This window comes from Nelumbo nucifera, chromosome 4 (assembly GCF_055504915.1).
Source record: "Nelumbo nucifera cultivar China Antique chromosome 4, China Antique-T2T, whole genome shotgun sequence".
Lineage (NCBI taxonomy): Eukaryota > Viridiplantae > Streptophyta > Magnoliopsida > Proteales > Nelumbonaceae > Nelumbo > Nelumbo nucifera.
This window is the reverse complement of record NC_142652.1, coordinates 97483931-97555000: the sequence shown is the minus strand read 5'-3', so window position 1 is coordinate 97555000 and position 71070 is coordinate 97483931. Positions and strand designations below refer to the sequence as shown.

The following is a 71070-nucleotide window of genomic DNA, read 5'->3' as shown; positions in this document are numbered from 1 at the left end:
ACTTGATAGGAAAGGGTTTTAGGGAACGTAGAGTCTTCAGGTACTGTTCGATTGATTAAATGAAGTGTTTGTATGGGTGATCTACGGTTTAAGGGGGTGAGGTGCCTAATGCCCTTGTCTAGGACACTGCTAGGATGAGGTGAGGTTTGGTAAGTGGAAGGATCTAGAACTTTTAGACATGCTGCCACATGCCAATGAATAAACTACAGAATAGGTGCAACAATAGGTGGATGCACTACAAATTGCTAGAAATAATACTTTGAAAGGATAGCTAATCAAATTTTTAGGGGGTGAGTTTATTTGATAATGAATTCCATGAAAGTTAGTTGCTCGAAGCATACTACACGAAGTATAGGATGTTGCAAAGTCGAGTTGCTCAAAACAATACTTTAATGAGTTTATTTGATAAGGCCGCTATGGTAAATTGCTCGAAGCAAGTGACACGAAGCCAAATATGCCACAAATTCCAACTACTCAAAGCGTGTTGTGTGAAGCTAAGAATGCCGCGAAGGCAAGTTGCTCGAAGCAAGGATATAGCCTATCCTAATGAGTTGTGTAGGTGAATTTAATTCGATAATACCATGGTGTAAAGTATAAACTGCTCGAAGCAAGGAATGCCATGAAGGCCAATCACTCGAAGTGAGCTGCACGAAGCAGAGAATGTCACAAAGGTGAATTGCTCAAAGCAAGACTTTAATTAATGACTTTCAGACTGTAAGCTAACACGATGTGTAAGTAATGAGTTTATTCGATAATATTATAGGTTTAAATTGCTCGAAGCAAGGAATTCCATGAAGGCTAATTGCTCGAAGTGAGTTGTACGAAGCAGAGAATGCCACGAAGGTGAATTGCTCGAAGCAAGACTTCGATTAATGACTTTCATACTATAAGCTAACAAGATGTGTAAGTGATGAGTTTATTCGGTCATATTATAGGTGTAAATTGCTCTAAGCAAGGAATTCCATGAAAGCTAATTGCTCGAAGCGAGTTGCACGAAGCAGAGTGCCACAAAGGCGAATTGCTTAAAGTAAGACTTTTATTGATGACTTTTAGACTGTAAGCTAACAAGATGTGTAAGTGATGAGTTTATTTGATAATATTATGAGTGTAAATTGCTCGAAACAAATTGCACAAAGCAACGGATACCATAAAGTTTAATTGCTCGAAGCATTATGCTGCATGAAACAAGGGATGAATGGATTATGATGGTTTCTATGTTAGTGACAAAAGGATCCCTATTAGTTGAAAAAAGACATAATTTGATTTAATAGTGGAGCTTAAGAAAATCAAACTTTGAATACTTTATGTAGAAAATTTTGTAATAAAGAAAACATGGTTTACTTTGAGACTATTTGATGAGAGGTGGTCAAAAACTTATTTTGACTGGGAAAGGAATTTTAACCAACTAGTTGACACAAGTGGAGTAGTAGGACCTGGTAATGTTCCCCTAATTTCTAGCATGGCTTAAACTTAGTGGCCTTCTCCTTCATTCAAAGAGGATGCCCTCTCTTCTCCTTTTCTCTCTTTTTTCCTTCTTTTTTTTCTTTTTACAAAAGCTCAATCTCACTCTTTAGGTTGCACTCCACTCCATCACTGACTCACAAGGTGCCTAATACCACATTGCCAATTTTTCAAAGATCGATGAGGACTTCTTAGATAGGACAAAAACATGGCTTAGGATGGGGGTCAAAAAGGAGTGGTAAAGAGTCTCAAAATTTAACTAATTTGGGTATCAGATGCTTGAGTTCATAATTAGGGCTTGGAATCACCTTTTGTCTTCCATTCTTTGCCTGTTGCTTACTTCCTCTTTTGCTCTTCATGTCGCTTGATATCAACAGTTGATCCGGGATGACTTTATCCTAGGAGAAAACCAGGGACGAGTGCCCTTCTTGGATAAGACCCTATTATTTTCTCACTTGCCCCAGTTTTTTTTTGCTAGTCTTGGTTGCCCCAATTTTTAATTGATCTTGGTTGCCCCAGTTTTGGGGCTGATCTTGGTTTTCTTTTTTTTTTTTTTTTTGCTTTTTCTTCCAACTCTTAATTGCATTTGATGACTACATTCTTTCCTTTCTTTTCTTTTTCCCAATTTACTTCTTAATTACACATGGCAACCCTCTAAATGTATGATTTTTTTTCTCCTCCTTTTTATTCTCCATTGGCGTTCTCCACATTCGTCCCTTTGGAAAGTGTTCATTTGAAAGGAATTGGTTAACATGGAGGCTCAAAGAAGATGACTAAGAAACTTAGTAATGTAAAGGGTGTTAAGTGATGAAGGCAAAGCAAATGGCCAAAAGATGGCCTCCCCTCATTTCTTGATTGATTGTATGACTTATAAAAAGTACCACATGCCAAGTAGATTAGCTCATATTGTCCTTCTTTTCTTTTCTTTTTTCTTCACCCTTTTCTTTTTTTTTCTTCTTTCCATTTTCTTCCTTTCTTATTCTATCTTTTCCTCTTCTTTGTTTTTGTATAGCCCTTGAATAGTGCATCCCAAAGATTCGATGGGTTTGATAGAGAAATGTTGCCTCAACTAGCTAACTAGCGGTGTTAAGGATGATAAAGGGTATATGAGAGGTATAAAATGACCAAAGATGGCATCCAGTCCTTTCTTTGATCAACCATTGGGGTACTACCTTGACAAACAAAGCGCACTTGTAATGTGCGATTTTCGCAATGTAATATACAATAGATTGCTTGCCATTGGTACACAACTATTAGAGTGCCTTATCTTCCCTTAACATCTTGCTCAAGATTCCCTAATTGACCATCCTTATTTCCTAATATCACACCTTAAGTGTTAGACTTTGTCCTAATCACATGATTATGATAAAAATTCTCCCGCATCTTATCCCATACTAATTATTATGGAACATTACCCAATTTGATACTCACTTATAAGCCATTATTGAAAAGGAAAAAGACATGAAAAAGATTTTTCATTGATTAACCGAGTACATTACTATAGAAAAGAAGCATGAATACAAAGAGAACTTTTATTGATCAACAAAGTTGCATAGTCGAAAAAGCATGAGTGGATTGAGGCTCAATGCAGTAAAGCTTTGGGGTGTGGTGGTATCATGTCTGGAAACTCTAGCTCAAGGTTGTATCAGCCTTGATCGATAAGCTTTTGGATTGCATACTTCAAATGCCAACAGTGGTTAGTGTCATGTCCTGGTCCCTAATGAAATGCACAATGGGCCTCCTTGTTGTATTGTCGAGATTTGGGTTTTGAGGGTGGCTTCCAAGTTTGTAGGTAAATGTATCCTTTCTGAATAAACATAGAGTTAGGATGTTGGGCAAGGTAGTGGAGTGAACTCTTTCCTTTGCCTTCTGTTCACCTAAGGTCGATGGTGCTAAAGTTGGCTAGGGTGGTGGTTGTGAAGAACTCAATGTGGTAGGAGATTTAAATAGTGGTGGTGGAGCTGCCCTAGTATTGGTGATTAGCCAATCAATCTTGAGAGTTAGTAAATTTGACATCCTTCGAAGTTCTTCAAATTCTTGGTGAGTGATGGGCCGATCGGAGGTAAGTGTGGTCATTGCTCTGTTTAGAGATCATTAAAATGTGAGAAGAAAGTGTAGTAAAATATGCAACCTAGTAGTGTAGTGAAGTGTACGCTTGTGTTGTGAGAAAATGATGCAATGCGTATCCTATACTAGTTCTTGCCGATTAAATTTTTAGTTCAAATCTGATTCGGTTCAGTCAAATAATTGAACATTAATCTCTAATACCACTGTTGGAAGGGTTAAAATCCATATTTTGGATGGCCGAACCATGCTAGATGGTTGGGCGAAGTTTCAAAATTTTTCTATCCCCTTTCGAGAATTGATTTCTTGATGTTTTGAAAAACTACATTTTTTCGGATCGATCTTGCACTGAAATCGGACAAGATTTGAAATCAAATAAAAAGGGAGGTTGTACCTGATACAGATACCACAAGCGTAGATCTCAAGGTGGAAGTTCATGCCCAAATCAGTCCTAAAACCAATCTCCACTAAAGATGGCACAGTGTATAGGTGAAGCCAATTCAACAACACTATTTTTAATAAAATTGCTACCCAACTTGCTTGGATCGAATGTGGGGTGAGTGAGCTTGATGTTCTTCAATGTTTTTCTTGCAAAAACTAGAGGAAAAAACTGATAAAAAATTAGTTCTTGAAAGCTTAGGTCAAATTAGGGTTTCTTGGAAGACTAAAGAGAATAAGAGAGAACAAGAGAGTGAGGTGTTATAGTCTAGTTCACCCTCTTCTCTTATATCTCCTTATGGTGCACTCTCCTAATATAATTAGGAGATTATTTGATTTGGATCTGGACTCTATTAAAAGAAAAGCATTATCCTCTTAAGAGGATAGGTGCTCCATACCCAATACCAAATCCAAATTTGACCCAAAGCACATGGCTACTTAGGTTGTCATGTGATAACTTAATTAATCTTATTAATTTTGGGCATTTGGCCCATTTTCTTCAAAGGCTCACAACCTTAGGTGTTGCATGGCCACTTTAGGCCTGATATTGTATGACGCAAGACCCCACAAAGGTCTCCTAAGGGTCCAGCCCCACCTCTAAAAGAGGTTAGGCCAAATTTACTGCTTAGAGCAGTGAACCCCTAGAACTTGAGCTCAGTTTGGCCCAACATCCACACCTAAATGATCCTTGGATTCAACCACCCTATGAAGATCCAAGGATAATGAACTTAAGTGAGACAAATCCCATCAGGTAATCAACCATGTAATGGTCTCTTACACTTAGCCTCTCAGCCCATAATGATCACAACATGGTCTGACAAGAAAGCACATCTCCCCTGGCTGCAAGGTGTAGTACCACACTCTCTGCTCAGATGGATCCCGGGATTAAAACCTTTTTTAAACATTTTCCATAAAATAATCATATATAACATATAAATACATTTTGCAAAAACAGATTTCAATTACAGTTGAAATCCACTATCGACAGTTTAAGTTTCCATCAGAGATAGTGTAAATATTCATTTTGTCTGACAAAGGGGTTGACCCTATCACTATGATCAACCACTCAAGTGAATTTCCAAACTACCCCTACATGCCCAGGTGTTGACCCTTGATAGGTCTCACTGATTGGCACATCAAAGATGGTCAAGTCCAACACCTACTATAGTATTGTAATCAAGTTTGGGGTTATGTGTAACTTTCCAGTTTTGCCCATCTATTTCCAAGGTCTAGGGCATAACTGGAAATTGGTTCAGGTTCAATGTTTCTTCCAAACACACACTGTCTGTGCTTGGGGTCTAACCCTAGCAGCTAAGACAAGCTACTCCAACCGTTTAATAGCACACTAATGTCAGCCTTGGCAGGATAAACTCCCCCAAGTCTATCCAATGGCTAAGAACATTCTAAACTAACACGAGTCTCATAAGTGTCTACTTTAAGGGGAAATTCACAAAAAATATACCAATATTAACATGAAACAATAATGTATTTTATTCATTTACAAATAAAGGTTTATGTACATCAGTCCAATTAGAGATAAGGGCATATACTGTCTAACAACCACACCATGCTTATATCGCGTCATAAACCTAGATTCCACATTTATACAACCTGAGAACTATGTTGAGGAACACCAAGTATAGTTATAGCATAGTCTAAAAATCCACACAGTGCAATCCCACTTGGTTCTTAAACCACAACAAATAATAACACTTGTTATGATAATGTATTGAATTGGTGTTACAATGCAAAACACAAATAGAGTTTACTACAAAGCATCGCTATTGTTATGCAATTCCGCAATCATCACGACAACCTATGCGCTACAATGACACAAAAGGCATGAATATTTCAACAAAAGCATCTAAGGCATGGGGGGCTTCTAGAAGCATGGTTGTAGTTAAGCTTGTGCTTACTTGTGGATTCTAAAGAGAATGGTAGAAACCTAGGCCCTAGTATCCATAGTGACATGTGGTGAAACCCTACCTGTTCCCCTTTTGTCTTAGATCTAATCAAATAACAAACTTTCCCACCTTGGATTCCCTCTTCTATTACTTGATTTCCTATTCTACTAAGTGACTTCCTCTATAAATGGAGGAGGCCCAAAGCCCTCTTGACATATCTTATACACCCTTACATAAGCTCTATCGAACTATGCTCTCGATCTCCCTTACAACCTCCATTAAAACTCTTTGTAACCTTTTCTTCCCCCCTTTCCTCCTCTCAAAGCCATCTATCATCTTTTGTAGACCTCCCTATGTTGCGTTACCTCCCCACCTACACCTATGTTTTTAAACTAACTTAGAAATATGACCATTTATTTATTTGGGTGGAGATTAAGCAGTTCAATCATTTGGGTAAAATAGTTCAACCTTTAATGCCATAATTAAATAATTAAATAATAAAAGACGTTATCAAGGAATAGATAAAAGCATAAAAATAATAAAAAATACAGAAAAAAAATTAGGAACATCTCTAATATAATAAGTTCATCACACCAAACAAAAACAAGTATGATAAATTAAAAGTACTTTAGTTAATAATGGAAATGAAATACAAAATTTAAAACCAAGAAACTCACCATCACACCGTACTTCTATTACTTGCATCATTTTTATTTGATTCATGATGCTACACAATGGGGATAGCTCGCCTTTGATTACTTGTTATTGTTACATGAATTCTAACAAATAGTTGTTATTATTAATGGCATATACATTATGGTTTGTGTCATTCTATTAGGGTGGAATTTAGAAAATTATTATAATATATATTAATTAATATATAACGTTATATATTATAATATTAATATTAAGATATAATATATTGTTTTATATATATCTTGGTGATGAGGGCAGATTTGACCCTCCACTAACATCATGACACATGGCATCTCGAAACAACTGGGTGACACCCAGAATCACCTAGGCGACAACTTGCCTTAGCCAAAATGATGGAGTCCTAGCTAGCGACCTGCCTTTGACGCCGAACTGGCGACCTGCCTCTGGTGTCAACCTGGCGACTTGCCTCTAGTGCCGACCTGGCGACCTGCCCTTGTTGCCGACTTGGCAACCTGCCTCCACCGCCGACTTGGCGACCTACCTCTAGCGCCGACTTGGCAACCTGCCCCTGTTGCTGACCTGGCAACCTGCCTCCACCCCCAACCTAGTAGAAACCTAGCCAGTGACCTCATCCACGACTCAGGGCAGCTAGCAGCACCTCGTCCAGGGCCGATCTGTGGTACCTCGTCAGTATCGGTTGAAGCGACCTCCCTCGAGGGCTTGCCAACCTGATTGAGGTCCAAGTGGTGACCTACGAGACGTGCTTGTCGTCGATTTCTACATGCATCCCATCACTCCTGGGTCTCTCGGAAATCAGCTCTCACACCGAATGTTTTGGGAGAAACCGAGTAAGGCGCAAAGATTGGCCTATGTGCACGACTACCTCCGAGGACTTCAGAGCAGTTAGGCATGTCCTCCCGGAGATCCCAAACGTGTTGCGTGATGCTCACGCCAAACAATGCCTATATAAAGGCCTTACCTCCAACTCCAAGGGGGAGATGTGCAATTTAGTTCTCGCAGCTCTCCAGCTCTCTCACATTTAGCTATCTTAAAATCTCTTATTCGCTAACTTAAGCATCGGAGTGCCCACCCAGGGTAAAGCAACCCGGGCACTTTGACACTGTATCCTTGCAGGTCGCATCAAAGCCACCTCTCCAGCTTGTCACCACTCAGCTAGACATCAGAGCCACCTCTCCAGCTCGTCATCAATCAGTTAGGCATCAAAGCCACCTCTCCAGCTCTTCACCATTTAGTTAGGCATCAGAGCCACCTCTCCAGCTCGTTACCATTTAGCTAGGCATCAGAGCCACCTCTCCATCTCATCACCATTCAACTAGGCGTCTAAGCCACCTTCCAGGTAGGAACCATTCAGCTAGGCATCCAAACCACATTCCACGTAGGAATTATTCAGCCAGGCATCCGAGTCACCTGCTAGCCGGGGAGCTGCCAACAAATGCGCATCATCAATTGGCGTCGTCTGTGGGAAACACTACAAAAGGCTATTTTCTCACCCGATTCTCTAAGCCTCAAGTAATAACATCTTCAAGCAACAACAACAACGCTTGATTGAAAGAACCCCCTAGGGGGGCAGAAGCAAAATGATTAGCCCAGACGTGTTCTCGTAGTCTTGCCCTGACAGAATCTCCCTAACTGTGAGGCCACCCCCATATGTTGAGCTCTACGTGCTCTTTGCGAGAGTTGACGGACAATAGAATGTGAGGCCACCCCACAGGTTGAGCCCTCCATGGTTCCCGTGGGAGTTGATAGCCAACAAACTGTGAGGTCGCGCCACAGATCAAGCCCTCCATGCTTTACGTGAGAGTTGATGGCCAACAGGTTGTGGAGCCGCCCTCGTAGGTCAGTCTTGCTAAGGTGACAAGGTGTCTGTAGGATGAGGTGCTGAGAGAAAAACTAGACTGTCAAAATTTTGACGACCTAGCGACCTAGAGACTTGCCTCTGAACTGGCATCCTGCTTTCGCCGACCTAGCGATACACGTAATCAGCCTGGATGAGTCTTGTCAGCCCTGTTTGTGATGTCGCCCCTACAGGTTGAGCCCTTTGTGGCTCCCGCAGGAGTCGGCGACCAACATACTACAATCGCCCTTGCGGTTTGATCCTTTAAAGGTTCTCATGCGAGCTGACAACTTGTAGTTTGTAAAGCTGCCCCCGCAGGTTGAGCTCCTTGTGGCTTATCATAGGAGTAGACGACCAACACCTTAAAAGACTAATACAACGCAGCCGTGGCACCAACCCACTATTTAAATTCCAACGTCGATGCACATATCACAAGGGGAAGCCAAACAGCCTTCGGCATCAAGGACCCCTAAGCTGACCTCAAAATATGTTGGTAACAAGCCTAAGGACCTACAATGAAGCACAAATCTACTCCCTTCGCTGAGCTGATCTCAGATCAGGAGTGGGGAGCAATTGATGAGGGCAGATTTGGCCCTCCACTAACATCATGACACATGGCATCTTGGAACAACTGGGTGACACCCAGAACCACCTAGGCGACAACTTGCCTTAGCCAAAATGATGGAGTCCCAGCTAGCGACCTGGCATTGTCGCCAACCTGGCGACCTGCCTCTGGCACCGACCTGGCGACCTGCCTCTAGTGCCAACCTGGCGACCTGCCTCTAGCACCGACCTGGTGACCTGCCCCTGGTGTCGACCTGGCGACCTGCCTCTAGCACCGACCTAGTGACCTACCTCTAGCATCGACCTGGCGACTTGCCTCCACCGCTGACTTGGCAACCTGCCTCTAGCACTGACCCGGCGACCTGCCTCCACCACCGACTTGGCAACCAGCCTCTAGCGCCAACCTGGCGACCTGCCTCCACCGCTGACTTGGCATCCTGCCTCTAGCGCCGACCTGGCGACCTACCTCCACCCCTGACTTGAAGTCCTGCCTCTAGCGCTGACCTGGCGACCCGCCTCCACCCCCAACCTAGTAGAAACCTAGCCAGCGACCTCATCCACGACTCAGGGCGACTAGCAGCACCTTGTCTAGGGCTGATCTGTGGTACCTCGCCAGTATCGGATGAAGCGACCTCGATGTGGGGAGCGACCTCCCTCGAGGGCTTGCCGACCTGATTGAGGTCCAAGTGGTGACCTATGAGACATGCTCACCGTCGATTTCTGCATGCATCCCATCACTCCCGGGTCTCTTGAAAATCAGCTCTCACACTGAATGTTTTGGGAGAAATCGAGTAAGGCGCAAAGATTGGCCTACGTGCACGACTACCTCTGAGGACTTCGAAGCAGTTAGGCACGTCCTCCTGGAGATGCAGGACGTGTTGCGTGATGCTCACGCCAAACAATGCCTATATAAAGGCCTTACCTCCAACTCCAAGGGGAGATGCGCAATTTAGTTCTTGCAGCTCTCCAACTCTCTCACATTTAGCTATCTTAAAATCTCTGATTTGCTAACTTAAGCATTGGAGTGCCCACCCCGGGTAAAGCAACCCAGGCACTCTGACACTGTGTCCTTGCAGGTCACATCAAAGCCACCTCTACAGCTCGTCACCACACAGCTAGACATCAGAGCCACCTCTCTAACTCGTCTCCATTCAGCTAGGCAACAGAGCCATCTCTCCAGCTCGTTACCATTTATCTAGGCATTAGAGCCACCTCTCCAGTTCGTCACCATTTAACTAGGCATCAGAGCCACCTCTACAGCTTGTCACCATTTAGCTTGGCGTCTAAGCCACCTTCCAGGTAGGAACCATTCAGCTAGGCATCCAAGCCACATTCCAGGTAGGAATTATTCAGCCAGGCATCCGAGTCACCCGCCCGCCGGGGAGCTGCCAAAATGCGCATCATCACTTGGTTTAATATTAAAACCAACCCCAAGCTGTAAACTGAAATCTGAAATATCTTTCAAAAAAGAATTTTAAAATATCTTAAATCGAATCAGACCGTTTCTAAATCCAGATCAAATCATCAAATTCAGTTTGGTTCGTTTAGGTTTGGAGGTATATAGCCCGGCCCGGCTCTCGGCCGATGAACAGTCCACTCCAGCATCTAAGGGTAATATATAGAGATTTTATAGATCGGGCTGGGCCGTAAGGCACTTGAAGTCTAGGACATCGGGCCCAAATTCCAAGGAGTTCCTCGATCCTCATCCAGAAAAAACCCGGTGGCAGTGACGAGACTGACGGTGCTAATCTCTCTGTCCGACGAGAAACCGAACAGGTTAGTGGGCTTTGTGTGAATGCGTGATTCCTTCTTCGACTAATAAGTGCTCTGTGTTTTTGTGAATAATCTGTTATTCCAAGAATGATAAAGCAGTTGCTGCTTCTGTGTTCAAAAGGGTTCATTACTACATCATTTTCCATCAACAAATCGCTTTCTACCAGTCTCACCTGTCTCGCCATCGCCAGAAGCAGCAGCCTTCATTTGTCACCTACAAGCAGAACTGCTGCATCGTGTTGCATTCCAACTAAGGTAAGGCAAAGTAAATGCTCTGGAAACGGAAAGACATCCTTTCATTTCATTTCCCACTCTCTCCTCCGCATTCACTAACCACTTGTGCGCAATTTTAAACAGATGGAATCGGAGAATTATACGTTTGGGCCGTATAAAATACACCAGAAAGAAGTATTCTACTCTACCCAGCTCTCCTACGCTATGGTTAATCTTCGGCCTGTTCTCCCTGGTCTCTCTCTCTCTCTCTCTCTCTCTCTCTGCTTTTCATTTTGGATATGAATGCCCAATTTTTCCTTTTTAACTTTAATGGTGGTAACGCATGGTTAATTTGGCATTGAGGCTTAAAAAGAAATCCTCCCTTTGATAACCTAGCACAATAAGGGGCCTTCATCCGTGGGAGATAGATTATTGATCAAATTTTAATTACTAATGAGTATGTTTAAGAGATGAGAAGATCAAGGAAGAAAGGATGACTTTGCAAGTTGAAGTTAAAATGATTTTATAATTTTAATTGTCTTTTAAAATATCTTTTATTAGGATAAATGAATGAACAAAATTAACAAATAGGGGGTTATAAGATATTTTAAAAGGCAATTAAAATTATAAAATCATTTTTTTTAGGTGTTGAGAATTTAAGGCTCTAACATGGACTTGTTTGGGATATACTTGATAGTATATCCCATTTGCCTCATGACCACTCCCAATCATCTTCTAGGACTTGGACTTTGAAAACGATATTCTAGGACTTGGGACTTTGAAAACGATTTTAGAACTAGTTAAGAGAGTCTAGGATTGAAAGTCAATTTGAGGAAATGTAGTTCGGTGGGCCTTAGCGTGGAGAGGGTGGAGCTGGAAGAGTGTGTGAAAGTGTTGGGATGTGACGTGAAGGAGTGCCAATTAAATATATAGGATTGCCCTTAGGAGGCAACCTAATGAGGAGACTTTCTGGGAGAGCGTTATTGAAAGGTTTGGGAAAAGGTTGGCGTCCTGGAAAAAAAACTACATATCCAAAGGGGAGAGTCATTTTAATAAAATCTACTTTGTCTAACCTCCCACTCTATTTTTTGTTTGTGTTTAGGGCTCCAGGTTCTTGTGGGATCTGGGAGATAGTAAGAATAGTCATTTGTTGAACTGGAAAAATGTAAGCATTTCTAAAGAGCATGGACTATGGAGGTTTATGAATTGGTAGGATTCAAGAAAAAAAATGGCCTTGTTAGGGAAATGGTTGTGGAGGTTCCCAAAAGGAAAGAGAGGCTTTATGGCATTTGGTGATCAAATGATCAAAAGCATCTATGGGTTGCACCCAAATAGTTGGGACTCAGTGCCTGTTAGGGGAGCAACTTTGAGAAGCCCCTAGAAGCCAAATCTGACTCTATTGCCTACTTTCATGCAAAACATAAGGTATGATATAGTTTCAGGGTGAAGTGGAAAGTTTTGGGAAGATACTTGGGGGGGGGGGGGACTCTCCTTTTTGTCAAACCTTTCCGAGAATTTATAGGCTGCTCAACTTTAAAAATAGTTCAATTGCGGATTTGATTTCCTTTGGAGAGAATGGTTTAGCTTGGGATTTGGGTTTAAGAAGGCCTTTAAGGGATTTAGAAACAAATGAGCTGGTTTTTCTTGTAACTCTACTTGAAAACTTTGTTTTGTTTTCATCAGGGAATGATGAGAGAATTTGGACCCCTAATACAAATGGTTGTTTCATGTGTGCCTCCTTTTTTCAATCCTTACTTCCCATTACAGAAGCTTAGCCTTTCCCGGTTAAAGAGGCATGGTGTTGCCCGGTCCCCCCTAAAGTAAAGGTTTTTTGTTGGGAGGCTGTTAACCAAATCATCAACACCCATGAGAGGCTCCAAAATTGGGCTCTCTCTCCTCATGTGTGTGCTCTTTGCCTGAAGAGAGGAGAAAATACTAACCATCTACTGTTACAATGTCCCTATGCTTCTAGGCTATGGCAGCTTTTCCTCTCACTTGTGGAAAAACTTGGTGGCACGAGATGCAGTAGTAGATCTATTCAAATAAGATGTTTTTGGTGGCTCCACTCAAAGACAAAAGATTGTTTAGCAATGCATTCACGGTGCGGTGCTATGGGGTTTGTGGTGTGAAAGAAATGCGAGAATTTTTGAAGAAAAATGCAAACTTGTAGAGGAAGTGTTTGAACTTACCAAGGTAAGGGTAGCTCACTTGGGTGTGATGTGCAGGGATTTTCAAGGGTGACAGAGGATGGTAGATTGGTCCCTTCCTAATCTAGAGGTGCTCAAACTCAATTTTGATGGTTGCAGCCTTGGAAGCCCATGGCTCTCGGGGGGGGGGGGGAGGAGTTGTTACACTTGTTAGAGACCATGAGGGCAGTATCATACTAAGCTTTTCAGGTCTGGTAGGACAGGGAAATTTTTCTAGAGCTGAGCTTTTGGCCTTGGTTCAGGGTTTGAAGTGACTGTCAAATGGTTTTAGGATAGACGGCAAGGCAAGACCAAATTCCTTTGAAGTTCAGACCTTTAGTCAGAATGGCTGAAGCTCTAGGTGCTGATTTAAATGCCTCATTCAAATGGGTGCCTAGTAATGTTAATATCAGTTATGTTTTTGCTGTTGTTGTATTTTATTTTTTCTCTGTTGTCAGCTGTGGATGGCCTCTTGGGAGGTCCAGCATTGTACACTTTTTTGGCTGTACTTTTTGTGTGAAGATTTGTGTTTAATGAATATTTTCCCTTTGTTGCTTATCAAAAAAAAAAGCCATCCTCTAGGACTTCAAGTCCTGAAAAACACAACAAGAAGGAAGGTTATGCAATAATTCAAGGATTTTGTCAAACTACTAATAGGAAGAGGGTTAGTGTTATTATTGATAAAAAAAGAGGGTTAGTGTTATCAGAACAAGAATAAATAAATAAGGACATTAGAATTCATTTCCTTTAATTCATCTCCTAGCCACATCAGCAAAGGATAATCTGCCCGCTTCTTTTTCCTTTAATTCAAAAACATTTGAATTCATTTCTACTAAATGGTTTACTTGTCATTTGGTTTTCCTCCAAAGACTGTTCAACTTCCTTCTTAAACTTTCCTTGCTTCCCATTCTTTTTCACCAACGCTTGTGTGCCACTTGTACACCAGCCTGCCACATCAATGTCGTCTTCAACCTTGGTTTGTCCTCCCTAAAGTGACACTTCAACTTTTTTTTTATCAATAACAGAAAACTTTCATTAATTAAGTATAGAAAAGATTTAAATTTGGGTGGGGGGAGGTAAACTCTCCTAACTCTCCCCCAAAGAGAAAATTACAATGTTGCCCAAAACAAATGACTTCTTCCCACTCCCTGTTTGGCCAGTCGTCTGCAAATGAATTGGCATATCTTTTAACCCACTGCATTAATGTATGTCCATAACCTATTATTTGCCTTCTCTATCCAGCCAATTACCACTTGTGAAACTCCTTCAACGATGAACCTGTTTATATTTAGTTCCTTAGCCCTTTTCATCCCCTCTAACAAAGCCAGAATTTCTGCTCTCAGTGAATCCCTGAATCCAATTGGTCTTGAAAAAAGAGTTATTACTGAACCTGCCTCCAATTTGAAAACACCACCAACCCCTGGTGGCCCTGGATTTCCTTCATTGCTCCCATCGAAGTTGAGCTTGATAAAGCCTTCTGTTGGGAGATGCCACGGAGGATGGATGATGATTATGCTTGGAGCTGAGGCTGCTATTTCCTGCTAGTTGTTCACAATGGTCTCTGGGGGAACGTCATCAAATATGTTCACTGTCTTTACCCACTGGGCCACCCTCAAAGTAATCATCTCTATAATTGTCTCTCTACTTCTTTCTTTTTCAGCAAATATTCTTTGGTTCCTTTGCTCCCAAATTGTCCAACAAACCGCTGCCTTGGTGCACCTCCATAGGATTCTTCCCCTCTTTATGATCCAGCTACCAATAGAATAGATGAAGATGCTTTTAATGCTGGGGGAGTCCACCTACAACCAAATAAAGAGAGAAATCACTCCCAAATAGAAGAAGCAAAGGGGCAGGATATTAGTAAGTGAAAGCAACACTCACCATTGGCTTTACAAAGGGTACAACAGTTCGGGGACAAGCACCAAAAAGGCTTCTTTCTTTGATTTTTTTTGAAAAAGATGGTAACTTTATTAATGAAAAGTGGGTACATAAGAAGATGTACACAGAGATTACAACTCAACAGTTAAGTAGGAAGAAAGCTATCACTAAACATGAAATCCCTGTGAACACCAGCTTTTGCTAGACCATCCGCATCAGAGTTTAGCTCCCTAGGGATCCAACCCAGCTGTGCATTTAAGTTAAATTTGATATCTCTAGCTTCAGCCAAGAAATGCGCTAAAGCCCATGGACCACTGCCAGAGTCAGCAAGCCACTTGATGGTATTTGCTGAATCTCCTTTTATGATAATGTTCTGAGAGTCCAGATCTCTTGCAATCCTGATTCCGGTTAGTGCTGCCATAATTTCAGCCTTTGTTGAAGAGGCTATCCCTATCGGTCCACTGAAAGCCCAAATAACTGTACCATCTCTTCTTCTAAAAATTCCACCAACTCCTGCTGCACCTGGGTTTCCAAACACACTTCCATCAAAGTGCATGGTTATCTCCCCTTCACCACAGAAGAGTGGGGGAGAGGGGTGATTAAGGACTGGTGTTTAGAAAACAAAAAACCTGCAGTATTTCTTTGAAGATCAGAAAAGGAAACTCCTTTAAAAAACTCTGAGTTGGAAGTCCAAAGGAAAATTCTATATGGTATAGTAGACAAAAGCTCCTCAAGGTTTCTTTTTCTGTTGTTGAAAATTCGGTTATTTCTCTCTTCCCAGATGCTCCAAAGGATTGCATGTGTTACGGAAATCCATAAAGTCCTTCCTCTTTTACTTAACCCTCTTGCTGTCCATTGTCTGAGACAGTTTATCACATGTTCAGGGAAAGTCCAACTAAAATTTAAAAGATTGAGAAAGAAAATCCAGAATTTTCTAGTTTCCTCACAGTGGATCAGAATATGATTGGCTGATTCCCCGGCTTTTAAGCACAAACAGCATACATATGGGGATATATAGGACCTTCCTTGGTTCTTTTTCTGGAGGAGATCCTAAGTGTTGATCTTCTTCAGACTAGCTTCCCACACAAAAAAACAAACTCTGGAGGGAATGTGTGTACACCAAACTGTCTTGAAAGGGAAAGGGTTGGCAGGAGTAGGAAAGGGAAATGGTTGATCACACGTATTAATTCTTTCTAGTGCTATTTCCCAACATAGTGCTCCAACCCTAGGTGGGAGTGGTCTCCCCCACACTTCTTTAGTAGGAAAGAGGTTGGCAGGAGTAGTAGGTTGAATTAAGGCATTGAAAAAAGAGGCACAAGTGAAAGAGCCAGAAGAGGAAAGGGTCCAAACCCGAGAATCCACGTCCACCCTAGAAGGGTCCAAGAAGACCTTTTGAAGTACCTGAACCAATGACAACACCAAATCCAACTTTGATTCTTTGAGACCTCGTCTAAACCCCAAATCCCAATTAAGCTTGGGCCCTAGACCAAAGGAGGAAATAAAGGTGGAGGCATGCTTGTACCTAGAAAGGGAGAATAAGGAAGGGAATTGGTCTTTAAGTGGTACCTCCCCCACCCGCACATGTTCCCAGAAGCTCACCAAATTTCCGAAGCACAAGTTATGCCTGGCAAAGGGTAGAAAACAAGGAAGGATGACATAGATAGCTTTCCAATGTGCTGCAGTAGTTGCTCAGGCTGAAATTCTTGTGTCCCAGTCATCAACTACCAGCCCATGTATACTCTTAATCACCTTTGTCAACAATTTATCTTGATCCACCGGGAATCTCCAGCCATTTACCCAACAAAGCCGTATTCCTCTTCTGAATGTTTCCAGTTCCTAGACCCCCTGAATCCTTACTTCTACTTACCACTTCCCATCTAACCCAATGGTCCCTCTTTTCCTCTCCAGGCTCCCACAAAAAAATCTCTCATTAACTTCTCTAACCTTCTACAAATCCTCACAGGCATCCCAAATACCAATAGGAAGTAGATTGGCAGATTGGCCAAAGTTGATTTGATCAAGGTGATTCTTCCACCAAGAGAAAGATATTCCTTTTCTAGGAGGCTAGCCTTTTTGAGAACCTATCCACCACCGGGTTCCAATTCACACTTTAGGGTTGCTCCCTAGAGGCAGCCTCAAATAATTCAGTGGCCACTGGCATACCTCACAACCCAAAATTGTTGCACATTCAGATACCTCTCTATCATCCATGTTAATGCCTGCCACACAGCTCTTACTGAAGTTAATTTTCAGATTTGACATCTTCTCAAACACTTGGACCACCTACGTCAAATTCCTCATTTAATTTAAATCACCTCCCTCACAAAATAAGATGGTATCAACAAATTGTAAGTGAGTAATAGACACTCTTTCTCTTCCCACTCTCCAACTTCTCACCAAACCCCTCAAATATGCTCTCTAGATAAGGATACTAACACAACTACTAAGATGAACAAGAAAGGAGAGAGGGGGTCCCCTTGTCTAATACCTCTAATGGCGGGAAAGTGCTGCTTCAACTTCTGATAACAGCCAAACATGACTCCATTCACCAAAGTGATGCTTCTCTGGTTTCACCCATGTGATCCTAATCTTTGGAGCACACAGGTCTCTAAGATTAACCTTCTCCAGAACACCCAAGATTCTCACTATGTTCCCAATAGCCGTTTCTTTCCAGAGATGAAATGGAAGTCTTAAATGCTTTATCAGGAAATTTCTATGTGTGGCCTCTATCTCATAGCACAGCAGAGTGAGTCCAGTTCTGTACCTGTATCAAACCCTCTTCTGATTTGATCGTCGTAAAGCTCCTTTCCTAATCACCAATTTCAAGGACCGCCTTCCTGTCTGCAAACAACATTAAGACTGCATCAGCTTCACTAACTTCTGCACCATTGTATCCAATATCTTCCTCTGGTCCTTTACCTCTTCAACTGTTATAACCATTCTCTGTTCCCATTTACCTCTTCCTGCCTCAAGCATCATCCTCTAAAAACCTGTCGAGCTCACAACCGTTACTCCATGAAGGGAGAGGCTCTGTTCCTCACTTTCCACTTGCATATTGGTTTTATCTTTCATCACCTGACTAGGACGGTTCTGCTCATTATGCACTTCAGTAGTGGTGGATTTTTCCTTAATTATGTTCCTGTCAACAGACAGGAGAAACTGCTGTAGTTTGTCCCAAAAGGAGATCCATCCCTGTTCCTCCTTCCCTTCCAGCACACATATCAGCTGTCTCCTATTGTTATCGAAGTTTTCTGTAACAGCAATAAGCACCCCTTTCCATTCCTTCTCAGCTCAGCTTCAAATCTTTTCCCTATTAAGACCATGGAATTTTTCCAGCCCACTATCCTGATACAGTTGACTACTACATCAACAAACCCCTTCAACCATAATGTAGCTTCCTCAGGCAGGAAGATTGGTGCCCTCCTGTCTTCTCTGTTTTTCAATAGATTCTTACCTTCAGTCCTTCCATATTGAAACAACATTTTATTGCTTTGATAACCAGTTCAGATCCCCACCTGTTAGCTGCTTGGAGAACTCCATCACTTCAAGCCCTCTCCATCTCCTCTTCACTCTCAGTTCCTGGTAGTGATCTGGTGTTTTAGAGACATAACTCCCCTTGACAGAGCAAAGTTGAAAATTTACAATTAAATGCAAAAAAAAAAAAAAAACCCGATATTCACAAGACCCAGCTGCATTGCTTAGGAGTTCAAGTTTTGTATTCTTAATGCGGCAGTACTGTTTGAGGAATTTACAAGTGGAAGTTGCACACAATATGTCAAAGTGATGTTATGCATGTTGAAGCCCAATTGGAACTAGATATGAAACATGAATTAGGCAAAACTGTTCAGAATCATCTACAGATAGAAAGTGAAATTAATATTGAGATTGTTCATAAATCAGAGTTATCGTCCAAGAACAGGTCCCTGGTACAAGGAGTGAAGTTTTTGTTTACCTTGAGTTTGAGAATATTGTGGTTGAAGGGGACTATCAAGTGCTGACTCTTATGTTTTTCTTTTTGTTTTCTTTGGTGAATCAAATATTGTGTTAGGGGATTGTTAAGTGGGTTTTCTTGTTTGAGTTGGTGACTTTATTGCATGGGGTTTAAGTTTCCTTGTTAGCCCTTGGCTCTGTGTATATAAGCTCCTTATTTTTATTGATAGAAAAAGAAAAAGGAAAGGAAGAGTTCATGTTTGTTGCATGTAATGACAGCAAACACTCAGAGGTTGTATTCACACTGAGATTCATTTTCCATTTTCTCTCTAGAAACTAAGGCCATGTTTGGTTCACTGCTTTAGGCCTCATTCTCTTAATTCTTGCTCATTCTAGGTAAGAATGGGCAAGAATGAACAAAATTAGAGTGTTTGGTTACAAAATTCTTGCCAATGGCCACATTCTTTTTTAGAACGAAAAATCAGCCCCATGGCATAAAAATTGACTAGCATGCAGCATGAAAATTAATCATGCCCCATCTTGCTCATTTCATTCTTTGAGGAAACTCTACCTATAAAACTGTTGTCATAGATGTTTACTTTTGCGAAAGCAATTTTACAAAAGTACTTTTACGAAAACACTTTTATAAAAGTACTTTCGAAACATCTATGTCAATTGGTAAATATTGACTATTGGAGACCTAGGCTGGCGGTTTGTGAATATTGGCACATTTTTTTTTTTTTTAAGAATGAAAATGAGTAACATAGGACACTTGTTAGTCTGAAAAGAATTAATTTTTAGGAAAAAAAGTGTTTTGTTCATAGCAATAGTTTCTCATTCTGCCTATTTTTACCCATTTTTTTCCATTTTAGAATTTCATCTTGGGTAAGAATGAGAAAGAATGAGAATTGAACCAAACATGGCCTAAGCAACTAAATTATCATGTCTTGCCTTCTTAATTGATAACTTAAGCATCAAAACTAATACTACGAAATAAAAAATTTGTGCTTATTCTAATTCCATTGTTCATTTGAATCTCTCATCTTTCAATAACCATATATCATGAGAATTTTCTATCTTCTAGTACCCACTTTATATGGTGTTTTGTATTAAAAGTAGAACTCCTTTCTGATTACTTTCATTTTTCTTATCTTTTACAGGTCATATCCTTTTCCTTTGGAATCAATTAACCTTGCCAGTTTCTATTGTCATCACTGACTAATGTGTGTACTAAGACAAATTAAAGTTACTTTCATTTTTTTCAATCGCTTCATTGATGCTATATGGTTTGGGCATCTGTTAGTCCTCATGCATTTAGCTTATGTTAAAAAAATGATTCATTTTTACATGTTTTTGGTTGTAAGGAAGAAAAATTGCAGAGAAGCAGTGGAATCAGGCATTGCCTATAAAATACCTAGGTCATCATCACCCATGCTTCTTTACCTCCATTGCACTTGGGGTGGGGGGGGGGGTGTTAAAACATCCATGGCGCTCAACTAGCAACAACCAGGTACTGCCAATGATGAGGCCATAGATGATCTGGGTGATTATGGCACTTGTTCCTCTATGCTTTGTGTTTCCTTTTGTAAAAACACATGCTTGCACAATTAAAAACTAAATTGCATATTATGTGAATGCAATGAGTTGTATTGAATTTCCCCATATGCACATAAGGGGGAAGATATATAGAGAGGGATTTTAATTATCAAAAGGAGGAGGGAAAAAATGATTGGAAATAAATGGACTGGGATTTGAGCCTTTGAGGGTCTATTATCTCTGGTTCACTGTTTTCTTTTCCATGTTTAGATACTAAATAAAAATTTTGTTAAGAAAAGACATGTATACAAGGAACAAACATAATGCAGGAGCAATGTTGTCAAATTTGACTTTTTTTTTTTGTAAAAATCATATATTTTTGGATTTTTTCAGTACTTTGGTTATTTTACAGGTCTGTGAGGTCCATCTTTATCATCTGATTTGTGTGGTTATAGTTGGTTTCTATTTGATGTTTCATAGTCATTGGTTAAGTAGTTCAGGGTTATTGGGTTTTCTTATGATATTGAGAGTTTTGTGATTTTTGTTTTTCTTAGTTCTAGTAGGTTTATCACCTTTATAACCTCTCCTAACCCTTACTTTTAGTTCTAAAATCATCCCTAAAACGTTTTTAGCCAATTATTGTCCTCTTAGACTTGTCCTTATGTAATTCCAGTTCTATGTTAGTCAGTATTAGGGATGCCAATTTTCCCCGTAAAACCAGGGCCCTGCCCAGCCCCATTCCCCAATCTTAAACAGGAAAGGGGTGGGGACTGGAAAAATAATTTTTCCCTGAACCATGGATGGGGTTTGCGTATAATTCCCCAAACCAGCCCCGAACCCAATGGTAAATTAGTAAAATATCCCTAGATTTAATATTGATTTTTAAAATTTCTCTAAGTTTTCCTCAAATTCTTAAAATCCCAGGATCCCATAATTCCATTTCTAAAGTACCCCCAAATTGTCATAATCCAATTCCTAAAATACCCCAAAATTCCCATAGTCCTATTTGTAAATTATCTGCAAATTAGATTATTTTAGGTGGTTGCCTTGGGGTAGGGAAAATTTGGGGATTCCCCATCCCTGATGGGGAGTGGGTGCCCCACCACCAGGGACAGGGTAGAGTATCTTGACTATGGGGTGGGGAGGGGGAGGGGGTGCCCTGCCCTGAACCCACCCAGTTTCCATTCCTAGAGTATCAAAGCTGTCAGTCCTACATCACTTGCTATTAGAACTAATGGTTAGTCACTATGAAGTAGTATATTCAAAATTCTTCCTAAATACAGAATATTTAGGCAGAATATATTAGATATTTTGATACACATTGACTTTTGTATCAATATGCTCTGGATACTTTTATTACTAAGAATGCGAAATTGAACATAAAAGTACATGTGCATATATCATGCATACGCCATCAATGATATCTATTGAGTATATGAGTACCTACTGGCAAGGTGCCAACCAGCTGGTTGGTAAGGTCTCCTGCTGGTTGTAGCGGAGACATGGGATTGAATCCTGCCTGACCTGATGGGGAGTGGGTGCCCCACCACCAGGGACAGGGTAGAGTATCTTGACTATGGGGTGGGGATGGGGAGGGGGTGCCCTGCCCTGAACCCACCCAGTTTCCATTCCTAGAGTATCAAAGCTGTCAGTCCTACATCACTTGCTATTAGAACTAATGGTTAGTCACTATGAAGTAGTATATTCAAAATTCTTCCTAAATACAGAATATTTAGGCAGAATATATTAGATATTTTGATACACATTGACTTTTGTATCAATATGCTCTGGATACTTTTATTACTAAGAATGCGAAATTGAACATAAAAGTACATGTGCATATATCATGCATACGCCATCAATGATATCTATTGAGTATATGAGTACCTACTGGCAAGGTGCCAACCAGCTGGTTGGTAAGGTCTCCTGCTGGTTGTAGCGGAGACATGGGATTGAATCCTGCCTGACCTGGGGTGGGGGGTTATGAGTTGGGGGATGGGCTACCCCCCCGTTGTGTAGCCCTTTCAAATGATACCGAAAAAAAAAAGAGTATTGAGTACCTACTGAATGTCATTATGCCTCTTGTTTTGTTGCATTACAGTGAAATTTCAACTTTGATACTCTAGTCTGTGGTGAATTTCTATGTGTTCAGTTTAATGACCTTAACAGTACTTACATGTCCTTGTCTGCCCAAGGCGTGAAGTGAAGCGCTTTATTGATCTCACTGCTGATGAGATTAGTGATTTATGGCTCACAGCACAGAAGGTTGGTTGTCAGCTTGAGCATCATCACAAAGCATCTTCTCTTACGTTTACAATCCAAGTAAGACTACAAAGAATCAACTTCATCTTCTTTTCTTCAAGTTCCAATTTTTCAACTTTAATAATTTCAAACAAATTTGCTTTTTTGTTTTTATTGCATGCCTTGACTTCTAGAAATATTTATCACATTTAAAATGTTTAAATCTCAAAGTTCAAAATCTTGTTTTTCAACTAGTATTGTTGTAAAAGTTTAGATAATTGAGTTTTTATTACTTTTCAAATAGTGTTCGGTATAGATGGTATCCCCTTATTATATCTTTGTAGAGGGTAGAAAAAGTCCTTTGTTTTTGTCTCAAACAAAAACAAGGTTTAAAATGTCGGTGTCGGTGGTAATGTTGGTCGTCCAAATATAGGAACATATCGGAAATGGCAGAAATATCATATAGAAATATTGTAAAAACTATAGACATGATGGGAACATTGTAAAATATGCATAAATATAGAATGTTATTTTATGAAATGATAAAAGAAGCATTGACGCACCTTTTTAAATTATTATCTTCTTCTAAATAATTAAACAAAGCTAAGAAACTAAGGTTATAGAAAAAAGAATACATTCTGAAGTTGTCCTGTAAAAGATTCAAAACTACATGCTAGAATGAGTTAAAACAAAATTTAAACTCATATAAAATGCACATGTTTGAAATTAATGAGCTGGTTTGAAGTGATAATCATGTAAGTTACGCGGGCAATAATTTTGCTACTCCACATATCTACAATATTGTTACCAGCGTATGTTATAATACTATCTCTATTCTCTTGCACTTCATATAGTGGTGGTAGTGTTTATTGGGGAATATAGTAATATTTCGTGTCGCTACCCATGTAAATGGAAATTTGCCATGGAATCAATCTGTTGTACTCTACATAGTGCTGGTAGTGTTCACTGGGGAATATGCCAATTCCAGTAAAATTTCGTGTCACTACCCATGGGAATGAAAAAATGTTGTGGAAATATTAGGAAAGTTAGGGACATTTTAAACCACGAATAAAACATACACAAACCAAAGAATGAAAATTATAATCATTTGATTATGGTTGCCATTTGACTCCCTTTTAAATATCTTTGAAAATTTTGAGAAATTGATGGAGAGCAGAAATTCTAGTGATCAAACACTATATAACTTGATTCTTGAATATGACGATCTTTCCCCTTATTTAATTGAGCTACAAGTCATAATCCTATCAGAAATTTTGATACTTTGGAGGGTAAGACATCAATTTCTACAACGAGCCCAATTCATTCAATTGGGTTGTAGGGAATCTCTTCCTTGAAACGGGGATGGTGGTGTTTTCAGATGGGAGGCAGGTTTGGTAATAGCTCTTTTTTCAGGACCAATTGGATTTTGGGATTCACTGGGAGCAGAAATTTTGGCCTTGATAGAGGGGGTGAAAAGGGCTAAGGAACTAAATATAAACAGGTTGATCATTGAAGGAGATTCACAAGTGGTAATTGGCTGGATAGAGAGTGCAAATGATGGGTTATGGACACACATTAACGAGTGAAGACAATTCAAGTGGTTAACTCAGGGCATGGAAATGCATATGCAGTGGGTTAAAAGGTGTGCCAATTCATTTGCATACGCGTTGGCCAAACAGGGGGTGGGAAGAAGTCATTTGTTTTGGGCTACATTGTAATTTTCTCTTTAGGGTAGAGTTAAGAGAGTGTACCTCCCCCCCCCCCCCCCCCCCTATTGTACTTAAATCTTTTATATTATTAATTAATGAAAGTTCTCTGTTATTGATAGAAAAAAACCATTTGGGTTAAATGGGTCTGTCAACCTATGATATCATAGACAAAATAAAAATTATATAGAAATAAATGGGTTGTGGAGCAATAGTCCAACAATTTGGATCAAATAATTTGCTGATGACGTCATAAATAAAATAAAAAATCATATAAATGGTTCAACATATGATGTCATAAACAAAAGAAAAATTATATAGAATAGGATAAGATGTACAAAAGAAACAGTAGAGATCACTAATTGCAGATTTAGTTGAGTTTCTTGTGAAAGAAAGAGGGGGAAGATGAAGATTTCAGCAGTAGAGAACAAAGGAGAAGAAGAAGAGAGTAGGAAGTCAACCAGGATTGTGAAATCCACCCTAGCCGCCCCCCTCTCATTATATTTATACTTAACTTAAAAAGATGAGATATTACAAGGATGCCCTTAGTAGGGCGACTACTAAAAGCTGAACAGTCACAACTTAAAAAAACATAAACTAATGGGCCTAAAACCCAACAACTTCCTAACTAAATAAAAACAAACCGGACCAACTCAATGCTCCCCCTCAAGTTGGGAGTAAATGTCACACATTCCCAACTTGCGTAGATCATGCTCCAACTTGTTCTTTGCAACACCTTTTGTGAGAACATCAGCGAGCTGTAGATCAGAAGCAATGTATGGAAGACAAACTTCTCCAGAAGTTACCCTTTCTCTGATAAAATGTCTATCCACTTCAATGTGCTTAGTTCGGTCATGCTGGACTGGGTTATGGGCAATGTTAATTGCTGCCTGGTTATCACAGTATAGCATCATAGGTTCTTCTGCTTGTACACCAATTTCTTCTAACAGGGAACGGATCCAGAGAAGTTCTGAAACTCCATGTGCCATGGCCCTGTATTCGGCTTCAACACTTGATCTTGCCACCACTGTTTGTTTCTTACTCTTCCATGAGACAAGGTTACCCCCAACTAGGGTGCACACTCCTGAAGTTGATCTCCTGTCATCAAGGCACCCTGCCCAATCTGCATCTGTATAAGCCTCTAGTTTCAACTGTCCATGATCAGTAAACAATATGCCTCTGCCCGGGTGCCCTTTCAGATAAGCAAGAATCTTGTCAACTGCCTCCCAATGCTGAACTCGTGGAGCATGCATGTATTGACTTACTACACTTACTGCATAGGAGATGTCTGGTCTTGTCATACACAAGTATAGCAGCCAACCCACAAGTCTCTGATATCTCCCAATGTACTTTACTGGTTCACCTTCTAATGCATTAATTTTATGGTTCTGATCAATAGGGGTGCTGATTGCCTTTATTCCAAGCTTCCCTGTCTCTTGAAGAAGATCCAAGACATACTTCCTTTGTGAGATAAAAATTCCATGTTTTGATCTTGCAACTTCAATGCCTAAGAAGTATCTCAGTTCTCCAAGATCCTTAATTTCAAATTCTTTATGTAGGTTCTTTTTCAGACCATCAATCTCACTCAGATCATTCCCGGTGACAACAATATCATCCACATAAACAATTAGGACTGACACCAAAGATCCCCTTCGCTTCACAAACAAAGTGTGATTGGATTGAGTCTGAGTGTAGCCAAAAGCAATCAAGGCCTGTCTGAATCTCTCAAACCATGCTCTGGGAGATTGTTTCAAGCCATAAAGTGACTTCTTAAGCCTGCATACCTTTCCCTTTTCAGTATCATTGTAAAAGCCAGTAGGAAGATCCATATACACTTCTTGCAGATCCCCATTTGGGAAAGCATTCTTCACATCAAGTTGAAACAAGGGCCAAGAGTATGAGGCAACAAGAGAAAGAAGTATCCGAACGGAGGTCATCTTTGCAATTGGCGCAAAGGTCTCTAAGTAATCAATGCCATAGGTCTGTGTGTACCCTTTTGCAACAAGTCTTGCCTTGTACCTTTCTATACTTCCATCTGCCTTATATTTTACTGTGTAAACCCATTTGCATCCAACTGTCTCCTTGCCTTCTGGTAGATCCACAATGTCCCATGTCTGATTCTTAATCAAAGCTGCCATCTCTTTCTGCATAGCTGTCTTCCACTCAGGTTTGGAGAGAGCCTCACTAACACCCTTGGGTATAGACACTAAATCAAGAGAGGAGAGAAAAGCACGGTAGGAAGGAGAAAGTCCACTGTAGGATAAGTACTGTGAAATACAATGAGCAGTACACTTTCTTTTCCCTTTTCTGAGAGCAATAGGGAGATCAAGGTTATCTATAACAGAGTTAGTAGGATCAATGGGAACTGAAACAGTAGCGGGACCAAGAGGAATACTTGAATCCATGGCAGCAGCCGAATCTGGAGTCTCCAAGGAATCGACAGGAAGTGGTGTGAGTTCTGCTGTAGTGGAATCAACCTCCTTGTGAAGTCTTTGTCGTAAGTAATGCTGAGAAGCAGAATGCAAAGGAGGTGGCAAGGTAGGTGCCATAGGGTGGTGGTCAAGCACAGGAGTAGACACAGGGACTGGAACTGGGAGAGGAATAGATTGCTGACTCACTTCCCCAAAACACTCCCCTTGAGAAGGATTCTTTGAGAAGAAGTACGTGGATTCAAAAAAGGTGACATCCATGGTAACATACCGGCTCCCAGAGACTGGATCATAGCAGCAGTACCCTTTCTGATTCTCTGCATATCCAAGGAAGACACTTCTTTGCCTTGGGATCAAGCTTCGAGTGGTGAGGACCAAGGATATGTGCAAAGCAGACACACCCAAACACCCTGAGAGGAATATGAAACATCTCCCCCTGAGGAAAAAGAAGATTGAATGCGGTGCTGAATCCAAGTATACGAGAGGGCACCCTGTTAATCAGATATACTGCTATGAGAACTACATCACCCCAAAATCGAATTGGAACTGTAGATGTGATCATCATGCTTCTTGCAATCTCAACAATGTGTCTATTCTTCCTTTCTGCAACACCATTCTGCTGTGGACTGTAGGGGCAACTGCTCTGATGGACAACACCATATTCTAACAGATATGAGGCAAGATGTCTTTCAAAATATTCCCTGGCATTGTCAGATTTGAACACATTTATTCTTGTTCCAAACTGTGTTAGTACCATCTGATGAAATTGCCTCACCAAGGATGGTACCTCATCGCGGGATCTCATCAGGTAAATCCAAGAGTATCGTGAGAAATCATCCACAAATAAGAGAAAATAGCGATAGCCTCCCATAGAAGGAACATGGTAAGGGCCCCACACATCCGAATGAATAACATCAAAAGAAGAAGAACATCTTTTATTATTAGGTTTAAATGAATGTCTACAATGCTTTCCAAGCTGACAACCTTCACACTCCAGACTTGACAAACTAACAGACTCAAAAAGTTTTGGAAACAAAAAACTCAAAGAAGAAAACGGTAAATGATCCAAACGATTATGCCAAAGCATAATTTGACTTGCAGACCCAGACTAACTATCCCTGCTGACATGATGACTCTGATGAGAAGGAAGTACATCCAGGAGGTAGATTCCATTCACTTCACGACCACTCCCAATCGTCCTCTTTGAATCCAGATCCTACAAAATACAACGACCAGGAGAAAAAATTACTGAGCAGTTCAGGTTCTTAGTCAAACTACTAACAGATAACAAATTAGTGATTAATCTGGGAACATGAAGGACAGAGGGTAGAGAAATAGAATCACTAGTCTTGACAGATCCCTTCCCAGCATTAGGAACATGGGATCCATCAGCTGTGGAGACCCTATCTCTGCCAGAACAGAGCTGGTAAGTTGAAAAAATAGTAGAGCTCTGGGTCATGTGCTTTGAGGCTCCAGAATCTATAATCCAAGGAGGTCCCTTCTTACCTGAAGTGGAAACCTAACTGTAGTAATGGTCCCAGCCCCGAAAGGGTCTCCAACACCTCCTCCCACTAGTCCCATTTCACTCCCGGGCTTATTTTCAACTCCGTGGACCTCCATGCTTCTCAAAAAATGTAAAGAAAATAACTGAAATTTGCAGCAAGATCAAACAAAACACCTTTTGGAACCAACAACACCTTTCTGGTGTCCTAGACTTTCTTCTCACAAAAGATTCCTTTTCTGTGGGACGGGAGAAGAGAGAGAAGAGGCAGCCGCCCTCTCTAGAAGCCTCCAAATCAGGCAGGACTTGAATCGCCACTTACAAAAAACTCCAAGGAACCCTAAAAAATTAGGGCGCCACTTCCTAGGTCAAAATTGAAGAGTCCAACAGAAACATGACTCTTCCCCTTTCTCCAGTTTTTCCTGATTTTGATGAGAAACCCTAGACCAGCTACAGGGCACACAGATCCACCAAAAAAATCCAAAAATTGGGCTTACCTGAGAGCTTCGATCAGCCTCTTAAATCACCATGCAGTCAGCTGATCTAGGGCTGCATGAGAGAACAACTTCAAGGAACCTTCGGCCTGCTCTGATACCAAGTAGAGATCACTAATTGCAGATTTAGTTGAGTTTCTTGTGAAAGAAAGAGGGGGAAGATGAAGATTTCAGCAGTAGAGAAGAAAGGAGAAGAAGAAGAGAGTAGGAAGTCGACCAGGATTGTGAAATCCACCCTAGCCGCCCCCCTCTCATTATATTTATACTTAACTTAAAAAGATGAGATATTACAAGGATGCCCTTAGTAGGGCGGCTACTAAAAGCTGAACAGTCACAACTTAAAAAAACATAAACTAATGGGCCTAAGGCCCAACAACTTCCTAACTAAATAAAAACAAACCGGACCAACTCAACAGAAACAATGTAAACAATATGTACAACAAAAAATTGGGCATGTCTTTAATATAATAAATTCATCATATTAAGAAGAAGCAATTGGGTTGTGGGTGAATAGTCCAATTACATGAGTTAAATGGGTCAACTCTTGACCAAGGTTCAAAGTATTGAGACTCTAAATATGAAAAGATTCCCTATTGAGAGTGTAGAGATAGTTAATAGACTATTAGTGTGTCTGTTGTTCCAGCCCCACACTTTATTTTACTGTTTATTTCTTTATGTTACAGTTTTAGTAGTTGGGCCAGTTGGGCCATGTTTATTTTTCTTTTGTTTTTAAGTAGGGGTATTAGAGTAGCTCTGCTTATTGTAAAGTCATGAATATAAATAAGATTTAGTGGGGCGGCCAGAACAATCTAACTGCACCATTTTCTCTTCTCTCTTCTTTCTTCTCTTCTCTCTGCTCTCTTCTTCTTCTCTTCCAACCTATGTTGACTTCTTTTCTTCTTTCCAAATTACATCAGAAAACACATCTTTTTCTGATTCTTTTATTCAAGTTTTAGATATAGAGAAATCTGTCCAATTAGCAAAACTGGCCAAAACTATGAAACTATCACTTGTTTATGTGCCTGAATCTGGAATGCATGCATCTAATCACTTTTTATTATATTGTGTTAGCATGTTCTCTTGCTGGGACTCTAATCACTTGTTAAAAAATTCAAAAGGCAGCAAACCAATCTCCTCACATTATATCTTATTGCAAGTATGAATTCAGCACATGGACTTGAAAAGATGCTCTGCCTTTATACCCAACTACACACCAAGATATAATAGATTTGGTGGGGACTATGGTGAATTCATCTTAAATGATTGTATCAATAGCTAACAATAATTAAAACCGGAGTTACTATTTTTGTAGTAAACTGTTGGAAAATCAAAGGGCCCATTGATTTGGAGCTCTCCTTCCCCTCGTCATTTTCACCAGAGACATGCACCGCATGTAATGACGTCATTAGCAGACCATTCTTGACCACTTGATAATTCTAATTACCTCAGGATGGGCCACAGGCAGGACAGACAGTACCTCATGTCCACATCCATATCCTCCCACGGCGAAGTGGTGATTTTGAGAAAAATGATGAGATTTATGATGCAGTAAGTTGGAATGTTTTTAGCTCACTCTTGCATTATTCCCTTTCTCTATGTAGATCAGCTTTGGTGGCCAACTTATTGTATCGTTATTAATGTTGGTGCATAGATTGATGTTAAGGAGAAGGAGCTACAGCAAAAGCTTGACTTGGATAAAGAAAGGAAGGACAGAAGCCTTGAGGAAATGGTGGAAGAAGCTGATGAATATCGAAAGCTTTTTTCATAGAGATGCTAATTTTGAAAAGAAAAAACACATTCCAGTTGGCTTTCTATATTTCACCTTCTAGTGTGATTATGATCCTATAAGGACAGTATTTCTCTCTTGGAGGAAGCCTCAATTTTATCATTTAAAGACTGGGCCTATGGTTTTCATTATAGAGTTTTCTGAATCCTTTTACAGAGAAAAATTAGAACTTGTTATTGATTGAAATATATATGGGTCATTGGTGCTGATTGGTATGTACAATGTTTTTTTGTGCTGATTCATGTGAGAATGGACATCACTTGTGGCGTCTATAAATAATATTACAGATGTGTTTATGCTGTCATTGTCTCATGCTATTGGACCTCAAAAAATAAATGTGTAGATTATTCATCCATTTCACAATGTCCCAACAGTGTTGCAAAGCACCAGTAGGCAAGCCATCCGGACTAGGAGATTTCCAAGGGCCGGTACCAAAGAGAGCATGACAAATCTTTGATTCATCTAGAGTGTGAATTAACATAATATTCTTGTCCTCTGAAACATGATAATCAAGATCAGGAACTGTGAAGTCCAAGAGGTCTGGACATGAAGAGGTAAAAAGATCTTGATAAGAACCAATTAGGATATTCGAGGTTTTAGACTCATTTGAGGTCCACGTGCCATCCGCTCTTCTTATCGAATTTTGTTCTTGTCCACAATTTTGATTGTGGGCTTTAGTTCCATTGTCCATTCAATTTCTAATGGTGAGGGTTCGGATTTGCTGCCCATGACTTGTTTCCACATCGCTACCCATGGGGCATTACAGCTGCACATTAGAATTATTTCCCTTGTCATTCATGGAAAGATGTTTTCATGACGGTGTGGGTAGCAGATCTGGATTACTCTAAGCAATCCGAACCAAGTGTAAGTCTGAGGTGGGACGTACTGGAGGGAGGTTTCTAGGAGGCTGAGATTCCAATCTGATAGAGTTTATGCAGAGCTTAGTTTATGATAGCGTGTCAGGATCCTCAAAGGTCCCTATTTTTAGAAATCTTCTTGGGGAAAGGAAGAAGCTTTCTTGCTTTAGGAAAGTTACGAGTTTGTTGGATCTAAGACACATGGTCAAGTTGGGGTTTCACTAGCTCTTACTCTCTCGGGTATTTTTTCATTCTCTTCCTTTTTCAAGGAATTAACTCATTCCCATTCGGCCCTTGATTTTCCTTTCCCGGTTCTAGAAGTTTGGGGTAGATTAATTCCTTCCAGAGTAGGTGTTTTGTGCTGGAAAGCTATCATAGAAAAGTGTAACATTTGTGACTTACTTCAAAAGAAGAGGCCAAGATGGTGTTTATCCCTGCACTGGTGTATCTTATGTAAAAAGGATAGTGAGAGCTGTTATCACTTATTTGTTTCTTGTCCTTTTGTATCAGAAATCTGGTGTTGGTTTTTCTTTCTTTTTGGTTGCAGGTGGCCCACTCCCCCAAATGTGCAAAGTTTGTTTAACTCTGCTCCAGTGTGGGGTTTAAAAAAAAGAGGTAAAATCTAGTGGAGATATTTAAGAGCAGCTGTATGCTGGACAGTGTGAGAGGAAAGAAATCAACGAATTTTCCAGGAAAAAGAAAAGAACAAAGATGCCATTATTGATTTAATCAACGAACGAGTGTATCTACTACCCTCTTTTAAAACCTTAGGTTGAGTTTGGAAACAATACAAATGCAAATATGTAGACCGCAAAACCTTATATTTTGTTTTATTTTGTATGTAATTATGCTGCATATATTTGCATTTGTATTCTTTCCAAACTGAGCCTTCATTGTGAGACAAGGTTGTGAAGGCTAAGTTACAAGATGGGCTCGTGAGACGAGTCCACGAGGCAAGGTCGTGAGGCTACGGCAGAGAGGAGCGAACGCCATACCTACCAAAGAATAAGAGTCCAAATTACCCGTCGCTTTGGAGTTTCCCACTTGCATTCCTGTGAAAAGTATTTGGGTGGCCCTCTTTTTCTGGGCAGGTCATAAATCAAATACTGGAATTCTATAGTTGATCGGATGAAATCCAAGCTTCCGGGCTAGAAAGAAAAAAACACATTATCACATGTGAGCAGATCTGTGTTGGTTAAGTCACCTTACTGGCAATGCCACAATATCTCATGCAAACTTTTCCTTCAACCAAAAGATAATTGTGGCCTAGCTTTCATGATGTGGGTGTGAAGAATAGAGCACAGATAATTAAGCTAAGTTGGTGCTTTCTTAATGCTCTATGGACTAAGGTCCTTAGAGCCAAATACATTAAAAATTCAAAATTTTGGAACATGAAAGGCAGAGCAGGGGACTCTTACATTTGGTGGATTGTAGGCAATGGTTGGCAAATAGATATTTGAATAACCCATTGTTACCAAATGTACACCCTTCTCTAAATCCATAGAGGGAGTAAAACTCATATAAAGTTGCGGAACTCATTGATCAGTTTACCATGATTTGGAAATATGTTGTAGTTAATGGTTGATTTGATAACTCAACATCCCAAACTGTTTTGTCCATGGACTTTCCATTACACGTACTCAAATGTTATTGAAGATCATCAGTATGGACTTTGACCCCTCATGGATGTCTATGTCTAACTACAGCTTCAGCTTATCGCCTTTTGATGTCAGAACTTCCCAATACCTCCACCTCACATCTCTTGGCTGGAAACTACGGGCACTCAACCCAAAATTACTCGTGTTCTTATTGCGTGCAATTTATGATGCTCTACCTACTAGGAGTACACACACCAGAAAGCTTCAATGAATATTGATGGAGGCTGCTCCTTCTACAAGTAATTTGTTCTTTAAGTAGTGCTGGATGGCTAAAAAGGTATGGTTTGGTTCCGACCATGGTATCCATACTGATCTCTTTCCCCATAAGAAATTTACTGATTGGATTATTTCAGATGAGCAGTGTGTTGATTCTATTCCCTCATATTTAATAGCTGCTTCACTTTTGTGGCATGTTCGGTTGGCACGTAATGGAGTTATTTTGAAGAAAGAGAGGTGGAGACATAAAGTCATTGTTACTAAGGGTTTGTTTGGTTTTCAGTTGAAATCGGAATTGGATTTGAAATCCTTCGAAATCAGAATGGTCTATTTTCATAGTCTGTTTGGTTCAGATAGGAATGGATATGAAAATTGGAATCAGCAGGAATAAGATTTCATTCCCAAGGGAGGAGTAGGGAATGGCCATTCCTTCAAATGGGGGAATGCTATTCCATCAGGAATGGGAATGAGATTCCGATTCCACTCAATCAAACAGTTGGAATCAGAATAACCCGTTCCGATTCTGATTCCAAACCCTTATTCCTGCAAACCAAACGGAGCCTAAAGCCTGAGGTTGTGTGAAAATTCATAGGGTAACCCCCCTAAAGGTTGTGTGAAAATTAATTTTGACGGAGCAACTTCAGCCTCTTGTTCCACTGGAGGAATTAATATCCAAGATCACCATGGATCCTTGGTGTATGCTCGATTTATGCCTCTTGATTCTCATCCAGCTTTGTCACTGAGACTAAAGCTCTATTCGAAAGCCTTCAGTCTGCTTTAGTTGTTGGAATTTCTCATGCTATATATTTTTTAAGGTGATTGTGCTTTTGTTATCAAACTCTTGTTAGAGGGCTCCCCTTAGGCTCTGTGGAGTATTCTCTCTTGTTTCTAACTGCAAGAGTGTCCTAGCTCACCTCCCTGCCTTCTTAGTTACATATTCTCATAGATCTTATAATGTTGTTGCTCATACGTTGGCTAATCTGGTCTCACCTATTCTACTTGTTGTACCTGGTCCACCATACCAACCTTTCTTAGCCTATCTTACCAAATTAGATTTTCTCATATCACCATCTTATACTGTGAGATGTGCGGCTGCAATGTACAGTGGGTAGGGCATGGGTAGAGAAAATGAGCAGGAAATCCAGGTTCCTATCTTACAAAGGGATGTAACGAAACACTTTTGACGAATGAATTGCATACAGGCTTCCTTGAAAAAAAAATAATCTAGGGGGAGTTGGCCGGTGATGGATCTTGTACCCTTTTTATAATTGAATTTGCTGTGTTGGGACCACACTGAGTACAATATACTTTACAATCATATATATTAGATTATTAGGGTAAATTGATAAAACCTCCTCTAAAGTTGTGGACCGTTGCTAAAATTTGATAATTGCAATTACCTTTTTTGAACTTTTTGACACAATTGCAAGTAGACCTCCTCAGTTAGAATCCCCTAACAAGAGGCATAAAAATGTCCAAAATAGCCATATGATTACTTTGACCAAAATGTTTATTTTCTAAATTTTCTCTTCATATCAATTGCTACCCCAAGTCCTTCCAATCTTGATGGAGCGCGATCTGGTCACTCCTAGCTGGAAGTGGCTCTGCTCCTAACTGGCGACGGACGAGAGGCATCTGAGAGGAAGAAGATGAAGGATCCTGGGGGGTTCACCCAGCGGGAACACTCCGACGATCAAGTTAGTAAACTGGGAGAGCAAAAGAGAGAGAGAGAGAGAGTGCAGAGAAATCAAGATAGTGATGATCACGCAATACCTTCACCCCTAGGGGTCAGGGTCTTTATATACTGGTATTCTGACTTGTCAGGTGTAACCGCCTCCAAATCTCTGATGCGGCGATCTGCTGTCAAATAACAGCTTAGAGTGGCTAGCCGTTATTTGTCAGAGCTGAGCTGTCGGGCAAAGGTGGCCGCTGCAAAGTACGACCTTGATAGCCTCTAGGGTTGGCAGGCATGACGCCGCCAAACGAGAGACGTGGGTGCAGTCTCCAGGTTTGGCAGGTACGATTGTCAGGGAGAAAATCTTCTATGATATGCCGAACTGCTCTGCAGCGAGCTACCTTACACCGAGCTGCTGGTGATGCACCGAGGTGCTCCGAGGCGGGTCCCTGAGGTAGCCTTAAGCAAGAGAGAGCTTATGTTAGGGAGCTGATGAGCTTAACCCGAGGTGTTTTTAGTTCGGGATTCTCCCTACTTGGAGAATCTTAGCTCGGGGTGCTTCTTGGGGAGTCTTAGCTTGGGGCAATGGAGTATCAACTTGTAGCGACCTGCCGCTTTGGGCGGGCTGTCAGACTGGGTCAGTGAGCTTCGTTATGCTGAGTTGTCCCGAACTCATTAGGATGAGTTGTCACTTATGTCGAGTCATGTCCACGTGTCCCCTTATTATGAGGTTGGGCCAAATCACCCTCCATCAATTGCCCCCCACTCCCCGGGCCAGGGGTCCTGACCTAGTGCGGGGAGTTCACGGCGTGACGGCTGGATTTGGCTCGAGGTTCAAGCCGTCCAGTCAGACAGTTTGTCGATCGGACCAGTTTGGTTGCTTGGATCAATCAAGGATAACCTGGGTCGCGTACAGTTCACGCGCGGGCGTCACACGATCTATAGACTCCGTGGACGCCAAAAAACGCGCTAAACTGATTTCACCTCGGGGGTCGCGCAGCCGATTTTCTTGAGAGCCGTTGGATCGTCCTGATCTTGACCGTTGATCCCCTGACCTTACGGCTATAAATAAGGGGGGACCCGAGTCATTTTCTCCGCCATAAGTTCACTAGCGTTCGCCTTGAGGTCGCGATTAAAGTCCTCAACTCGGATTTTCTAGTTCGTCAGTCCTTCAGTTCGACCTCTCTTCTTGGTGAGTCTCCCCTAGCTTTTCTTTTTCAGTTTGGTTCAGTTCAATAGTCATGTCGCAACTTAGTTTTGATAGTCTCTTAGATGAGCCCGAGGAAGGTACCTCGGCTCAGGTCGGTCCTCCCGAGGTGGAGTCATCCTAGGAGGCACGAGAGGCCGCAAATAATCCAGCGCCTACTTCTCATCGAGGTCAGGCGCCAGACAGGTTCGGTCCCTCGACGCTGACCGTAGATAGACTTAGGGCTTTGATAGGTCACTACCACCTCCCGGCAGAGAACAACTACAGTCTCCCCATAACTAACTTCCCTTGGGAGCACGATTATAACGAGATCGTAATCTTCGAAGAGCAGCTCATGGCTGGTCTTCGCTTACCTTTGCATCCCTTGATCATCGAGGTTCTGAAGTTCTTCGACTTTACTATAGACCAATTACACCCAAACTTAATTCGGAATGTAGTAGGGACGATCTCTCTTTTCTACGAGTACTGTCTACCTCTCGACCTCGAAATTTTTTCTTCTATTTTATCGATTAAGAGAAATTCTTCCTGCGTCCTTCCCGAGCATAGGCGAACCTATTATCTATCACCTCGCCCAGGCTATAAACTTTTACATGAACTACCCAATAAGATCCCGACCTGGAAATGGAGTTATTTCGTAGTTTGCAATCCTACAGGGTGGCCTTTCCCTACCCATTGGAGGGCCGCCATTCAGGATTCTAGTGTTAGGCTGGACCTGAAGACAAGGGAGACACTCCAATCGTGGGCAAAGCTCGGCTTCCACTGCAAGGATTACCTTGCCGAAGATAAGCTCGTGCAGGCCGGATTGAGTCTTAGTAGAGATCTTTGGTTTAGAGTTATTTTTAATAGTTGGTATTTTATTCTTGTTGACGTTGTTAACGCCAGGTTTTGTGGCAGCTCCCATGCATTTCAGCGCGGACAAGCTTCTAGGGCAGATGAAGGGAAAGAAGAAGAAGTGAGCTACCAAAAGAGCTCGTACTGAGTTTCCAGAGCCCATCATCCCTGAGCCCAAACAGCCTTCCAGTGCGCCTCCGTTGATCGACTTGGAGTTGGAGAAGGTCCCACCTCATGCACCCGAGACATCTTTGGGACCCGCCCCTACGACAACCGTTGTTTCTTCGGGGAGCGAAGGGTCAGTTCGGAGTATCCTGACCCCGCAATATAGCCTTCAAAAGAGCAAAGAAGTTGTATACTCTGAGGAGGTAGCTAGTTGGGCTGAACTAACGCCTGCTCAGCTCGAAGCTCGGGCCGCTACCCACTGCATGGTGGTAAGTCTTGTTTTACTCCGATTTTTTTTTTTTGTATCTATAGCCTTGGTGGTACTAACTTATATTCTTGGTAGGTGAACTCCGCTGTCCACGCCTTGACCTACCAATCTGAGTAGCACTTAAAGCGGGCTCTAGTTGTTGTGAGTTCGTCTCGTGAGGCTCATACTGAACTAAACTTAGCTCGTGGCAAGATCCATCACCTGGAGAACAATGTGCGAGCTCAAAAGGAGCTCATCGAGTCACTGATGTCAGAGAAAGCGAATCTGGAGCGTAAGGTGGAGAACCTCGAGGCGGATGTCAAGGAGCGGACTGAAATCTTTCTCCAGTCCACGGAGGAGGCCAAGGTCAAGGTCGTCCAATATTATAAGAGCTCGGAGGAGTTCGAGGGAGAGCTGGTCGAGGCTGGGGCGGAGGGCTACCGCAAAGGCTTCAAGTTCGGTAGGTGACTGATCAAGCGTGAATTCCCGCAGCTCGATGTGAGTGCCATCACTACCTCGCAAATCACAAAGGAGGTAGCCCTTGAAGGTGTTGAAGACCCGAACTCGGAAGCGGAGAGCGACGGTGACGACATTGCAGAGACCAATGCCGATGACAAGGCTGGCTCCTCCGTTGAGGCTTCAAGCAAGAGCAATGAGTGCCCTAAGTAGTTTTTGTATTGTGAGCCTGCGAGCTCAGCTTCTTTTTCTCCTTTCCCCCCTTTTGTAATGAACTCTTTATAATGAAATACATTTTTTGTTAAGTGTTGTGCAATTGATCTTCTGGCCATGGTGATTTTTTTCAAACTGTTGAACTATCGAGCAAGATGACCGAAATAGGGGTTCCTTAGCTGTTACCCCGAACAGTCACTTAGTGCTTAGAGGCAACTTCACAAGGTGTACGCCGAAGTGAGCGACATTGTAGGGTGTATGCCTGACCTGTCTGCGCACTGGTTACCTCGCCTATGTCGAACTGCCTGGTATGCCCGAGCTATCATAGGTGCTCATACCCGAGCTGCCTATACCTTAGGCATTTTTAGAGTACTTTGCTTATGTCGAACTAGCGACTAGGTCTTTGGTGGTGTCGAGGTCTTTTGTTAGATCAGAATTTTAGCCCTTAGGCTGGGGGAGTGACTCATAGTCCACTCTCTTTTAGAGTTCGCTCAGGCTGAGGAGGCGACTGGGTCTTGTATGGTGCTGAGGTTTAGCTCGACACTTTGGCCTTTAGGCTCTAGGAGCGACTCGTGGTCCACTCACTTCTAGAGTTCGCCCATGCCAAGGAGGTGACTGGGTCTTGTATGGTGTTAAGGTTTAGCTTGGCACTTTGGCCCTTAGGTTCTAGGAGCGACTTGTGGTCCACTCACTTCTGGAGTTCGCCCATGCCAAGGAGGCGACTGAGTCTTGTATGGTGTCGAGGTTTAGCTCGGCACTTTGGCCCTTAGGCTCTAGAAGCGACTCATGGTTCACTCACTTATGGAATTCGCCCATGCCAAGGAGGCGATTGGGTCTTGTGTGGTGCCGAGGTTTAGCTTGGCACTTTGGCCCTTAGGCTCTAGGAGTGACTTATGGTCCACTCAGCTCGGTAATTACAAGTAATATTGCCTTAGATTGACAATATTCCATGCCCGAGGTACCTGCTTCCCTTCTAGGGTTTCGAGCTCATACGTTCCTTCCCCAAGTACCCGCTTTACTCGGTAGGGTCCTTCCCAATTTGGCCCGAGCTTACCAACACCGGGCTCAGGTACCATGATTTTACGAAGGACCGGATCTCCGATGCGGAGGTTCTGCTTCTTGACCCTGGCGTTATAGTACCGAGCTACTCTCTGCTGGTAGGCCGCGGTCCTAATGTATGCAAGGTCCCGTACCTCGTCAAGCAGGTCAAGGTTGGTACGTAGCTCATCCTTATTTGCTTCGTCGTCGTATGCTTCCAGGCGTAGTGTTGGGACCTCGATCTCGGCTGGGATGATTGCCTCTGTCTCGTAAGTGAGGTTGAAGGGAGTCTCACCCGTCGCGGTCTTCACAGTGGTTCGATAAGCCCATAGTACGCTGGGTAGTTTGTCTACCCACAGTCCTTTAGCTCGGGCTAGGCGTGCCTTCAGTCCGCAGAGAATGGCTCTGTTTGTGACTTCCGCTTGACCGTTTGCTTGAGGGTGCGCCACTGAGGTGAAATTTTGTTGTATCCCCATGTCTTTACACCAGTTATGGAATTTGATGTCCTCGAATTGTTTACCGTTGTCAGAGATGAGCACTCGGGGTAGTCCGAAATGACAAACTATATTCTTCCAGAAGAAGTTCTGCACACTTCGCGCTATGATCGTTGCGAGAGGTTCGACCTCCACCCACTTAGTGAAATAATCAACTGCTACCACTAAAAACCTCATCTGTCCTATCACTGGTGGAAACGGTTCGAGTATATCGATTCCCCATTGTGCGAAGGGCCATGGATTGGTGAGGTACTTTAGGTCGGCAACGGGCTGGCGGAGGATGTTGGCGTGCTTCTGACACTTATCACACCTTTTGACAAACTCAATTGCATCTGCCTTCATCGTTGGCCAATAATATCCTTGTTGTAGTGCTTTCTGGGCGAGGGCCCTGCCTCCCATGTGTCCGCCGCACAGACCCTCATGAGTGTCGCGGAGCACGAGCTCGGCTTCAAAAGGTCGTAAGCAGCGCAGATAAGGGAGCGTGTAAGATCTTCGGTACAGTTGTCCATCTATTATGACGTATTTGGCTGCCTGGCGCTCTACCCTTCTGGCAGCATTACGATTCGTAGGGAGGGTCTCGTGTAGCAGGTGGCTCGCGAGTGGATCAATCCAGCTCGGCTCTGCTTGTACGACAGGAGCAACCTCCTCTGCCCCCCTGAGAATGCTAGGCCGAGGCAAGTTCTCTATGTACATGGTTCTCATGGTGTTGTCACTTGTGCTGGCTAATCGGGACAGGGCATCGGCCTCAGCGTTCTCAGATCTCGGGATCTGCTTGATGAAGTAGGACTGGAAGTTGAGCATAGCCTCTCTGACTTTGGCTAAGTGGCTCTGCTTCTAGCTGGTGACGGACGAGAGGCACCTGAGAGGAAGAAGATGAAGGATCACGAGGGGTTCACCCGGCGGGAACACTCCAACGATCAAGTTAGTAAACTGGGAGAGCAAAAGAGAGAGAGTGTAGAGAAATGAAAGGGCTAAGAGTGATGATCACGCAATACCTTCACCCCTAGGGGTCAAGGTCTTTATATATTGGTATTCTGACTTGTCAGGTGTAACCGCCTCCAAATCTCTATTGTGGCGATCTGCTGTCAAATAAGGGCTTAGAGTGGCTGGCCGTTATTTGTCAGAGCTGAGTTGTCGGGCAAAGGTGGCCGCTACAGAGTACGACCCTGACAGCCTCCAAGGTTGGCAGGCATGAAGCCGCCAGACGAGAGACGTGGGTGCAGTCTCCAGGTTTGGCAAGTACGGTTGTCAGGTAGAAAATCTTCTATGATATGCCGAACTGCTCTGTAGCGAGCTACCTTACACCGAGCTGCTGGTGATGCACCGAGGTGCTCCGAGGCGGGTCCCTGAGGTAGCCTTAGGCAGGAGCGAGCTTATGTTAGGGAGCTGACGAGCTTAACTCGAGGTGTTTCCAGTTCGGGATTCTCCCTACTTAGAGAATCTTAGCTCGGGGTGCTTCTTACTTGGGGAGTCTTAGCTCGGGGAAACGGAGTATCAACTTGTAGCGAGCTACTGCTTTGGGTGGGCTGTCAGACTGGGTCAGCGAGCTTCGTTATGCTGAATTGTCCCGAACTCATTAGGATGAGCTGTCACTTATGTCGAGTCACGTGCACGTGTCCCCTTATTATGTGGTCGGGCCAAATCACCCTCCATCAAATCTCTTTTCCAAAGTTGATTTATTTTTCAAATTTACCCTTCATATCAATCATTCAAAGGTAAAACTGCAACTTCAAACTCTCTTTTTTCATTATTGTTCATAAATTTTTATTATTTTTACTGTATAAACCAACCTCAATAATAATTGTATGGGTATTTTGGATATTTTCATATCTCTTGTTAAAGGATTTTAAAAAAATGAATCTACTTGCAATTATATCAGAAGGGAGGTAATTACAATTACCAAACTTAAGGGGAAGTTTCAGGAATGGTAAGAAACTTTAGGGCCGGCCAGGCGTTGGATATTAAATCACGTCACCGATATTATCATCATGAGAAGACTAAAATTTTCGGAATAATTAATGGAGACGTGGCTTTTCTCAGAAGTTTTTCTACAATAATCACCCTTCATCCACTATCCACTAGTGAGCCAACCAAAGGGGCGAGGGTGGGAGTGGACAGAAGAAGGAAGCTGATTGGCCAGCCCACACATAAATAGCCACCAACCATCCACAAAACAATGTCGAACCACTTTACTTATATAATAAATAATACACTTCATCATTCATACCGTTACTTTTCTTAGTTATCTCGTGGAAGTTATAGTGGTTGTGGGACCAATGGAAGGAACACTACTGAGACTTCAGTGGATTTCATCACAACATTTAGCTAGATTAACTTCTAAGGAAAGGCAACAGTGACACCACAAGTTGGGAAAGGCGACAGAGGAAAGGGTAAACCAACCAACAAAACCTTTTTTTTTTTTAATGGGGTTCATCGTTGGGTGAGGAAATAAAAAGCTTGATTAGTCACTGCTACTATCTTTGAACCCAAGTGGTTAATTCAAATTTCAAAGGTGAGTGTCGCAACCGGTGGCAGAGACGATAGTAAAGTGGATACAACAGCCAGAGCCACAAAGGATGGCCTGCTGGTGATATCAGATCCAACGACCTTCATCTTCTTGTGCGGGTCTTTTGAGGCTAGAAGAGGATCGCTGCCATGCCAACCATACCGGCCGTTTTGCTGTTTGTGGTGTGTTATGCAGAACTTCATCATATGGCCTCCTCCGATACAGACACGCAAGATGGTATGTGAGATCTTGGTCCTCAATCTTCTAAACGCAGTTAATTACTTGATGTTTTCTAATTTTCTAACACGGTAGATCTTAATTGAAACCAACCATTTCATTATATATTAATCTATCTATTATATTAAAACTCAAGCAGGTGACTTTTATTCATCTCAAATGAAAATAGACATGTAATTAATACTGATCTTGATTCTTACTTGCAGTGTAACTTAACCGCTGAACGTACGTAAAAGGATATTTGGTAGCATTGTGATTTTCTCTTAGACAACAGCCACGTATTAGAATTCAATAAATTAATTTTTGGGTTGTTTTATATATTTAAGTTATTTAGTGCTAGCTGGGCACCACCAAATATGTATGTATGTATATGCATGTAGAATTTAAGCCGAAATATCACTAAAAAATATAATTGCATGTCTGTAATTGGGTCGAATTTGGGTTAGGTTAGGGCCAAGCTAGGTTTAAACTAGAGCTAGAGTTACCTAGAGGCTAATTTTGAGTCCAACACAAAAAAAAAAAAAAAACTTGAACTAAATATTGGACGTAAGGCCTAGCCTTGATTGGGCATGTGGCCAAGCATGATCTTTCCAACCCAACCTTGAACTAAAAGTTGAAATATTTGGATTTGATCCAAGCTCGGGTTAAGCTTGGATTGGTTAATTGGTCTCAAAGGGGTCTATTAGGCTAAAAGCACTAAAAAGTTGCATGAAACTATTTATCATTACTAACTAAAATCTTTTAACAGGAATTTTGTATATGTGTCATACATGCATATTATCGACATAAAATTATATTCCATCTAAGCAAAACTAAAACAGAGTGTAATTTTACATCAATAATAATTATACTCTTTTACCAAATAGATATAAAAGCGAACCGATGTAAATTTTACATCGCCTTATTTTACAAATAATTGCAATGGGCGCGATTAATTAAGATGGGTGATTTCAAAAATTTTTGCGTTCCGAGCATGCCAAATGTTTCTTATAACAAGAGCGCCATATAGTAAACACCCACCGTCAATGGGATTGTGCTCTACATCCTCTTACACCACCAAAAATGGATAAAATCCTGCACATTCAAAAAATTAATTATATACTGTAGTTTTAAAATGAAGGTGAGAGCCAAACCATACTGCTTGTGCTGCCGGGCAAAGAAACAATACATGTACAAATGATTCCTCTGAATCATTACATAAGCATGATTTATGTAGTTGGGCATCTTTATCCTACAATTCATGCAAAATTCATAATTCTCAATCAGGTGTTTTACAGCCCTAATAAACTAGTTTTCCTATCACTCATAAAGTATCCTGATTTGTTTACAACCGAAAAATAACCCGGTATCGATGATGTAGAGACCAATTTTAAAGGCTGGTTGAATTTTCTTGTTAATTTATCCTTTTTAATACAAGAAAAGACACCTTTCACCATTGTTAATGTTATTTACTTTCACATTTAGTTCCACTAAGATGGACAACTCTGAGTACTTTTAGTCCTTTAATATATTGGTTAATTTATCTTTCCATCCAAAGCTTGGGCAATGACTACAGCAAACCACACGCGTGCGGATACATTCGGATTAAGACATTATTTCTTATTGAAATCCATTTGTATTTTTGTTTATTTAGCTGTTGTTGATGTGATTATCTTTATTATCTTTAACATTCCTTGGGCATGACATATCTTTTTGTTTTGAGCCCACGTTACCAGTAGGCCTCTCTCCTTCCCTTCCCTTAAATTTATCAATTTTGCGTCTTAGCAGTTGAGGCTTTGTTCATCTCTCTCTCTCTCTCGTTTTGTACATCTCTTCTAAAATAGTTCAAGAATGTGCCAAAGTTAGGTCCATGTGGTAGGGGTGCAAAATGGATGAGATAATGATCTGATTCGAATTTGAATATAATCCTATTTTTGTCAGATTTGGATATTTACTATTGAATTTTTGAATTGCACGATTGGATCAGATAAAAAAAATTGGATTAAATTCGAATTGCCTCTTATATATATATATGTGTGTGTATTTATGTCAAAAATAATTGAAAAGAATGCTTATATTTTTTGTTTTTCTTTATATAGAATGTTTTATTCCTTATTTTCCTGTTAATAATTTATTAAATTTTACAGACCTATGGATAATTAAATCGGGTTGAATCAGATTTGCATATCCAATATCTTTAACAAATTCAAATTTGAATTGATCTTTATCAATATATATATACCACATCAGATGGCCTTTGTGCTCCATTACCCAAATCGTGCAATTCTAGAGGGGGTGCAAGATTCCCTCTAGAAGCCTATGGAGTTGCCACCTAGCATGCCTTATCTCCCTTTTTCCTCTCCTTTTTATTAGGAAACTAAATATCCCCCACTTTCTCCTAAATTATCTCTAACTATTTCTAATTCCTATTTATATCATAATTATCTCTAATTTGTATTTATCTTCTCCCCCATTCTTCATCTATAACTATCCAAAAAAAAGTTTCAATTAAATAATAAAATATTTAACATAACTAAATTTTAAATAGTTAAAATAACAAATTATGAATAACATAAAAAAAAATTATCAAAAAAAAAATAATTATAATAGATTTAATAATATTTGATTATAAGAATACAAAATATAAATAATTTAAAAAATAACTAATTTTAAATGTTTTAAATAACAAAAAATTAATACTAAATCATATTTTAAATATTATTTAAAAAAACAAAAAATGGATTAAATAACAAAATTATGTAATAACTTTTAAAAAATTTATTAAAAACAAAAAATTAATTATAATAGATTTAATAATGTTCGATAATAAGAATAAAATCTAAATAATTGAAAAGAAAATTAAATATTATTAAAATAGTGAAAGTAGATTAAATAACTTAGAGGTATTGAAGCATTTTTTAGTTATTTATTGTATTTTCATTATAAATAGATTTTCAATAATTATGTATTTTTGCTATAAATTGTCAACAATTAGTGGAGATTGAACTATTTTTATTTGTTAGAGATTGGACTATTAATTTAGCTGAAATTAGAAGTATTCGCTAGGTGGTTCAATTCGGTTGTAGATTATTTAGCCAACCAAACTGATCTGGTCGGGTTGGGGAGTTGGTCACTTGAAATTGACCGACCATTAGTGAAAACCGACCAACTCGAGTTGGTCACTTGAAATTAACCGTCTAGGACGAACGGGTCAGATTGTTCCACATCAACACTTTATATATAAATGTGCATATATGTATATATGTGTGTGCAAATACATATTTTATTAATAAATATTGTATAATTATGTTTTACATATAATATATGTATTATTTTATATTTTTTAATTTAGTTTTTTATTTATAGAAAATGTTAAATTGTGATTTAAGGTGAAAAAAGGGGGTTTTTTTTGCAAAAATAGCGGGGCAAGGCACCAACGGGACCTTGGGACAAAGAGATATTGAAATGTTACCCAAAATAAAAAAAAAAATCACCTCAATTGAACATCGAAGTGCAAAGTTATGGCCTCTAAAAGTTTGCACATGTATTAAGTATGCAACCCACAACCCAATGACTGGGTCAAACAAGTCAACAGTTGAACCCTCTGAGTTAGGTGATTTTTTACCAAGTCAACGGTTTTGACCGAATGGCAGGTTTCAATAGAACTAGACCTAGAATCAAGTTCGGGTGATAGATTGAACAATTCAACCGGTTGAGTAAATATAAAATATTATGATTGAGTTGGTTCAATTTTGATTGATTTACAAATGGATAAACCGAAACTAACCCAATTTGATCAGATTGAGAAATTGTTGAATCGAAGCTGACCAAAAATACTAGAAAGTGACCAACTCAGGTCAGATTAGGTCAGTTTGGTCAGTTTCATCAGTTTGATGAACAATCCTGACTGAAGTTAATTATTGTTATTTTATATTACAAAAAAAATATTAAAAATAGTATTTAAAATATAAGTAATTATTAATTATTTAAAAATTAAATAATTGCCTACTCTAATGCATTTCTATTATTTAACTTTCGCTTAACAAAACTCGTACATCACACATGTTTCTGCTAGTCCTACCCAATGGCAATGCACCGCTTCCAAACCCCATATATAACTGAGACCAATATTCAGAATTATGGGCTTTTTTAATGCAAGATGCATATTGTATATAGCTTTTCAATGATATTATATAATAAAGCTGACTATGTACATAAAATGGTGTATTGGAACAGCTGTGGCACTACAATCTTTGAAGGAGCAATGGCAGAATACACCACCAAGCTGGGGAAAGTCAAATGACCCTTGTGGGGCACCATGGGAGGGAGTCACTTGCACCAATTCTAGGGTGACCGCATTGTAAGTCAATCTACATAATCATGTATCAACATTGTACTCTATCAAGCAGAGATCCCTTGCTGGCTTACTCATTTATTATTGCACCCATAAACCAAAGAATGCACAAGCAATTCAAACTTCATCTTTAGCTGCTCGTGTTTTCATTATGGTTTCCAATCTAATACAACCCTCAGGCTTGGAACTGGTATTGTAAAACAAGTTTATGCTATTATCGTTATATCATATCTGTTTGTAATTAATTTTTTGATAATAAAAATAAAAAAGAGAAGGTAATACAAGAGGGATTAGCCTAAGGAAAGAGGCCATCAACATGACCTATACAAGATTTAGGCCATGTTCAGGAGTGCTTAAAAATAAGTGTTTATTTAAAATAAGTGCTTATTTGGGCTGGAATTACACCATTAAGCATTTATTGGTGTTTCGGAAAAAAATCCGAAATAAAAAAATCACTTATTCATAAAAGTAATTTCATAAAAAATTAAATTAGTGCTTATACACCAATAAGTGCTTATTTTTCGTAAAAGTGCTTTCGTGTAAAAGTATTTTTCATAAAATTACTTTTATAAAAGTGATTTCACAAAATTGCCTTTGTAAGTACTTTCACACAAGTGTTTTTATAAAATTAATTTAATAAAAATACTTTCATAAGGGTATACTTTGAAAATTTGAAAGAAAATGAAAGACAAAATAGTTACAAATGCTTTTTTAAGTGCTTATTGGGGAAAAAGACTATCAAGCCCAATGTGAAATGAGAAATTTAAAATAATAAGCACTTGTTTTTAAACACTTATTACGGCCCAATCCTAAGCTCCCCATAAAAGCCTATACTTATATAATTTACATTAAAAGGCTGTATTTGGTTTATATAGATTTCCCTACCATTCCCTTCTTTTCCCTACTTTTTCTTTGAAACCAAACACAGCACAAGTTCCTCAAAAAACTTTTGCCGAACCCCATAAACATTATAACCAGAACACCAGAACCTCAACCCAAACATATCTTCCCTACCTAGCAAGACATACTCGAGCTGAGTTTCACCCTCAACCCCTTCTTCTACGTTGAATGCCTCTTCAACTTATACTCCCCACCAATTTGGACCACTTTGTCCACATAAGGATCAACAAATCTCCTCGATTTCCTGCTCCTAGGGAGCACACTATGACCATAAACCTCCTTAGCCAAATCATACCACGGAACCTTTGAACCCCTCTGCTTCAAGAGATTCAATTTTCAATTCTTTGTAATTAATAATAATTAACAATAGTAGTATTCATCGTAATTCTTTTCTCAATAGTGTTAAGGCTTTTGAAAAATAGTGGTGCAAGTTGGGTTGTTGCACTGAAGAATTTCAACTATGTAAGGGTCGGGCCCATTCAAAATTCAACAAATGCTCAACCTAACCAACCAGAGTAGTGAATCTTCTCAGTGTTGCAAGCACCAATGCACATTATACACCAAAAAGGAGAGCACATGTGCTGCTACTGTGCTTGCAGCCCCAGTGAAACACTGGCACAAAAGCAATTGATATAAAAAGTCAGTTCACAAGATATTTTGGATTTATTTCAACTTCTGGCGTGCTCATGTCTCATCGGGGTCACAAGGGAGCCCTGCGACCATTTTGAACTCCTAGGATAAGCCCATGGTCTAAATGATTTGTAATATGCAAGGCATTGAAACCTTGCATGACATGAAGCTCAAAGTAGGCTACGCTTCCTTTCTTTTTTGTTAAAGCAGTCGACTTTTCTGCATTTGACAAAAAATATTTTCTCCCATTTTTTATATTAAATAATAAATTTTATTGAGAAGGAATAAAGAGGGCGGAGAAGAAAGAATACAAGTGCCCCCCCACCAAAAAGGGAGTTGAAATCAGCCCCCCACAAGATAGTTTCCCACAAAGTCCCACAGCACATCCCGCCGTGTATTGGAAACATTTTCCGATAATGTCTCATTACTTTTGGTACTATCATCGAGGGATGTTCCCAATACACGGCGGGGATATACTATGGGATGTTGTGGGAAACTATCTTGTGTGGGGGCTGATTTTAACTCCCAAAAGGATGGCCCTTAAAAGCCAAAACATTAATTTCTCCCATCAAATTCACCTTTTCTTTTCTGCAGGAGATTATCGACAATGAACCTCAAAGGAACACTTAGTGGTGACATCGGCCAATTTACTGAACTGAGATCCTTGTGAGTTCCCTTCTCTCTTCATCCTAGCTAGGATGAGACTAAACCATAGGTATCATATTAGCAACAAAACTTAAGTACCATTGGCGGTTGCTATAACAAAGATAAATGGGGAAAGAGAACAAACAAAATATGAGAGAAAAAAAAGGTTTACACTCCGTGTCAATTACTTTTTTTTCTTTTTCCTGAAACCAATTTTTTTATTGAGTTCAAGTCTATATCCAGAATTCTTGAGACGAGACTCATGCCACGTTTATATCACAGGGACCTGTCATTCAACCGAGGTCTTACAGGTTCCCTTTCTCCACGAATAGGAGATCTGCAAAAGCTAAACATACTGTAAGATCCTACAAAGATAGTTTGGTTGCTTGGTTTGTCCATTTATGTGAGATATATACTCAGATTCATTGAAATTGGCTAACAAGTGTACATCTAGATTTATTTCACTGTATCGTTTCTCTTTTTATCTGTAAGGATCTTAGCTGGCTGCAGTTTCACTGGTAGTATCCCAAAAGAATTGGGCAATTTAGCACAGCTGTCTTTCTTGTAAGAACTGAGTCAATACTAAGAGTACTTCCTCTTCTATGAAATCAGTTGAATACCAGCAACTTAATTGGATTAATGTTCTTCAAGGGCTCTAAATTCAAACAATTTCACTGGTGGTATACCTCCCTCCTTAGGGACACTGTCAAAACTTTATTGGCTGGACCTAGCAGACAATCAATTGACTGGTGTAATCCCTGTCTCAACTGACAAATCCCCAGGACTTGACCTCCTCCTAAAGGCAAAGCACTTGTGAGTTGTTTTCTTTTTTTTTTTCAAAAATTATCAGTTCTTTTCATAACGTCTGTATGAAGAATATGCATATGCCTTGTACATATTCAATGCTCTATTCCAATTAAGTTTCCAAGTTTTGTGTGCTAGCCACTTCAACAAGAACAAGCTATCAGGCCCCATACCGCCCAAGCTTTTCAGTTCTGAAATGGTTTTGATACATGTGTAAGCTTATAAGCACCTATGAAACTATTATAATATTTGTTCCACTGGATACTAAGCTTTTCAGTTCTCAAGTGGTATTGATACTATGCATGCCTCTTGCCGGCAGATTATTTGATGGAAACCAGCTCAGTGGGACAATTCCAGAGACACTGGGACTTGTTCAAACTCTTGAGGTTCTGTGAGTGGCCTCTAACAGAATTTGTTTACAGCTAATCTTCTCTTAGCCATTTCTTCAGTTTTCCTAATAACCTATGTCCACATTTTTTTTTTCATTTTTCAACAGCCGGCTTGATAGGAACTTCCTTAGAGGGTCTGTTCCATCAAATCTCAACAATCTCACAAACATCAATGAATTGTAAGCGATCTTTTCTGGTCACCAATTAAGTCCTATTCCTAAAGCTACTTCCATCTCTCATTTCCTCTGTTTCCCTTTCAGGCATTTAGCACATAATCAACTGACAGGCCCAGTACCCGACCTAACAGGGATGGAATCTCTCAATTATGTGTAAGAATGCAGCGCAAAGCACAATAGTCTGCACTCTTAAAATATAAGCAAATTGGTATCTCAAAATTAAGTTTACTTTAATGTTGCCATGGTTAGACAGATTAACACTTTTCATGGTTTCATTTGCTAGGGACCTTAGCAACAACTCATTTGATCCATCAGAAGCTCCTTCCTGGTTTTCAACAATAAAATCTCTAACTACACTGTACTGTGAGCTAGTGTCATTTCTCGCCTGATATTAATAGCATAAAAGACCTTGAATCAATTGCTCAACATAGTGGATTTTCTTATGGGTGGCCAGGGTCATGGAATATGCGAAACTTGAAGGGACAGTGCCCCAAAAGCTCTTTAGCTTTCCACAATTACAGCAAGTGTAAGCCTTGGAATATGGAAAGAAGACCAAGAAAAATGAGTAAAATATAGTCAAAATAGAAAAATGAAATGATTATTTTTCTATTAACTCGACAATAGAAGCTTATTCATTGCAGATTTTTGACAGGAAATTAAGGAACAACTCATTAAATGGCACTTTGGACATGGGAGAGAGCATTAGCGAACAACTTCAGCTTGTTGATTTGCAAGATAATAGAATTTCCAGTGTGACGTTGGGCTCTGGATACACAAATACTCTAATGTCAGAACATGCAAGCATAGCTTACCTTACAATGAATATATTTCAAATTCACTTAGACTTCGTGCCCTCGTTATCTTGTATATTTCATTTGTTCCTAACTATATCATTTGTATTGCAGACTTATTGGAAATCCTGTGTGCACCGTTGCTCTCTCAAATACCAACTACTGCCAACTTCAGCAACAATCAGAAAAACCCTATTCCACTAGCCTTGCTAATTGTGGAACCAAATCTTGTCCCCCTGAACAGAGACTTAATCCTCAGAGTTGTGATTGCGCCTATCCTTATGAAGGAACATTATACTTCAGAGCACCTTCTTTCCGAGCATTGTCCAACGTCACTGTGTTCCAATCACTGGAAATGAGTCTATGGGTGAAACTTAGTCTAACTCCTGGGTCAGTTTCTCTTCAAAACCCCTTCTTTAACACGGATGACTATCTTCAGGTCCAATTGGAACTTTTTCCATCATACGGAAAGTATTTTAATCGGTCAGAGATACAGAGAATCGGGTTTGCTCTAAGTAATCAAACTTATAAGCCTCCTCATGAGTTTGGACCCTATTATTTCATTGCATCTCTTTATGTGTTTCCAGGTATCTTCATCCCAATTTTACTTATGAAGGAATTTGAGCGATACTCTCCTTAAGTGGGTTGATTAAATAAAGCGAAAATATATATACAGGTGGACATGGAGGAGCTTCATTAAGCACAAGTATAATTATCGGAATAGCAGTGTCTGGTGCTGTTCTGGTCCTCATTCTCATGGGGGTGGGACTCTATGCCATTTGGCAAAAGAAACGAGCAGAGAGAGCCATTGAATTAAGTAGACCTTTTGGTAATGCGCTACAGAAAATCATTAAGAAACTAGTGTTATATAAGAGGAACTCTAAAAATTGATAGCTTATTTCAACTGATGTTCTTTTTGTTCCAGCATCTTGGGCTCCAAGTGGTAAAGATAGCGGTGGTGCACCACAATTAAAAGGAGCTAGATGGTTTTCTTATGAAGAACTAAAAAAATGCACCAATGGTTTTGCGGAAAGCAATGAAATTGGATCCGGGGGATATGGAAAGGTGAGCCATTGGTTTCTTTGGAACTCGGTACCAATTACTAAAATCCTATTTTGACTAGGAACCATTCAAGTAACGTATCTCGAATGGCTTTAGGTTTATAGAGGAACATTCACAAGCGGACAACTGGTGGCGATCAAAAGAGCACAACAAGGATCCATGCAGGGAGGGGGTGAGTTCAGGAATGAAATCGAGTTGCTTTCACGGGTTCACCACAAGAACCTTTTGGGTCTCATCGGTTTTAGTTTTGAGCAAGGAGAACAGATATTGGTTTACGAATTTATGCCCAATGGAACACTAAGGGAGTGTTTGTCTGGTAAATTCTAGAACTCCCGCCAACCTCTTTCAGAACCATTTTAATTACTATCCATTTAGAAGTTTATCTGGCTGCTATTGTTACTTGCAGGGAGATCAGGCATTCACCTGGATTGGAAGAGGAGACTTCGTATTGCTCTAGGCTCAGCTAGGGGATTAGCTTATCTTCATGATCTTGCTAATCCTCCAATAATTCACAGGGACGTGAAGTCAAGTAATATTCTATTGGATGAAAATTTAACTGCAAAGGTTGCAGATTTTGGACTGTCAAAACTTGTATCAGACAGCACTAAGGAGCATATTTCCACTCAAGTTAAAGGCACATTGGTGAGTGCAGCAGCCTTTCATTTTTTAATCTTGAAAATTCTGTGTTACCTTGAGTTGTTACATCATTACTGTCATGGCATATTATAGTTTTTATTATTACAAAACTCTGATTACATCTGAATCAAATTTAATTTCCAAGTTCAATCTAATCAAATTTTAATGTTGTGCATGCACTCAAAAATGGATATAGCATATCAAATGCATTTATTAACCGAGCCCAAAGAATAGTTACACCAAATATCTTGAATCTCAATTTCAAATTGAATCATTCATTCTTTCACTCGTTAATCCATTCACTCATTGTCCTTTTTTAGGTAAAGGAATTCTTGTTCATTCATTCATAAATTTATTTCTTTGTTTAGGGTATACGTCAAGTAGTATCGTCCAGTTATGTCATTAATCATTTTTATTCCTACCTCATTGATCCTAGTTATGTCATTTTTAATTGAACTATTGTGGTCTATGATTTTCTTTTTCTTTTTTTAACCACTACATTTTTATCGTGATCTTATTGTAGGGTTATCTAGACCCTGAGTACTATATGACCCAACAACTGACACAGAAGAGTGACGTTTACAGCTTTGGTGTCGTAATGCTAGAAATAATAACTGCTAAGCAACCAATTGAGAAAGGTAAGTACATAGTGCGTGAAGTGAAGCTCGAAATTGACAAGAATGACGAACACTATGGATTGAAGGATTTAATAGATCCAAACATCGGAAGTGTAGCCAATCCCATATGTTTTGCAAATTTCGTGGAGTTGGCAATGCATTGTGTTGAAGAATCAGCTGTAGACCGCCCAACAATGAGTGACGTAGTGAAAGAGATTGAAAGCATATTACGAAATGATGGGTTGAATACAAACTCAACCTCAGCATCATCATCTGCTACAGACTTTGTATTTTCAAAGGGCACCATTCCCCGGCATCCTTATAATGAATATCTACCAAGAAAGGATGTAAGCAATAGCAATGCCTTTGACTACAGTGGTGGTTACACACTCTCAACTAAGGTTGAGCCCAAGTAGCTCATGTTGTTCATTTTCATTAGCCTTTGTTTGTTATTAATGTATGGTTATAGCATAGTTATATAGTTTTAGAATCACATGACAGATAATGGTATATATATGTAATTTTTCTCTCATGTGAGGTAAAACCTATTCTCCCATTCACAATGTCATAATGCCTTCGTCAAAGGTTCAATTGATAAACTCACCCATGAAAACCTTCCTCGCATCCAAATTTGGAGTCTGATATTTACTAGAAACAAGATGTGTAGTATGTGAACATATCCTGTTAACCATGGTGCAACCTAAGAGGGGGGTGAATTGGGTTTTATTTGATTTTTAATGCAAACCCTTCTCAATTTCTCATAAGATAATGTCCACTTGATGATAAGAATTATAAAGTACTACGCAAGCAACTAATATAAACTATATCTATGCAATTCAGGAGAAGAATGAGGTGTGCAATGTATGCAATTAAGTGCTTGTGATGTGAACATGTATTCAATATGGTATATATAATTAGCTAATGCACAATGATGAGCAACCACAGAGATAAATGCACGTGCTGAAAGTAAATAAGTGAGATAGTAAAGAGAGAAAGACAAAAACGATTTAGATTCGGCTTCTCATAGTCTACACGTTTTCCCTAAGAAACCCCATGGGAATTTAATCCAGGACTTACAGGTGCCAATAAAACCTTAACAATGAAGTAGACTTCACCACATCTCCACCCTTTCGAACTCGATGCAAGTGCCCCTACCCCCTCCCGGACTGAACATTAGTGCTAGTTGACAAGGTGCTAACTCACCCTCACAAACCTCTCTCATGTTTATGGGAAATAAATGAATCCTTTAAAGGATTAGATGATATAATGAAACTCACAAGAATTCCTTCTCAAGTAGATGAAAGAATTACAACTCAAACTAACTTAGACTCTAGCATTTCAAGTAGTGGCACCTCTCCTTTCTTATGTTGATTTCATGATTTCAACACTATGCACTTGCTTTCTTTTTCTCAAGATTTTACAGTCAAGCTCAAAGTATTTTTCTCAAAAGGTTATGAACATTTTGTTAAGGCCGACTTTTATAGGAAGAGAATGTTAGCCCTATATGTTCTGATGATAACAAACACATTGAGAGTACTAATGATCTGTGCTAATTGTGGAGCTATATCCATTGATCTAAAAATGCTAAAAAAATGCTACAAGTGGTAAAATCATGAATGAAGTGTTGGGAAACTGTCAATCACAATGGATCTCTCCAAAAGAAGATACAGGCTACCATGAGCTGAAAGAACATTTAAGTCCAAGTGGTCTAAAATATGTCATGTCATGTTATGGTTAGGGATTGATGTAAATCACAATCTTGAGATGCACATTAAGAGCTCAAACATGACCAAACTCGGTTAACTTGAACCTTAGAGACCACGGATTGGATTAGGTCTAGTTCTTAGGTGTTCCTAGACTTGAAAAAATGTTTAATCTCACTTTAGAAGACCAAGGTAATAAAGTATGGACCTTTGGAATAAATTTATGCAAGGTTCTAAGGTTATAGACAGTGATAAGTTGACTACTCATATTCATGAGTCAACTACCCTTGACATCCAAGGCTTGTATTTGTGAGAACACTATTCATGAGTTGACTACCTTGGACAACCAGAGCTATATTTATGTCGTCACTGTTCATAAGTCAACTACAGGTTTCTGATGAGTCGTACCTTTGATAGCCGAGAATTGGCATAAGTAGTTAGTTGACTAATAAGTGGGATTGGTTGACTACTAGAGAAAAAGATTCTCACCTAGGAGTGATAGTTGACCAATAGTGTATCAATCAATTACTTGTAACAAAGCTTGACCATTTGAATAATGAATATTTCCTATTTTAGTATAAATTCTATTCATTGGGAGCTTGATCTAAAACATTACAAAGATTGGTTTGAATCCTCCCCAACGTATGGATCGAAAGAAATACAAGAACTTAATTTGTGAAAAAATTACTAATAGTGAAAGCATTATTGTGAGCAAGAGTCTTTGAGAAAGAAGAGAAATCTTCTGCTAAATTAGTTAGAGTGAGAAAAAATGAGTAGCCATATTGGCTTATTTGTTTCTCATCGAGATTTGTGAATCTCTTCAAGTGTTTAGCTATTAGTTTTGTATAATCTCTTGCTTTAATTAGTTTGCCATGTATTTGTTGCTATCAACCTTAAGAGGAACATCATTGTTGGTAGGGATAGCACCAGGGAAGTCTATCTAGGTAATAGCAGGCACCTGGAAGTCCTACTAGTTTGTAAAGGTTTGGTTGGTGCTTGGGAAATCTAGTTGGTTTATTAGTAGAATTCTCAAGAGAGGCTAGAGAAGAGAATGTAGGTTGGGATTGTCCAAACATATACAAAAAAATATTTTTGTGCTTTACTTTTTTGCAAGTTTTGTTTTTCTTATTTGTTATTGTTTATTTGATTGCATTATATTCCACTACGTTCACATAGCATACACACAACGTTCACATTTATTATTCTTGCATTCATCTTGTTATAAGGCTTTAGGAAAAAGATTTCAAATACCCAATTCACCCCCTCTTTGGTTGGCTATGTGGGCAATAGAGAACACATAACCATTGATGCTATTTTGGTTTTTCATACCTTTTTGGTTAACTACTTGTTTCAAGATAAAAATCCAAGATAGCATTTGGGTGTCTCTCTGACACATATAACTGTTGGAGTGTATTTGGCCTTTTTATCTCTTTTTGGACAACTACTTATTTCAAGATAAAAAGCCAAGACAGCCTTTGAGTGTCTCCCTAATCTTTCTACTTTCAAGTTAACTTTTTTTATATCAGTGTATTTTCAAGTTAACTTTTGAAGGTTACTTTTTTTTTTTTTTGCTCACAGATTCTTTGTGGAAAGTTAATCGAACTAGTTGATTGACAAGGTAAGCTCATTGAGTATTGTGCTGGTAAGACACATTTAATGCTTGATGTACCAACCTTGTAAAAGCATTAAATGCTCATCTGTCCATTTTAGGTAGCCCTATAAAGGTAATAGATGCTAAGTATAACTAGTCACACACATGTCAAGTCGAGGGGGTGTTATCTCTTGCTCACCATGAGATGTCTCCTCCCACTTGTGCATACAAGGGATGTTTCATGCTTGTTGTGGGACACCTCCTATTCTGGCACTGTTACCATGGGATGTCTCTTAGATTTTGGAAAATGTTCCTTGGACTAGGGCAGTTACCAAGAGATGTCTCCTACGTTGTATAGCTAGACTTAACCTTTTTGCACCACCCTAAGATGGTTCAACTGAGTTTTTAAACCAAACCAAATGATTTTTAAGCCTAATTGGAATGTTAAATAGTGAATATACATTCAAGGGTTAAGAAGTAAATTCACAGCTAAATGTGCATAAGCAAGACTAGTCACAAAGTGAGATTGAGACAAGCATTATAAAAAAAAAAAGTGAGATTGAGACGTCGTAGCGATTTCAGTAAAATGAGAGGATAGTCATGCAAGAAAATATTTACGACAAAGTGAGGCTGCCTTGTAGAATGGGACACCGTGTAGCTAAGAAAGAGAGAGAGAGAGTGCAAGCCTCATCCAACATAAAGCAGGATTTACCAATTTGTCAATCTCATGGAGGCACTTGACCTCGCGAAAATATCAACCTTACAAAGGCACTTGACATCATGAAGTCATCACAGAGGTACTTGACCTCGTGAGGCCATCACAGATGCATGAGGACAAAATAGAATTTAAAGACCAGTAATCCATTCCAATGACCTAGTAATACCCTTTTGACCTCATGATAATCAATGACCCGAGAACTTGACCTCATGAACCAATCTGACTTCATGAGGCTAGAATAGAAATTTGGCATTAGATATTCTACTCTGAGATTGTTAGACACATGATTGTCGGCTCATTGGAACCATGTCCGGTTGTACATGTTAGATAGTGTATATGCCCTCAACTCTAACTGGTGTATTGTACATACTTTTGTTATAAATAAAAGAATATTTATTTCATCTATCATTGTGTTATTCTGATAAATCCCCTTCATATTAGTATTATGTATGAGACCACATAGTTGTCATAATATGGACTTAAATCATCAACCAGTAGATACACTTGGGGAAGCCTATCTTGACAAGGTTGTCATTCTCACACTGTTCAAGGTAGTGCAGATCTCAGCTACCTGGGTTGTGACCTAAGGTGTGAGGACGAGTGTTTACAAGAAACATTGAACTAGACCAAACCTAAAATACTCCTAGACTTTCTAACAGGTGGAACAATTGGGTGTTGTTAATCCCTAGACTTGATATTGATATCAGATCGAGTATCAAAACTTGTCTCTCTTTGGTATGTCAACCAATGAGATACTTCTACGGTCAAATTCCTGGGTATGTTGGAATATTCAAAGATGGTATGCCAACTAATGATCAATGTGATAAGATCTGCTACTATGTTAAGACATATAAAACACTTTGTACAACTTTCTTTTTGGATTCCTGAATTTTCCATCGGTAGAGAACACTGATGTGGGCCCCACAGCTGTGGTCCCCACTGTGTTCGTAGGACAGTATGTGTAATTATTTGTTTCAGTCATGTTAGTGTTAGTTGGTGGTCGGTTTGTTATTTCAGTTGTTATTTATTTGCTTTATTTGTCATGTAAGTACTAAGGGCAGATCTGTGCTTTTCCCCTATGTACTGAACATAACCTATAAATACTGAGTGGCGGTGGCAGGTAAATTAGAATCTGTCCCTTCTTTCAAACCTTTGTGTTCTCCAGTTCTTCTCCTCTCTTTTCTTTCTTTCTCTTACTTTTCTTCTACCTTTCCTAATCTGAAATCTATTAGGGTTCAAGGCTGATTGTAGTCTTGATCGCCTACTTGGTATCAGAGCCTATCTAGGGTTTCTCATGTGAGTCTAGTCCAGCCGACCACATGGGAACGATCTAGGGCTAGAAGTTTATGAAGAAGTGTTCGTTGGCTGATTCTTGGAGGTTACCAGAAGAGTTTAGCAGCTGTTGAAGACTTGCCACGGCTTGCAGAATGTTGGTAATCAGGAAGAATCAGAGAAGGCTAGGGTTCAGGCAACCTTGGAAGGTAGCGAACAGCATTCTCTGGGTAAGTCCTATTTATTTTCTAGAGATTGCTATCAGTCAAGATAGGTTGGACCTATCTAGAAGGAACGGCCGAACTGTTTTAGGGTTTTCTCTCTATTCTAGGGTTTGACATTAACCTTGCGGCTAACCCAACTGTTGGGCCGAACTCTTTTTATCTTCTTGGAAAGTGCTTGTTTTAGGGTTTTCTCTCAGAGGTGATCAGTTTTAGGGTTTCACATTGACCCTAGGACAAGACCTAACTGTACGGACTGCTTGGAAAGTGCGGCTGAGCACTTATTTCAGACCTACGATTAAAACCCTAATTTTGTTCCAGCATCTCAGATTGCTCTCTAAGTTGGTTTCAGACCTATTTTTTGGTTTCGAGCTCTTTTAGGGGGTGAAAAACTTGTACGGACTGCTTAGTACTGTGATTGCCGATTGGTTTCAGATCGGATTTACACTGGTTTCATGCATATACTGTGATTGCCAATTGGTTTCAGATCAGACCTGCACTAGTTTCATGCATATACCGTGATTACATATTGGTTTCAGATCAGACATGCACTGATTCCATACTGATTTCTGATTGTGATCGACTGTCCAAGTACTGTTTTATGTTGTACTAACCCAGCACACATTCGTAACTACTGATTCTTGACCAAAATGGAGTTTAAAAATCAGGGAGAAGGTAGTTTTGGGAACAGCAATTATGGTAGTATATCTGAAACTGGGTTTCAGATTACAACTGTGAGATTTGACGGGTCAAACTACTTGGAATGGACCCAATCAGCCATGATGGCTATTGGGGGAAGGGGAAAACTAGGCTACCTCTTGGGAGATGTGAAAGAACCATCCAAAGAGGACCCAATGTATACCAAGTGGGTTCAAGAGAACTACTTGGTTATGACATGGCTGTGTAATTCTATGCAGCCACATATCAGCCGAAATTACTTGTGGGCAAAGACAGCCAAGGAGATATGGGATGTTATGAAAGAAACCTATTCCCAACCCCTTAATGTTGCCAGAGCCTATGAACTGAAGTGTGAAGTGAATAGTCTTAAACAAGGAGAGAAACCAGTTTCTGTCTACTTCTCTACCTTGAAATCCCTGTGGCATGAGATTGATCATCTAGAGACTCTTGAGTGGGAGAGTCCCAAAGATGCACAGACTCACAGAAAGCAAGTCAAGACAAATAGGGTATTTGAATTTCTGGCTGGCCTGAATTCAGATTATGACATTGTGAGGCAACAGATACTGACCAGAGATAGTGTGACCCTTCTCAAGCATACTCCCTGGTGCATAGTGAAGAGACCAGGCGGAAAGTCATGATGCAACCTCAGTCCCTTTCCCCAGCCCTGGCAGCTTTTAAACCTAAATCAGGGGGTGATCTAGAAAGGGACAGAAAGAAGGAAGATAAACGGGACCTGGTATGTGAACATTGCAAGAAACCCAAGCACACAAAAGATACTTGTTGGAAGCTGCATCCTCATTTGGTCCCAGCAAAACTGAGAAATAAGAAGGGTAATGCTCATGTGGCTGTGAATATTGATTCAGCATCCTCGTCAGGCACAAAAAACACACCCCTAGAGACCTTAGCCGCGGTTCGGGCTGCCCTAATACAGTTGGAAAAGGAAGTTGAGAGTTCAGCTCAGCCATCTCAGTCACCATTAGCCCCTGCCACATCTGCATTTGCACATTCAGGTACTCAAGCCTCAACCTACCATGCTTCAGCTCCAGGTAATACTGAACACTATTGGGTAATAGATTTGGGTGCATCCGACCATATGACTAACTTGCCATCATTGTTCACTACTTATCACTTGTCCTCCAGTAGATATAGAGTATCCATTGCTGATGGCTCACTTGTTCCCATTTCTGGCAAGGGTATCTCTTTATCTTTTGTCTTGCATATTCCTAAGCTTGATACTAACCTGCTTTCAGTCAGTACTATTACCAAACATATGAACTGTTCAGTAACCTTTTCCCCTGACCGATGTGTTTTTCAGGACTTGGAGACGAGGAAGGTGATTGGGACTGGCCGTGAGACGAATGGGATCTATCTGCTCGGAGAGAGTTCTCGTTGGGAAGAGCCAGTGGATAAGAAGTCATTTGTTTTTCAGTTTGTGAGTCCGATTATGCTTTGGCATAATCGATTAGGTCATTTATCTTTCCGGTCCTTGAAGAGTCTGTTCCTGCTTTATTTGAGTCTGTTGAGTTGTCAAAGTTGAGATGTGAGAGTTGTGAATTTGCCAAACATTGTAGAACATCTTATTCTTTGAGTAATAAAAGGAGTAATAATTCTTTTAATATTGTGCATACTGATGTTTGGGGGCCATATCACATCTCTTCTATGGATGGGTACAAATATTTTCTGTTGTTTGTTGATGATCATACCCATTTTTCTTAGGTCTATCTTATGCGTTCTCCAGATGAGGTTCCCGCTCTGACCCAAAACTTTCATCAGATGATTCTAACCCAGTTTGGGGCAAAAATCAATGTTCTTAGATCTGATAATGCAAAGGAATACTTTGCTAAACCATTGACCTCTTACCTCCTTAATCATGGAGTTATTCACCAGAACACTTGCCCTCATACACCACAGCAAAATGGGGTTGCCAAAAGGAGAAGCATTATGTTTACCTCCAATGTACCTATTCGCTTCTGGGGTGATGCTATCCTTACGGCAGTATATCTCATTAACCGGGTTCCTTCCCGGGTTTTTGATATGAAAACCCCTTTTTCCCTTCTATACCCAGACAAGGAGTTGTTTACCGTTCCCCTTAAAACCTTTGGTTGTACCTGTTTCGTTCAGCTTCTTGGGCCCCATCATTCCAAGTTTGAACCTAAGGCCTCTAAATGCATTTTCCTCGGTTATGCACAAACTCAAAAGGGTTATTACTGCTATGATCCTGTTTCAGGGAAGAAATTTGTCTCCATGGATGTTGCCTTCTTTGAGGAGACACCCTATTATCCTAGGGTTTCTCCTCAGAGGGAGAGTAGTGAGAGTGGGGATTTGGGTCTCTTTCCTCAGGGGGAGCACAGTGGGAGTGGGGCTGTTCCTTTACCTATTCCATTGGGTGATGAAAGCTATAATGGTGAGGGTGGTCAAAGGGATCAGGAGTTAAGAGTCTATCACAGGTGATGCAGGCAGATTGATCCCAATCATCAGCAGTCCAGGCCAGCTCCAGTTCCTTCTGCGGCTCCAGATCCAGGTATTACAGTCCTAGGGCCCACTGAGACACCTTCCACTGTTGCCATTTCCCCTCCTGCGGATGACCTTGACCTCCCTATTGCCGTCCGTAAAGGGAAACGACATTGCACCACATCTACAGCTCACTGCATTTCCAGTTTTTATCCTATAATCGCCTATCTCCCTCTTACCGGTCCTATCTCACTTCCATTGCCAATGTCCCTATTCCAAGAACAGTGTAAGAAGCCTTATCAGTTCCAGAGTGGAAAGATGCAATGCAAGTTGAAATGGATGCCCCCAAGCTATGTGAGAAGGGATTAGATTCCGTAGGAAGCTTTAGAATTTAAAAGGAAAAATCAAGGAATGGAATCTTAATAAATTCGGGAGACTAAAAGAGAGGAAGGCTAGTCTAATAAACAGAATTGAAGAAATAAATAAGGAGGATTCAAGTTCATTGGCTGCAGGGGAAAGAGATGAGAGGTTTAATTTAAGAAAAGAGCTAGAATCCACTCATTAGAGAAGAAATGACCTAGAGGCAGAAATCAAGAGTGCGTTGGATCAAAGAAGGGGATGGGAACACAAAATACTTTCACATGATTGCGAACGAGAGAAAAATGAAGAATCTGATTTCTATGTTAGAAGTGGAGGATCGTACAATAACTAGTCATGATGAGATTGCAGAGGCTCTAGTGGATCATTTTAAATCAATCTTAAGAAGGCCTATCTCAGGAAGATGGAAGCTAGAGGATTTAGATTGGCCAGTCCTTGAAGATGTTGTTAGTAGGAGCTTGGAGAGAAATTTTGAATTAGATGAGGTGAAGGAAGCAATTTTTTGTATGGATCGCTCTAAAGATCCCGAGCCCAATGGTTTCACTATGGCTTTCTATCAGGACTATTGGGAGTGGCTAAAGGATGATCAAATGTGGGCTTTTGAGGAGTTTTATGATAGGGAGAGTGTCAGTAAAGGGGTAAATGCCACTTTTATTGCGTTGGTTCCCAAGAAATCTGGTGCTTGCCACCCTAAGGACTTCAGGCCAATCAATTTGGTGACAAGTCAATACAAAATACTTGCAAAAGTCCTCTGCCTTCGGTTAAAAAAGGCCCTCCCATCAATCATCTCTCAATCCCAAGGGGCTTTTATCATAGGTAGACAAATATCAGATCAAATACTCATTGCCAATGAGTGTGTGGAGGTTTTCAAGATATCAAGAAGGAAGGGCATTGTGTGTAAACTGGATCCAGAGAAAGCCTATGATTTGGTGGATTGGGAGTTCTTAATTGAAGCATTAAGGAAGTGTGGTTTTGGTGCAAGATGATGTAAATGGATTAAAGGATGCCTACAATCTTCTCATTTCTCTATGTTGGTAGATGGTGCAGTCAAGGATTTCCTTGGTGCCCTAAGAGGAGTGAGACAAGGGGACCCTTTATCCCCTTTCCTCTTCACCATTTTAGCCGAGGTCTTTAGCAAATTGATCTCCAAGGCAAAGGAGACTGGTCTGTTAAAGGGTTGGAAACTAGGAAGGGAGAGAGTGGTGCTAACTCATCTACAATTTGCGGATGATATCACTATTTTTTTTGAGGATGGTGATGAGTTAGGAGCAAGAAACCTGAGATTGCTGGTAAAACTCTTTGAAAAAGTGACAAATCTGATAGTGAATCTTAATAAGGGTCAGGTGACAGGGATCAATTTAACACAAAAAGATGTTAATGTGTGGGCTGAGGAGCTAGGTTGCTTAAGAAGTGGTTGGCCACTCAAGTATTTAGGCCTTCCCCTTGGTGCTAATCCCAGAAGTGTAGGACTTTGGAATCCAATCGTGGAAAGGTTTGAAAAGAAACTCGCCGCGTGGAAGAAGAACTATATTTCTTTGGGGGGAAGGATTACTCTTATTAAGTCTACCCTAGCAAATCTTCCAGTTTACTACCTCTCGGTGTTTAGCATGCCTCAAGCTGTGGGAAAGAAACTAGAGAGAATAATGAGGGACTTTTTGTGGGAACCGGGCGAGAAGAAGAAAGATCATTTAGTAAGATGGGAGCTAGTATCCAGGAGGAAAGAATGTGGAGGATTGGGTTTAGGAAGGTTGAAGGAGAAGAATGAGGCTCTACTAGGAAAGTGGTTATAGAGGTTCCCACAAGAAACTAACAAGCTGTGGCACAAGATTGTGACTAGTATTCATGTGCTCTCTGAAAATGGTTGGGATGCTGGAGTGTCTTACAGGGTTTCTAGTGCTTCATCGTGGAAAACGATTCACAAACTCCTTCCATTGTTCCTCAATCATGTTAGGTTTGATCTCAACTCAGGTAACAAAGTTAAATTTTGGGAAGATGTATGAGTGGGTGATTCTTCTCTAAAGACCTTATTCCCTTCAATTTATGCTTTGTCCTGCCTTAATGGCAAACCGATTGCTGATTTCCTATCCCCTTCTCCATCACAATCTGGATTTGCTTGGAATAGGGGTCTCCGTAGAAATGTGTGAGACTCAGAATTGGATTTGGTGTCTTCTATCATTCAGCTGTCTGACAAGGTTTTTATTGATCTTGCTAAACAAGACACTAGAATCTGGATTCCTAACACTCTTGGAGCTTTCAGTTGTGCATCTTTCTTCAAAACCCTGACTTCTTTCCAATCTAGGTCCAATTTCCAGTCCAAGAAGTCTGGTGTCACCCTATTCCCCTAAAGTGGGTGCTTTCAAGGTTCAAAGTATCGACACGTATCGGCCGATACGTATCGTTCCGGCACCCCACCAATATGCCCCTACAATGGGTGTGATGGTGGTCTAACCGGTTCAAGTTGTGGCAAAAACACCAAAAGGAGTATCGATTCGCCCATACCGGCGTATCGGGCGTATCGATATTTTGAACCTTGGGTGCTTTTTGTTGGGAGGTTTACCATGGTGCAATTAACACCTGTGATCCGATGTAGAGGAAGAGGTCTGGCTGGTGCCTTTCACCAAATTGGTGTTGTTTGTGTGAATCAAATGGTGAAACTGCTCTTCATATTTTTGTTTCCTGTCCTGTAGCTAGCAGCATCTGGGATTGGTTTTTTTCTCTCTTTGGATGCAGGTGGGACACCCTAGTGAGCTTGGCAAGACTGTTTGAAGCCTCCACTTTCAGGTGGCAAAAAAAAAGAGGAAAAACCCTGTGGAGATGCAAACGGGCAGCAGTACTCTGGATGTTATGGGAGGAAAGAAATCAGAGAATTTTTGAAGGAAAGAAATCAGAGAATTTTTGAAGGAAAGAAAAGGTGCAAGGAAATACTGATAGAAGGGATAATGTTAAAAGTGATCTCATGGGTAAAATCGATGATTTTACTGTGGATGATATTTTCAGGAATTGGAGGACTGTTGCATTCTCATCATCTGCAAAAAAGAAGGCAGTAAGGAGTTGGGATCCTCCTGAATCTGGTTTCCTCAAATTAAACTTTGATGGGAGCAGTTTTGGCAATCCGGGCATGGCTGGAATTGATGGGGTTATAAGAGATGACACGGGGAGTGTAGTGGGGCTCTTTTCCGGCCCTATTGGGTGGGGGGACTCCATTACAGCTGAACTAAAAGCAATGGTTTTCGGAATACAAAAAGCCATGGAAATAGGCGTGAGAAAGTTGGTTGTTGAAGGCGACTCCAAAGTGATTATAAGCTGGCTAAAACATGATGGAAAGACTCCATGGATATTCAGAAATGAGATCAAGAAAAATTAAGCACATCACAAAGGACATTCAGTTATTAGTTCAGTGGACTCCAAGAGTAGCAAATGGGTTCACAGATCAGCTAGCAAAGCAAGGGGCTAAGAGGGAACAATGTTTCTGGGCTCAATTGTAAGATTGTAAGGCAAATTTGGGTGGAATGTTTTTTGGACAGTGGGGTAGCCGAGGCTACCCAATCTTTGTACTAATTTTCATATCTTTTCATTAATAAAATTACTTTCACTGATCAAAAAAAAAAAAAAAAAAAAAAACAAGAGTGAAGTCATGCTCTAATATGATGAAGGAAATCAAAGGGAAAAAAACAGAAAATATTTTAAGATTCAGTGAAGAAAATAGTGTACAAACTGTTCAGAAGTTGGGAGAAGAGACAAGAGGTTGAGAGAAAAGTTGAATCGTGGGCTGATTACAGCCCTAATCTTTGTTATATTCAACTAATGTATGATTAATAGAAAAAAGACAAGAATGCCCTTAATAGAGCAGTTGCAATAACCGAGGATTAAAACAAAAGAAAGATGGGCCTAAGCTGGCCCAATACATGAAGCCCACACTCAAATAAAAGTATAAAACAGATATAAAAAGAAAGACCCAACCTGTCAAATAAACAAAAGCCTAACAAAACATAAAAAGACATAAACACTCCTCTCAACAACAAAAGAAAGCAACCTAAACTCAACAAACAGCCACATTGCAGAACTCTTAATTAAAGACTTGTAAACAAGTAAAATCATTCCATTGGCAATTATTTTTCATTAGTCACTCAATTAGCAATAATAGTACCCACTGATGGCTTCTAACCATAGAACCAATAGCTTCCTTCTGCTTATCTGTAGGTTATGGTTAATAACACAACCAAAGAGAATGATATTATAAATAAGAAAATAAAAGAGCATACCTTCTGCTTATCTGTAGGTTCCTCCATGTTTACCACAAGCTGTTGCGTTTTACCTTGGAACTTTACAAAGGACAAGATGCAACCAAACCCGTAAACTGGACATTCTTTTTGGCCTGACCTTGCACCACATGTGACATGAGTTATTTTAAGAGTGTTACCTCAAAACTTAGTCACCTACGTCAAGTGTAAAGGCTTTTGGTTTAACGAATTCTCTTTATTATCAAAAGACGTAATAATAAGGAAATAAACAAGTATACCTTCTGCCTTTCTGTAGGTTCCTCCATATTTCCATAAGCTGTTGTGTTTTACCTTGGAAATTTACAAAGGCTAGATGCAACTAACCCAAGCATTCTTTTTGGCTTGCCCCTGCACATGTCCTTCTTTATACTCTCATTATGGAAGACATGAATTTTTCCAAGAGTGTTCTCTCAACACAGTCACCTACATCAAGCGTAAAGCCTTTTAGTTTAATGAATTCTCTTTACTTTATTTTCAAAGAAAAAAGAAAAAAAAAAACTTAAGCAATTAGTACCATTCAATAATGGTCCGGATGGTACTTGCACCAACAGTTTTTCCCAGCTCTGATGGCAAGCCATGTCCCTGGTTTCCTTCTTTACTAGTGCCAGCCGCCAGGTATGAGAGAAATTTCTTAGATAAAAAAATTCAACATTATCATTTCAGTTTTGACTTCCCAAGTAAAAGAAACCATGTTCCAGCAATGATGGTCAAAAACATAAATAAATAGAACATAGAAATTACCTCAACAAGAGAAGGCAGCAACTCGATGTTGACATGGCGGAAGAGTCAAGAAACCTCCTTGACTACCATTTCCTTTAACTCGTCATATTCATAAAGGGCACCACTAACAACAGTACACCATCATCAACTTATATATCACAAAAGTCAATTGTAACAAATGACGGTGCCAACTGGCTCAGTTGGTAAGTTCTCTTGCTGGTTGTAGCAGAAACTTCAAGTCCTGCCGTCACCAAGGTTGGGGGGTAAGAGGTGGTGGATGGGCTACCCCTGTTGTATATCCCCATAGCACTCAAACAAATTATAAACAATTGAGTTCTCCAAGTGTGTTGGGTAAATTGGAATGAGCTTGTTACTGCCCCTACAACAACAATCCCACTAACACAAACACTCCTATCTTCCAAAGGTGTGATTGCCACATAGAAATGAACCAAACTTTAAAGAGAACACCAACACTAGCTGCCTATTTACAAAGATACCAACACTTTTCTTATCAATAACAAAGGATTTCATTAATTAGAAAAAAGGAATACAAAGGGGAGATAACCTCTCTTATCTCCCCCAAACCAGAAACAATGCAGAAAAGTTACAGTGAACCCAAAACAAGTTATCCCTATTCACCCCTTGCTTTGCTAACCCATCAGCAAAGGAGTTTGCACATCTCTTAACCCAATCTACTTTAACTTTCATATATTTTGTCAGCCACTTGAATTTTTTCTTCCGATTGCTGTACATCCACAGGCCGGTTTTGTTTCCCTTCAGCCAATCTACCACCAGTTTAGAATCTCCTTCGATGATCAGCTTCCTCAAGTTTAAGTCCTTAGCTCTCTGAACACCTTCTAAAGCCACCAAAATCTCTGCTCTAGCCTCTAAGAGAGCCACCCTCTTCAATTGAGCTTGAGAACAAAGCAGTTATTTTCCCTTTCTCATCCCTTAAAACACCCCCAATACCCAAAGGCCCTGGTTGCAATGCTGCTTCCATCAAAGTTCATTTTGTAAAATCCACTTGGGGGGGGGGGGGGGGGGGGGGGGGGAGAACGAAGTTGGAACTGATACCTCTTGCATCGATTGAGACATTGTTGAAGAGATCCATTGATTTAAGCCAATGGAATCCCTTGGAGCAAACCACCCCCTGAATGGTTTCCTTGCTCCTCTCCTTCCCTAAAAATATTTTGGAATTCCTTCCTTCCCAAATAGTCCAAACAACAACAGCACTCGCACAACCCCACATTATTCTTCCCATTTTCTTTGGCAATATAGAAAAGGAAGGAGGAAACTACCCAAAGGCCCCAGTTGCCAATGCTGCTTCCATTAAAGTTCGTATTGTAAAATCCACTTGGGGGGGACCAAGCTGGAACTGATACCTCTTGCATCAGGGCTGAAAAGGCAATTTCTTTCCATTTTCTTGACAAATCATCGATTCAGACATTGTTGAAGAGATCAATTGATTAAAGCCAATGGAATACCCTGGAGCAAACAACCTCCTAAATGGTTTCCTGGCTCTTCTCCATGGTTTCAAATGTCGTGAATGTTGCCCGACATATGTCGACGTCGAGGCTCACCGACATGAAAATGGATGGTAATATAAAAATTGCATTATTTCAGTCGACCAAATCGGTCCAAATAACCAAAAAAAGACAATTTTTCCTATTATGTCGACTAATGTACATTAATAATATAATATATTAGTATATTATATTATTATAATACAATATATTAATATAAATTATTCAATTAATAATTTCTATTTAATATTTCAAATAAAATATTTATAAAAAAGAATTAACAAAATATAAAAACAAAAGAATAAATTAATTACTTTATAATATAAAAATAAAATATTTTTCAAGTAATAAAATATTAACTAGTTACTATTTTTTTAAATACTTATTAAAATCAGAAATTGTTTATTAAATTTTATAATAAATCATATTCTACATTTAATATAAAAAAATCAGAATAAATTTATTAAATTTTATACTAAATCATAATTTATTATAAGTTTAGTATTAAAAATAATAATAAATTCATTAAGTTTTATAAGAAATCAGAATTTACCATAATCTCAATACTACAAAAAGGAGAATCATTTTATTAAATTTATGATAAAACATAATGTATTATAACTTTAATATTTAAAAAATCAGAATAAATGTATTTCTATTTACTAGTGTGAAATAAATATATTAGAATTTATAATAAATCAGAATTAAAAATAAGAAAAGAAAATATCAGATAACCTTGTAAAAACATCGAAATGCATAATAAATCAGTAAATCGTCATTTACTAATTTGTTATTGATCTTAGTTCCTTAGCTTTATATAATGGTTGGGAATAAGATAATAGTCTAGAAATATGTATTAATGCTTCTTTTATCATTTTACAAAATATCATTGCATATTTCCACATATTTCATAATATTTCTACAATGTCTCTAATTTTTACAATATTTCCCCTCGACATTTCCGACATGTGTCCTATATTTTGGTAAGCAACATTTCCATCAACATCGACACTTTAAACCTTGCTCCTCTTCTTCCCTAAAAATATTCTAGAATTCCTTTCTTCCCAAATAGTCCAAACAACACCAGCACTCACACAACCCCACATTATTCTTCCCCTTTTCTTTGGCAATCTAGAAAAGGAAGGAGCAAACAACCCAAAGGCCCTAGTTGCCAATGCTGCTTCCGTCACAGTTCATTTTGTAAAGGGGAAGCTGGAACTGATACCTCTAGCATCAGGGCTGAAAAGATAATTTCTTATAATTTCTTTCCGTTTTCTTGACAAATCATCGATTGAGACATTGTTGAAGAGATGAATACCCTAGAGCAAACCACCTCCTAAAGGGCTTCCTCCTTGCTTCTCTCCTTCCATGAAAATATTCTGAAATTCCTTTATTCCCAAATAGTCCAAACAAGAGCAGCACTCACACAACCCCACATTATTCTTCCCCTTTTCTTCTAGAAAAGGAAGGAGCAAACAAACTTTTCACATCTGGTGGTGGGGCCCACTTGCATCCAAAAAAAGAAAAAAACCATTCCCATAAACCTTTAACAAATGAACAAGAGATCAATAAATGGTAGCAATTCTCACCGGCAACCTTACAAAGACAGCACCAAAAAGAAGACAAACAGTTTTTTGGTCTTTTTCTTTGAAGCACATCACAGGCATTGATTCTTTCCAAGTAAGCTTCCTGGCAAAAACAACCAATCCTAGGAGGAATAGGTTTGCTCCACACTTCTTTAACAGGAAAAGGTAGACCCCCATTAGTTTCCGATTGGGTTAGGGTGTTGAAAAAGGAAGAGCAAGTAACAAACCATGAGAAGTGGGGGCCCAAATTCTTCTATCAGTTGAAGGGGGTCCAAGTACACCCCATCAAGTACACTCAAGAGAAACAAAGTACTACTTAACTCAGTATCCCTAATAGCCCTTCTTAAACCCAAATCCCAACCAAACATAGAACCAGAATTGGAAGGAACCAAGAAGGTAGAAATAGGCTCATTTTTATAAAGTGACAAAGCAAACACGGAAGGGCACTGGTCCCTTAAGAGAGAATTCCCCACCCAAAAGTGTTCCCAAATTTTAATACAATTCTTAGAATGCAAGTCATACCTGATCCAAGGCAAGAATAAAGGAAAGA

General features: G+C 40.0%; 2 protein-coding genes across 2 annotated transcripts; both read left to right on the top strand.

Moving 5' to 3' along the window:
* Positions 1-10562: 10562 nt before the first annotated feature.
* Positions 10563-30920, top strand: FHIT (FRAGILE HISTIDINE TRIAD). Its single transcript, XM_088886356.1, has 6 exons — positions 10563-10719; positions 10838-10971; positions 11074-11185; positions 22636-22781; positions 30280-30378; positions 30482-30920. The coding sequence occupies exons 3-6, from the start codon at positions 11074-11076 to the stop codon at positions 30596-30598; spliced, it is 474 nt and encodes a 157-aa protein (XP_088742482.1). The 5' UTR covers positions 10563-10719; positions 10838-10971; the 3' UTR covers positions 30599-30920.
* An 11235-nt stretch (positions 30921-42155) lies between these two features.
* On the top strand, positions 42156-54029 carry LOC104610856 (Leucine-rich repeat protein kinase family protein). The gene is made up of 19 exons (XM_010277677.2): positions 42156-42416; positions 46632-46755; positions 48874-48945; positions 49207-49281; positions 49417-49488; positions 49576-49737; positions 49867-49941; positions 50048-50119; positions 50225-50296; positions 50378-50446; positions 50577-50651; positions 50748-50819; positions 50946-51080; positions 51199-51671; positions 51761-51913; positions 52010-52149; positions 52243-52462; positions 52553-52788; positions 53306-54029. The coding sequence occupies exons 1-19, from the start codon at positions 42329-42331 to the stop codon at positions 53813-53815; spliced, it is 2895 nt and encodes a 964-aa protein (XP_010275979.1). The 5' UTR covers positions 42156-42328; the 3' UTR covers positions 53816-54029.
* The last annotated feature ends 17041 nt before the right edge of the window (positions 54030-71070 follow it).

Coding starts and splice junctions, on each gene's coding strand:
- FHIT (XM_088886356.1), top strand. CDS start 11,074: ATGGAATCGGAGAATTATACGTTTGGGCCGTATAAAATACACCAGAAA. Junction 22,782..30,279: donor CTCTTACGTTTACAATCCAA/GTAAGACTACAA, acceptor TAATTACCTCAG/GATGGGCCACAGGCAGGACA. Junction 30,379..30,481: donor ATGATGAGATTTATGATGCA/GTAAGTTGGAAT, acceptor GTTGGTGCATAG/ATTGATGTTAAGGAGAAGGA.
- LOC104610856 (XM_010277677.2), top strand. CDS start 42,329: ATGCCAACCATACCGGCCGTTTTGCTGTTTGTGGTGTGTTATGCAGAA. Junction 50,652..50,747: donor ATAAAATCTCTAACTACACT/GTACTGTGAGCT, acceptor ATGGGTGGCCAG/GGTCATGGAATATGCGAAAC. Junction 51,672..51,760: donor ATCTCTTTATGTGTTTCCAG/GTATCTTCATCC, acceptor ATATATATACAG/GTGGACATGGAGGAGCTTCA.